General features: G+C 35.8%; 5 protein-coding genes and 2 pseudogenes across 5 annotated transcripts; all 7 read right to left on the reverse strand.

Moving 5' to 3' along the window:
* Positions 1-358: 358 nt before the first annotated feature.
* Positions 359-1,264, reverse strand: LOC111149810 (olfactory receptor 8K3-like). The gene has a single exon (XM_022507097.1). The coding sequence runs from the start codon at positions 1,262-1,264 to the stop codon at positions 359-361; it is 906 nt and encodes a 301-aa protein (XP_022362805.1).
* A 10,102-nt stretch (positions 1,265-11,366) lies between these two features.
* On the reverse strand, positions 11,367-12,308 carry LOC111149862 (olfactory receptor 8K3-like). Its single transcript, XM_022507166.1, has one exon. The coding sequence runs from the start codon at positions 12,306-12,308 to the stop codon at positions 11,367-11,369; it is 942 nt and encodes a 313-aa protein (XP_022362874.1).
* A 6,937-nt stretch (positions 12,309-19,245) lies between these two features.
* Positions 19,246-20,205, reverse strand: LOC111149865 (annotated as a pseudogene).
* Positions 20,206-28,007: 7,802 nt separating this feature from the next.
* On the reverse strand, positions 28,008-28,998 carry LOC111149834 (annotated as a pseudogene).
* An 8,547-nt stretch (positions 28,999-37,545) lies between these two features.
* On the reverse strand, positions 37,546-38,493 carry LOC111149809 (olfactory receptor 8J2-like). The gene has a single exon (XM_022507096.1). The coding sequence runs from the start codon at positions 38,491-38,493 to the stop codon at positions 37,546-37,548; it is 948 nt and encodes a 315-aa protein (XP_022362804.1).
* A 17,920-nt stretch (positions 38,494-56,413) lies between these two features.
* LOC111149977 (olfactory receptor 8K3-like) lies at positions 56,414-57,355 on the reverse strand. Its single transcript, XM_022507264.1, has one exon. It carries the CDS (start codon positions 57,353-57,355, stop codon positions 56,414-56,416), a length of 942 nt encoding a protein of 313 aa, XP_022362972.1.
* An 11,072-nt stretch (positions 57,356-68,427) lies between these two features.
* On the reverse strand, positions 68,428-69,369 carry LOC111149866 (olfactory receptor 8J2-like). The gene has a single exon (XM_022507171.1). The coding sequence runs from the start codon at positions 69,367-69,369 to the stop codon at positions 68,428-68,430; it is 942 nt and encodes a 313-aa protein (XP_022362879.1).
* Between the last annotated feature and the right edge of the window lie 2,720 nt (positions 69,370-72,089).

Below are 72,089 nucleotides of genomic sequence, written 5' to 3' on the forward strand. Positions count from 1 at the left end.
CTTCCATTCTTCCTCACCCCCCATGGCATGCCAACTCTATTACCTGCTCTTATGGTCTATGATGTCTTGACCAATTCAACTGTACTATAAATTGTACCTAATTATTATAGTTATAATTTATCTCTTCCCCTCAAGAAAAGCAAGTATTTTTCCTGTTCTGTTTTCTAATATATTTGTAGCACATAGAATTGTGACTGGCACTTAGAAGAGAACCTCTTCATGTTTGTTGAACTCATTTCTGTTTATTATTACTTATAGAGACATACAGAACAAATTTTGAACCTCATAAACTAATTTAAGGAGACTGTATCGTATATATCCTTTAAGAAGAAAGATTGCAGAGTTTTTTCCACATTGTTTATCTTGCGTATTTTACATCCTTGTTCCTCAAGCTATAGATCAAGGGATTCAGCATGGGGATAATAAGAGTGTAAAATATTGATGCCACTTTATCAGTGTCAAAGGAATGACTGGACTCGGGTTGCACATACATAAATATCAAAGTCCCATAGAACACTGTGGCCACTGTAAGGTGGGACCCACAGGTGGAAAATGCCTTGTGCCTACCCTCAGCTGAGTTCATCCTGATGATAGCTACCAGGATCAGCAGGTAAGACACAAGAACTATCAGAAGGGAGAAAATCAAATTAAAGCCTGCTAAGATCAGAATAATCAATTCAATTTCATGTGTATTTGAGCAGAGCAAAGATAACAAGGGGAGACTGTCACAGTAGAAATGACTGATGACATTGTAGCCACAGAAGAATGAACTAAAAATCTTGATGGTGACTAGAAGAGACACAAATGTGCTGTAGAGGTAGGGGACTGCCACCAGTATGTTACATACCCTTTGGGACATGATGACAGGGTAGAGCAGAGGGTTACAGATGGCCACATAGCGGTCATAGGACATTGCTGACAGAATGAACAGCTCACTAATGATGAATACAAGAAAGAAAGCTAGTTGTACAGCACAAAAACAGTTAAGAGATTGTATTTTGATCCACAACAAATTTACTAACATTTTGGGACCCACAGCTGTTGAATAACCAAGATCAGTAAAAGCCAGGTGTTTGAGGAAGAAGTACATGGGTGTTTGGAGCCTGGAGTCCACCTTGGTGAGGATGATCATGCCCAGGTTGCCCACCACTGAGATCAAATAGATGATGAGAAACAGCCCAAATAATGGAAACTGCAGGTCACGGCGGTGTGTAATTCCCATGAGGATAAATTCATTCAGCATTGTCCAATTTTGTTTTTCCATCCAGGTTTATTGAAACATCTATTCTGGATAAAGAAATTATCATAGTCAATAGATTCCATGCATTAACTCCTGGGGATGTTTTAGTATGGCAAAGTAGAACAAAAAATATACATCCAAATTTTCCAATTTAGGATATTGGAAAACAAACCCGTTCCCCCGCAAAGACTACTATCTTATGTGGAGAAAGAAAGAGAAATGAAAATAGATGGGCAGTTCTCAACTGGACCCATTTTACTCCATGAAGAATATTTTGCAATGTCTAGAGATGTTTTGGCTGTCACAACTGGGAGCTGGGATGCTCCTGACTTCTAATGGTTAAACACCTGTTAAGCGAGCACAGGCTGCTATATATCTTATTATATCCAATATTTAGGCTGTAACAATATCCAGCCAGGAATAACAACAGTAAGAGAGTTGAGACACTCTGATGATATAGTTAGATAATTGATAGAGAGATGATACATGATAGTTAAATAGCTGATAGATTGATCAATATGGATATTAAAACAAAAACAATAAAGTAAAAACTTTAGGGATTAGAAACATCGGTGATCATTTTTCTATTCTTTAAATATTCTATCATTTATATGGCACAACCGCAAAATAGCATTTATAAAATACATCATTCATATGATCTTATACATATGTCAATTATGTAATAAAAATGTAAAGCCACAAACTACCCAGATGCATAAAACTCACTTCTCAAAACGTAGTCTTAGGAAAGATATGCCAACAGGTGAAACTGGCTAGAAAGTTGGCATACTTGACAGGTATTTGACAGGTGTATGAATAAGAAAAGCATAACAGACCACAGTGGGAATTATTTTTATGGTGAAGCATACCAGGATATACAGTTTCTGCTGTATTTAATTTATAATATATACAAAGGGTTAACTTGAGCAAAACGTGTAAGTTATGTGAAACTCTTTATTCTCATATATAAAACTGACATTTCCTTCAAGAGTTTTTGGGTAGGATAAACGAAGTTTTAATAATTCAATGTATCGATGTTACCTGGAAATAGTTCTCAAAAATCAAGTACCTTGTGGACTTTTGTTTGTTTGTTTGCTTGCTTGCTTGTTTTTTAATCGTGACAGTAACTTACTAGAAATGCTTCTGCTCTCTTTACTTACATACCTGTACTTCCTCTGGACTGTGACTTAAGTTCTTTGTCAGGGCTCTAGTGTGAGTAAGTGAGGAACTGTTTAAGCAGGATGTAACATAAACAGCTCGTCCCTACCTCACTCCATATCACATGACTAAATTTGAACAATCATGTTGTTATTCTTTGGAGTACTTATCGTCCACATTTCTTATCTATTTTAATAATGTTTTAATGTAAGTTATTTTGATATAAATTTGCTTAAAATATTATTCTTGCTCTTGTGTTATTTTCATTAAAATAGAGATATACTCACTTGTACATAACAGTTCAGATGCACGTTATTGAGCAAGAAACTAAGGGAACATGGTGGTATTGGGAGGGAAAAAAAGGCTACTGGCAGAGGTTTCACATAATGAAGGTTCATCAAAATTCCCTTTGAATTAAAAGATATCATACTTTAAAGAAAGAAAAAGTTGAAAGTCACTGTGATACACAGTATGATAGGAACAAAATAAAATACACTGAAGATGAGGTATGTGTGGACCCCTGGATGTGATTGAAATCCTTCTGTACATTAAGTCTGCAGGAACCCCTTCAAGCTATGAAATAGCACATAATGGAGATAAACAAGCATATAATCATATTGAATGTATCTAAATATACTAAAAACCCACAGTTAAGAAATTATGCCAGAGTGAGAGATGGATGGCATGTTAAGTTAAGAGAATTACTTTTGGTTTGAAAAATTGTGAGGGTGGGGTCACCTGGTTGGCTTAGTCAGTTAAGCATCTGTTTTTGGCTCAGGTCATGATCTCAGGGTCCTGGGATGGAGCTCCACATCGTGCTCCCTGCTCAGCAGGGAGTCTGCTTCTCCTTCTCCCTCTTCCTCCGCCTCTCCCATGGCTTGTGCTCTCTCTCTCTTGCTCACTCTCTTTCTCAAATAAATAAATAAAATCTTTAAAGAAAGAATATCTCAGAGATATTTAAAAAATAAAAAAATTGTGGGAATCTATTTGTTTAACAAAAAAGGAAATGGTACTGCCTGCAATTAAATTCCAATCAGAAGTCTCTGAGTGAGCTATATATAAGCAGACAGAAGCATACAATTCCACAACATTAAATGTGAAGCTAAGTACATGTAATTTCCACTTAAACTCAGTTGTAAACTTGCTTATAAGTTTGTGACCCCTTGATATTCTATACTGCTCTGATGCACACACCCTTCTTACATTAGAATATGATAATGTGTTCCAGTACATAATAATGTTGGAGAAATATTTAGTAAATACAATCAAAAAGCAATATAAATCTTGGGTTTTGCTTGTTTCTTTCTGCTTTATTTTGTTTTCCTTTGCAATCATGGAAGACCAAAAAAATAAGTTTTAAAATAAGGATTATTAGTAATCCTTTTATTTTTAAAATTAAATTTTTAAATTTTTAAATGCTCCAGAGAAAGAGAGTGAGAGTCAGGGAGGGTCAGAGAGAGAGGAAGAGAGACACTTTGTAAACTGACAGTGGAGCCCTATGTGGGGCTTGATCCCACTACCCTGAAATAATGACCTGAGCTAAAATCAGAGTCAGAATCTTAGACTGAGCCACCCTGTGCCACTAAATAGCATTTTAAGTACCAATTTTTCTATGAGGCGAAGATAAAAGCATTTCCTCTCACCAGCTTTGGAACACTATGAAAAGAATCACATTGCTTTTCTGTAGTTTACTATCTCTGTTGAATATTTGATATTTATTTTTCTAAGGATATATTCTCTGAGATAATTATGCCTGCTTCCTCTTAGATCCCACTGGAAAATAAGGAAAATTGTGAATATTGTTCCATTACCACAGAACTTGATACTTAAGTGCCTTCTAATATTCAAATAATGCTTGCAAACCTCAGCGTGAGGCAGAAACCCCTTTTGTCCTTATCAAGATATCAGATGATAGTTATATTTATACATTTATTTAAATAGTCATCAAATATGAAATTCTTTTGAGAGAATCATAAAAAGTGTCTGGAGACAGTAAATAAGTATTTGGAATGACATAAAAATGAGAGAAAATACCTGTCATTTTTTAATTTTATCAATTAAAAAAATTTCACTTTCTTCAGCTGTGCAAACTTTGCTCTCAGTTTTGGCTTCCATTTGAGATAAAACTATTCATATTTAACATAAGTATTTTATAACAGTATGAAAATGGAGTTTCATTTAGCCGTTCATCCCATGTGAAAACATTCAAAAAATTAAATGAGGGAAAAAGGAAGTAAGTTCGATACCCTCTCAGGCACTATGGCTACTGGAAAGGTAAGCAAACTAAATCAGAAATGGTCACATTTTGCTAGGGCTTTGCCATGGAGTTCAAGTGGAACTTTATCAGCATCACTGAAACATTGTGGTACTTGATAACATCAGGTACCACTCAAATAGTCTGTCATTTTTACCTGTAATGAAGCCGCTGTCCTGACTCCCATATGTGTTTCTTAACATGGCATATAGAGATCAATTTATGGATTTTCTTCACCTTTTGAGACTCTCCCTCAGGAGATGAGAGCAATTTGTTTATTATTGTTAAAGCATATGAGAGCATTAAAAAAATTGCCTGGAGGTTGTCCATTCATAAGCAGGGACAATTTGTACTCACCAGTGAATAAATTATCTATCAATCTACTTACCTGTCATCTATCACCTATTTATCTATCCATCTATCAACGATTTAAGTATTTATTTATTATTTATTTCTCTCCTATTTTTCACTCTAACTTAACTTTTCCTTTGCACCTCACAGGACTCTGGATTCAAACGTCCTATATTTAGACCAGGCCAATCGAGAGTCCCCATTTCCACACTGGTCTCCTCAAATGGGTGACACAGTGAAGAAACGATAAATTCTGTTCCATAACATTATTTTAAAATTGTAAATGGAACAAAAATTATACATCATGCAAATGTGATGGTCTGTTTCCTCGATTTTCATTTTTGTTTGCAGTGTTCTTCCCCCTCGCCAAACGGAAATTAGCTAGGCATCCTTCTCATTGCAGAGCGAGTTGTCATCACTGACTCGTTACTACTGCTGCTTTGATTTTACCTTTTCTCCTTAATTTCACATTGCAGCAATTTATTTATTTCCTTCTGTCCAACCCCACTCCAGGTTTTCTTTTCCGTCATGAAACATGCTCTGTGGTACTTGGTATATGCCTAGATTATCAATTTGTCCGTCCAAAAAGTACAATATGTTCCCTATATGTGTAACTATGTGCATGTGTTATTTTTCTATAAATTTCATTGCTGCATTTAAGTCACTTTTACTACTTGCTGTGTATAGATGAGAAGATACATTTTGCTTCTTTATGTATTAAAATCCATGATATGTATCTAACGAATTTCACTTAACTTTTTATCCATAGTTTGTCTCCAAATCTCACCTATCACCAGCTTTAAAGTGTGGTGCCTCAATGAACACCCTTGAGTTTGTTCCCTTAAAATTTTTATGTAAAAATAAATAAATAAATAAAAATTGTATATATGCATTCTTAATAAGAGAGAGGAAGATATATTCATAGTTTTCCAAAATATTTCAGATGTATTATCCCAATTCCATCTTGTATTAATAAGTTCAAGAGGCGTGTCTGGGTAGTTTAGTCAGTTAAGCGTCCAAATTTGGATCTCAGCTCAGGTCTTGATCTCAGGGTCGTGAATTCAAGCCCTGTGTTGGGCTTCACGCTGGGCATGGAGTTAAATAAACAAACAAACAAACAAATAAATAAACAAAAACAAGACTTATCCTGAATCTTCCCCCTCAAGTCAGGTGCATAAATTACACCTTCTTGTTAACTGTGCATGTATAATATTATAAGTATCTTTCATACAATTTATTATACTGCTTCCCTTTTCTTTCCAAGTTACCTAACAGACATCTCATTTAAGTCTTACTGGTCTGTTTTTACTGTCACTTTTCCTTTGTTTTTGGATATTGAGATATATATATATGGCACAAAAAGGAGATTTTTAAAAATTTTTTAAGATTTTTTTTTAAAGATTTATTTTTATTTATTTGACAGAAATCACAAGTAGGCAGAGGCAGGCAGAGAGAGAGGGGGGAAGTAGGCTCCCCGCTGAGCAGAGCCTGATGTGGGGCTCGATCTCAGGACCCTGAGATCATGACCTGAGCTGAAGGCAGAGGCATTAACCCACTGAGCCACCCAGGTGCCCCAAAGATTTTTATTTATTTATTTGACAGATAGATCACAAGTAGGCAGAGAGGTAGGCAGAGAGAGGGGGTAACAGGGAAGCAGGCTCCCTGCTGAGCAGAGAGCCCGATATGGGGCTTGATCCCAGGACCCTGCAATCATGACCTGAGCCAAAGGCAGAGGTTTAACCTACTGAGCCACCCAGGTGCCCCAGATGTGATGTCTTGACATATGTGTATACCTATGCAACTTTAAAAGCTGTCAAGATAACAAACATATCCATCACTCCAAAAGTTTCTTAGTGTTCATATATGTTAACTCCATTCTACCTTTCCTGCCTCTTACCTGACTGAGACAACTTGAATCCGTCATTTCCAAAATATTTTTATATTCAAATAATTATAAAGTAATAGACTCAATAAAAACAATATAAAGTAATCTTACCCAATAATAACATCTTGCACCACTTGGAGTATGAGTATGAGTATGAGTGTGAGTATGAGTGTGAGTATGAGTGCACAACCAGGAAACTGACAATGCTATCACACACATACTTTGTTCAGATTTCACCAGTTTGGGGTTATTCTTTCACGTATTCGTGTACATTCACTGCTTTGCACTTTATCAGAGGTTTACATTGTAACAACCACTGTAGTCAAATTGCAGAGCTATTCCATCTCCACGAAGGTCCCTTTTGTTACCCTGTTAAAGCCACACCATCTCCCCACCTCTTGGGCAACTGTTCCTAACCATTGGCAGCTGCTAAAATTTTGTCACTTGAGCAATGTTTTATGACTAATACACAAGTTATAATCCTTTGGGATAGTCTTTTTTTACTTAACTTCATTCTTTTGAGTTCCATCCCTGCTTTTTGTGTGTATATACCATTTGTTCTTTAAGGTTGCTGAAAAGTATTCAATGGTATTGACGGTACTATATGTTAAACCATTTAGTCATTGAAAGACATTTGGGTTCCTTCCAGTTTTCAACTATTATGAAAAAGGATTTTATAAACATACTCTTAAGATGATTGTGTGAACATGCATTTTGATTCCTTCAGAATCATTTCCAAGAATGGTTGTTTTAATTTTGATGAAGTGTAATTTATCATATGTAGTTGTGTACACTGTGCTTTTGATGTGTTGTCTACAAACTCTTGGCCAGTCCCCAGGTCCTTTAGAGATTTATCTCTGTACTTTTGTCTAAGCATTTCATAGTTTTGCATTAAAGTTATTATCTGTTTTGGGGTATGTCTTGTATAAGATTTAGGTCAACACTATTTGCTTTTGTCTGAGGACATGCAAAGATTCCAGAATGATTTTTTAAAAAGTTACTATTTCTTCTACTTAATTACCTTTGTACCTTCATGAAAAATTAGTTGTACTTTGTGTAAAAGTCTATCTCTGGGTTCTCTATTCTGTTCCTTTGCTTTATATGTCCTTCTTTCCACCAGTGCCACACAGTTTTGATTATTACTGCTACATGGCAAGTCTTAACATGGGATAGAGCATTTCCCTCCATGATACTCTACATTTTTACACGTATTTTAGCTACGCTAAGTCCCTGGTCTTTTATAACCATTTTAGCATAAAGTCATCTGTAGCTATAAAATATCTTGCTGGGATTTTGTTTCAGTTTATATTATATATAAATCAGTTTGGGAAGAATTGGTATCTTTAGTATGTTGAGCTTCTAGTTTATGAACTCAGTATGTCCTGCAATTTATTCAGATCTTTGATTTCTTTAATCAGCATAGTTTTCAGCATACAGATCCTGCACATGTTTTCTGAGTTCTAAGTATTTCATTATACTGGGGTGATTATAAGCGGTTTTGTTAAATTTTGGTTTCTACAAAATATTTGTGCATTGCTCTTGTATCCCATCATCTTGCTGAACTCACATTTATAGGGGGATTCCTGGAGGCTCTGTATTAGCCAACATGTCATTTGCTCTAGGGACGGTCTTAATTCTTCCTTTCCAAGCTGTGTGCCTTTTAGGCCATTTCCTTGTACTCTCTGGGATTTCTCTTTTGATCAGTTCTGTATAACTACAGATGAGTTTGGATTTTAGATTTCTTTTCTGTTTTTCTTTTTGTAAATTATGTAAGATTCTTTACTCTTGTAAGTCCAGTGTCCTTTACTCTGCATAATAATTTTGAGAGTCATCCATTTTTTTGTGCATATGAATAATTTATTACTTTTTATAGCAGAGTGGTATTCATTTATTTGGATATTCCATAATGTATTTATTCAATTTCAAGTGGAGGAACATTTGAATTATTTCCAGTGTCTGACTATTATAGATAAGGCTTCTGTGGACATTCATATACACATACCTGCAATGCAATGTGCTGTCTTTTCTCTTGGGTAAATACATGACAGTGGAATGCTTAAATATTTAGATGCTTGTTTAATTTTTAAGACGGTGAACCTTAAACCAGATGGTTTTTAAATCTTTATACCATTTTAAGTTTCCACCAACAATATATGAAAGTTTTAGTTCCTCCACTTACTCACCAACTAGATATTATACTTGGTATATAGTGTTATCTCACTGACGTTTAAATTGAAATTCATTAATGATGATAATGTTGAACAACTTTTTATGTTAGTAGCAGCTCCTGATTTCAAATTATTATAGTCTATGAAAAATACAATATTTATGATGTGGACTGTGTATCTACTTAATAATGAAATAGAGACCAATTTTAACTGAATGAAATATATTATCAAAATTTATAAATCTTAATACATTTTTTTCTCTTTTTTGGCTTACATCTGAGAGCTAATCAAAGACACTTCAATATATATTTTAAGAGTGGGATATTGTGATCCTTTAATTCATGGTTTGTTTTTTCAAATTTATATATTATTAATATTTCTCTGTAACTCTGTCCAACATATATAATCTAAGCAATACATATTTCCTTATATTTATGTATGCATATCTCATACTTAGGTATAATTCTTCTTAAAAAATAAACCATAAAAACACTCTTAATATTTATCCTTACATCCATATGTCCTGTGTATATATATATATGTTCTTATGAATTATTTTTATTTGAATTTTGTTGACTTCACAGATAATTTTTTTCCATGATGATGGACTCAGAAAACAATCCAGTCTCTCCATGATGTAAATATGTCTATTGATGTTAAAAAAGTAATAACAGTAAACAAAATATATAGGGATTTGGGGAGGATTATGTATGAAGTATGTCCAAAATCTACACTAAGTATATAAATTGCTATGTGTAATATCACTTGTTCACTGTCTGAATCATGGACTCCTCTCCTCTCCTTTTTTTTTTTTTTCCCAGGCAGCAGCATCAAATCAATGTAGTCAAATGATATATCCTAATAAAAATACAGTACACACTCATTTGAACCAAATTTATAGAAAACCGAGCATTTTAAAAAGAGGCATACCCTTATGTATGATAGAGTAGACCTTTTATGTAAGCATACAAAAACAAATAGAATATGACTTTTAAAAAAAGATATTTATTATTTATTTGAGAGAGAGCATGCAGGCGGGGGAGGGGGGAGGGAGGGAGAGGGAGCAGAGTGGGAGCAGCAGATTCTCTGCTGAGCAGGGAGCCACACACAGGGCTAGATCCCAGCATGCTGGGCTCAAGATCAGGATGTGAGCCTAAGGCAGATGCTTAACCAGCTGAGCCACCCAGGCGCCCCTAGAACATGACTTTCACAGAAAAGTTATCCTTGTTTTTCAGAGAGATAAGAAAGAGTCCAAACTCCATTGGCCAAAAATAAGAATTTAAGAATCAAGATCTTGGGTTATGGACATTGGGGAAGGTATATGCTATGGTGACTGCTGTGAAGTGTGTAAATCTGGCGATTCACAGACCTGAACCCTGGGGCTAATAGTACATTATATGTTAATAAAAAATAAAAAAAAGATAAAAAAATTTAAAAAAAAGAATAGGGAAAAAAATTTCCCCAATTATGCTAAAAATATTCCTTGAAAATGTTAATAAAATAGGTATCCGGTGAGTCTGAGGAATTTGAAAAAAGAGAGAGATTCATAAAAAATAAACCATATTGGGAAGGAAAAAAAAAAAACCAAGATCAAGCTGGTAGGAAAAATAAAAAATCTTGGAGGCATGTATGGGAGACTGCATGAAACTTAATTCAATTGCTGTATCAAAATGGACAGATTTGGACAAAATTAGATGCTGTGCTGATCTTTTGAAGTGCCAGGTGTGTATAGTTGAGAGGCTCTCTAGGACTCCTGTGAGAAAATAATGGCACTCATGAGGAAAGACCAGGGCACAAAGACCCACTGTGGAATGGAGATACTTAAGCAAATTCAGATGACTGATGACTTCAAGAGAGTGTAATACACCAAACCACCTTAAAACAATAGTCAAGTGTGTTTTAGACACCCCACAGAAGTCTACATAGGCTAAACTGAAAGAATGCACTTACAGAAGAACACTACATATACATCATACATAGACATTGAAAAGTTTATTTGATAGTTGTTAACAACATGAGTCATTTTAACTTTTTTCTGTACTAGGTATCATTCTTTAGTCCCACACAGCATACCCACATTCCTTGCTTGGTATTATAGTCTATAGACTCCTTACCCATCCTACTGTACTAACACACTGGCCAATTACTATGCTTATAACTCATCTCTTTCCCTCAGAAAGGGAAAATATAGAAGCCAATCTTTAGATATATGTTGAACTCATTTATCCTTACATTTTCCTCTGAAGGAACATATAGAAATGATTAATGTGGATAGTCTACTTCATAGGAAACATATAGTGTACAATAAACTTAAGAAAAGGTATTGCATAACTTTTTCCATATTCTATGTAAAGCATATTTTACATCTTTGTTCCTCAAGCTATAGATTAAAGGATTCAGCATGGGGATAATGAGGGTATAAAATACAGACGCCACTTTAACAGTGTCAAAGGAATGACTGGACTCGGGTTGCACATACATAAATATCAAAGTCCCATAGAACACTGTGGCCACTGTCAGGTGGGATCCACAGGTGGAAAACGCCTTGTGTCTACCCTCAGCTGAGTTCATCCTGATGATGGCTACCAGGATCAGCAGGTAAGACACAAGAACTATCAGAAGGGATGAAATCAAATTAAAAACTGAGAAAATCAAAATCATCAATTCAATTTCATGTGTATTTGAGCAAAGCAAAGTTAACAAGGGGACACAGTCACTGTAGAAATGACTGATGACATTGTAACCACAGAAGGATAAACTAAAAATATTTATGGTGACTGTGAGAGAAACAAATGTGCTGTAGAGGTAGGGGACTGCCACCAGCATGTAACACACCCTTTGGGACATGATGACAGGGTAGAGCAGAGGGTTATAGATGGCCACATAGCGGTCATAGGACATTGCCGACAGAATGAACAGTTCACTAATGATGAACATAATGTAGAAAGCACCTTGTGTGGCACACAAATAATAAGAAATTGTGTTTTCTTCCACAATAAAACTTATTAACATTTTAGGTCCTACAGTTGTTGAATAACCAAGATCAGTAAAAGCCAGGTGTTTGAGGAAGAAGTACATGGGTGTTTGGAGCCTGGAGTCCACCTTGGTGAGGATGATCATGCCCAGGGTGCCCACCACTGAGATCAAATAGATGATGAGGAACAGCCCAAAAAATGGAAACTGCAGGTCAGGACGGTGTGTGATTCCCATGAAAATAAATTCATTCAGCACTGTCTGATTGTGTTTTTCCATCCAGGTTTATTGGAAAACCTATTCTGAATAGATAATCAGCATAATAAATAGCTTTCATGTTATATCATCTGGTAGTGGTTTTTTTCTTTGTTGTTTTGTTTCGTTTTGCTTTGTTTTTATCTGGTAGTGTTTTATCCTGAATACAAGTGAAATAGCAGTGTCAGAAGTCTATGAGTTAGCTGTAAGAAAGCAACAGAAAAATACAGCCTTGTGTAACATTAAATTATAAACACGTTTCTAGAAAATCCGCATTAACCTCACATAAAACATTGCTGATAAGATTGTGAGCTTCTGAGAAACTATCCTATAACCCAGTACACATGCTCTTTTGTCAGAAATCCTGAACTACTGTTAGGAAAAACTGTTTTAAATGAACAGAAAAAGAAATGATGTAAATGTTGAGATACAATGATGACAGGCGAAAGAAAAAAGTAACATTGTTGGTGAAAGAAAAAAAAAGTAACATTGTTAGTGCTGATTTTGTGTGAGATGAGGAAAGAGAAAAGGACTTTCTCTCACTAGTTTGAGACAACTAGGGAAAGCAGCAAATTGCTTTTTTGGTAGTTTATTTTCTATTTCGATGATCAGACCATCGTTTTTTTTTAAGTTACACTCTTTGAGAAAATTATCTGTGCTTTCTGTCAGATTCCACTGGAAATTGAACTCCCTGTACCTTGTACCATCACCATAAAACAAGGCACTTAAAAGTCTAATGACCTTCAAATATTGCTCTTCATATCTCAGTGTGAGGCAGAATTTCTCTTTTTTGCTTATTATGAATTATGAAGAAAATCACCTTTATAAATAAGTTGATTTTAAGAACACAATATTTTTGAGAATAAAATTTTTTGAAAATAAGAAGAATATAGTCATTAAATGACTGAGGATTTAGGCATCAAATGACCACCTGAATAGCTACAGTTTCATAATTTTGCCATAGTTTTTCTTTTTTTTTAAATTGCTAATTTTTTAGTTAGGTTTTATGTTCACTCAGTTTGACCTGTATTACTTATATGATCTAGTATTTATAGGACACATACATTTACATAAGCAATATGTCCCTGACATTTCAAAAATGGCTATTAGCACTTGTGAAAATACTTGAACAAGTGAGGTGAAGAGACAGGAATGTACTCTTGCTCTGTCAAGCAGTATCAATAGTAGGATGCAGAAGTGAATCAGAAATCCTATATTTTGACATGGATTAAAAGTGTCATGGATTAAAAGCCCACCGAAACTATTTGGATATTGGTATAACACAGCACTACCTGAAATACTCTGTTTACCTGTGATGAAACCTCTGTCTTGGCTTCCCCATGTGCTTCGTAATATGGTGATGTGAGATCAATTTATGGATTCTTTATTGCCCTCTGAGACTCTCCCTGAAGACATGCCAAGCAATTTCTTGATATCCCTAAAGCATTTGAAAGCTTAACAGCATTCAAGGAGGGTATTTGTTAATTGTCTAGAACAATTTGTATTCACCAATGAATTAGAATTTTTTGTTAGTTTGTGTACTACATTCATACACCTCATTCTTAACTCTTTCTCCCCCCACCCTGATTTGATGGACAATTTTATGTGTGCACTTGGCTAGGCTAGGGTGGCCAGTTGTTTAGCTAAAAAATTCATCCAGACGTTGTTATAAAGATATTTTTCACACATGATTAAAATTCAAATTAGACTTTGAGTATAGCCTTGTATCTTCTGAAATGTAGGTGGACCACATCCAATCAGTTGAAGGTCTTACAGAGCAAAAGTTGGGGTCCTCCAAAGACAAAGAAATTATGCTCCTGACTTTTATATAGAAAATCTACCTTAGTTTTCCCTCTTTGTACTCAAGACTGCAGTGTCAACTCTTGCAATGCTAGGCTACTCCACAGATTTTGCCTTGCCGTTCCCAACAAGCATATGTGTTAATTTCTCAAAATCTCTGCCCCCCCCAAACCTATATTACCATATTTTTATATAATTACATATCTATTAACACATTATGTAAAACATTTTACATATATAAAATATCATATATATAATATATTATATATACATATTATATATGATATATGATATGATATATGATATATACATATAATATATAATATATATTTTCTCCTCCCTTTGGTTTTATTCCTCTGAAGTATTTTTACCAAAACAAACAACAAACATATAGGGAAATGCATTAATCTGTGTTATTCATACACCACGCTTGCCAGTATTCCTTCAGTTCTACAATGGTCTCCTTAGATGGATGACATGATGGACTCCTCAGATAACACAGGGAGTCATTTTTAAACACTATCTTACCACATTATTCGAATGATTAAATGAGGGGCACCTGGGTGGTTCAGTCAGTTAAGCATACAAATCATGGTCTTGGATCAGATCATGATTTCAGCGTCTTGAGATTGAGTCCCCCATGGCCTGGTGCTCAGTGCATGTTCTGCTTGTCCCTCTCCCTCTGCTCCTCCCACCCACCACCCTCTTAAATAAATAAATAAAATCTTAAAAAAGTAAAGAATTAAGTGAACTAAAAGTAATAAGATACTGTGTATATAAGTAATAAGATATTGTGCTGTGTCTTTACTTTTGTCTTTCTTTCTTTCTCTCTCTATTTCTTTCTTTCTTTGACTAAAGAGAGTGAATTAAGTTACTCTTACTTCTCATTCTCTTTTCACATTAAATTCTCCTCATCTGTTTAGGTCTTGTCTTTCATTTTATTTTTCTATATTAGAGTTCAGTATTGTTTTTCCATCATGCCTAATACCCATTCCCAATTATTTTTGTCTCCCTTGTCACCTGCTCTACTGTACTTAACATATATCTTAAAAGATCAATATATTCTGGAAAAATATGATGTTTTATACGCATATGTTTTGCTATGTTATTTTGCTATCAATTGTGTTGTTGCATTTTAAGCCACATTACCTATTTGTGATGTTTTCATGTTGTGATTCTTTTTCCTCCTTTCTTCATTACATTGGATGATATATTACAAATTTTATGGATATACTCTTGGTATTTGCTTGTCTCCAACCTCAGTTATCAGCAATACTATTCCAACACAGAGTTCCATGAAAAACCTTGACTTGCCATGTTAATGTGTTCCAGACAAAATCATCCATTGTATACATTTCACATATCTGTCTCTGGCTGTGTGTGTATGTGTGCATGCGTGTGTTGATATTCATGTAGATCCACCTACATGTATGCATATGACTGCACATAAACACCCACAACACAGGAAGATCGCTAAGGAAGAGAAAACAATTCATTTAATTTTGTTAACTATTCCAGATTTGTTGTACCGGTACTGATATCCTCTTGCACCAGCATATAGATGAGGTTCTTGGGTCGTCACATCTATGACAGGTGCCTGAATTATGTTCTCTCTTGTTAACTGGACAATATTTTATTAAAAAGATTTAATCAATTAATTAATTAATTTAGGGGGAATGAGGGAACAAGGAAAGGGGCAAAGGAGAGGAAGAGAGAATCTCAATCAGATGCCATGCTTAGTGTAGAACCTGAATCAGGGATTGATCCCATGGCCCTGAGATCATGATCTCAGCCAAAATCAAGAGCTGGTCACTTAACCAAGAGCCACCCCAGCACCCTCTTAATTGTATAATAGTTAAAATATATTTATGTTACTGACTTTTCCCTTGGTTTTTGTTTGATCTCTTGGCATGGTTAGAAATGAAGTAAAACAACTTACATAGGTATCATTGAAAATAGGAAACTGCACATATATGAAGTATAAAATTTGATAAGTTTTGACATATGTATGTATATATGTATCTCTCTATGTAATATTTCCATTCCATCTCATCTACCCTGTAATGTCTCAGACAGGCTTGGGTTTAATTTAGCTTTCTACTATTTTGAAATAGTTATAGAATTTTAAGAAGATGGAGCAAAGGAGCCCAGAGTTCCTGCATCTCACTTAGTTTCTACTAGGAGTAACAACTTGCATCAGTATTGTACAATACAGATTCTACCACGGAAATTATGAAATTAATATTGGCACAATACTCTGCCTATTTGGGTCACCATCTCATTTTTGTGTTTGCAAAGAATTATATATACATATATATGCATATATGCAATTTTAATCAGATGTAGAGGGGTATAATCAGCATAACCATCAACATACAGGCTTATTCCATCACTATATGGGTCACCTATGATTCCTTCATACCTAATTGCTCTTCCCTTCCCTCATTCCCTTGTCCTTAACCCCTGTCAACCACTAATCCAGTTTTCATCACTATACGTTTCATCACTATACATCACTATACATCACTATACTATTCTGCAAAATTCTCAGCTGACAATCATTTGTTTCAATATTTTAATTATGTTGCTCCACTGTCTTCTCACCTGCAGTGCTTCTGACGATAAATCTGTTATTCTTTGTTCCTCTTTCTATAAAGTGTCTAGTGTCTTTGCTTTTTGATGGCTTAATATTTTATTTATCGTTGGCTTTGAGATATTTAATGATGAGTTGCCTTCAGGTTTGTATGTTCCTTTTATCTGGGGTTTGTTAATATTCTTGAATCTGAGGTCTTTTAACTTTCATCATGTTTGATTACTTTTCACCTGTATTTTCTTCAAATAATTCTAATGACATTCTTCTTTGGGAAACCTTTTGTATGCATACTTGGTTAGTTGAAACTGTCTCACAAATTATTATTATTCTTTTTATGTTTTTGGTTCTTTTTGCTCCCTTTGTCTCACTTTGATATTTTATTGCTATATCTATAGACTGACTAATCTTTACTTCTGTAATGTCCAATCTACTGTACCTACAATCCCTTTTATCTTTTACCTTGAACATGGTATTTTTTTCTCTCTAATATTTGAAATCCTTTTTTTAAATACCTTCCATGTCTTTAGTTATCTTTTTGAAAATATGATATACAATTATAATAACCATTTTTGTCCTTGTTTGATATTTCAAACATGTGCAAATTCTTGAACAGTTTCCATTGATTGGTTATTCTATTCATTATAGATCATGTCTTCCTGCTTCCTTGTATGCCTGATAATTATAAAATGTATTTCACACACTGTGAATTTTTCTTGATGGATACTGGATACATTTGTATTTTAGCAATAATCCCTCAGTTTTGTTCTAGGATATAGTTATTTTGAAATAGTTTAATCCTTTTGGATATAGCTTTTATAATTTCTTAGGTGGGACCAGAGCAGTGTGGAAGTGTAGGGCTAATTATTCCTCTTACTGAAGGAAGACCTTCTCGAGTACTTTACCTAAAGCCCCACAAACTATGAGGTTTTCTACTCCTTGTACAATACATTCTCACAATTTCTACCTCTGTTTGAGTTTCAGATACTGTTGCCTTTCATCATCTTAGATGATTATTTCTTTCACCTGGATGGTTTCCTCTTGCATGTGCTGATCACTAATCTGGCCAATAATCCAGGAGGATTCTCTGCAGAGATCCAGTGTTTTTTCTTTGCACAGCTTTACTAGTGCTGGCACTCTATCTTACAAAATTCAACTACCATAGACTTCCTGGACTCTCAACTTTGTTTCTTCAGCACATCAGGAAGGTGGTGCAATCATGGGATTCATCTCATTTGTTCCTTATCTGTCAGGGAAACTGGCATTTTTTGCTTGATGTCAATGTTGTGACCACTTGTTTCATATCTCTTGTCTCTGTTTTTGTTTGGTTTGGTGCTTTTTTTTTTTTTCTTATCTTAATGGGAAGTTAAGGCCATCTTAACTGAAAGCAGAAAACAGTATTCAGCATATCTTAAGATGAGTCTTGGAACTAGTCTTTCCATTCTTTTCAAATCATTAATTTCTCTTTTTATGCTTCTTATACCCCACATAAATGTGAAGAAATATTGAGATTTCCTTAAAAATGTGTTAAGAATATAATCACTTCTATCCTCCGACTCTACTTGTCCTGGATTAAACCTCTATTCTCTCTCAGATGTAACATGATCAATCCCCTCAGTGTCTTCAATTTCCCATCTCAGAGTTTTCCATCCATTATTTGCACAGCAGTGATAGCTGTCCCCTTATCAAACATAGACCAAACCACTCCTTAGCTTAAAATCCTCCAAAGCTTTTTTATCATTTGGAATAAAAGGCAAGTTTTACAATGGCCTATATAAGTCCTACAAGATCACATTCTATAAGTTCATCATATCTCTTTTATTTCTTAGTCACATTTATGTTCCCACCACCTTTGATTCTGGTGTTCCTCAGCACATTAGTCATTGGAACTGCTGCAATGTTTGGTCCCCATGGAACAAGCTTCCGATAGGTAGTCAGAGTCTACCCACTTAGCTCCTCAAGTGTTTGTTTTAATGCTATCTTTGCAGAATGCTCCCTGATAACCTTAATTAAAGGGTGACCCCCATCCTGGCTACTGGCTCTATCCCATTTTCATATAGCTCAATCCAATCCATCCCACTGTACAGACCACTTCTCATGCTGTCTATTTTCTGTAAGCCCCATAAAGAGAGGGATTTTTGTTATTAAACTTCACAGTATATGTTTATTTCCTTGATTAATTAATTTACATAGTATCTATCAGGTATCTTCTTTGTGTGTGACTTTTACTATGCTAGACTGTTATAGATAAGGTTGTAAAAAGAATATATGGAGTCTCTGGTTTTATAAAAATAAGTGTTTAGTGGAAGAGACAGACAAATAGGGTAGTGCCAGAACGCGTAGGAATAGTACTTGACCTGGAACTGAAACTAAATTAGGTTAGTATCTGAAGGATGAGAAAGAAGACGCAATCTGTTGGTGACTATCCTCATTTGAATTTTGAAAATAATGTATATTTTTCTTTATTTCTATGCTTATCACACATTGATTCTTGCTCACCCCCCGGAAATAACAGAGTAAGACTACAGCAAGGTTAACTACACTATACATTGACTAATACATAATTTAGTGTTAGTGTGCCCTACAGTGAATTTTAAGTAGAACATTTGCAAACATTCTGCAGGTCCTATATAGGGCATTTTTCACCTCTTTGTTCCTCGAGCTGTAGATCATGGGATTCAGCATGGGTATAACCAAAGTATAAAACAAAGAGGCTATTTTATCAGTATCAAATGAATGACTGGATTTGGGCTGCACATACATAAAAAACAGAGTATCATAAAATATGACTATCACTGTCAGATGGGATCCACAGGTGGAGAAAGCCTTGTGCCTGCCCTCTGCAGAGCACGGCAACAAGGATCAGCATGTAGGACACAAGGACTATCAGAAGAGATGACACCAAATTAAAAGCCGAAAAGATCAAAATTATCAGTCTAATTTCATGTGTGTCTGAGCAGAGCAAATCAATCAATGGTAGACTATCACAGTAGAAATGCCTGATGACATTATAGCCACCAAATGATGAAAGGAAAATTTTTATAATGGTCAGCAAAGACAGAAGGATGCTGTATAGATAGGGGATTGCCACCAGCAACTGACATAATCTATGTGACATGATGACTGTGTAGAGCAGAGGGTTACAGAAGGCCACATAACGGTCATAGGCTATTGCTGACAAAATGAAAATTTCACTAGTAATAAATATACTAAAGAAGGTGAGTTGGTAGCACACCAGGTATAAGAGATGGTAGGCTGATCTACAGCAAAGTTTGCTGGCAGTTTGGGTCCCACAGCTGTTGAATAACCCAGATCAGTGAGAGCCAGGTGTCAGAGGAAGAAGTACACGGGTGTTTGTAACCCGGAGGCTATCTTGGTGAGTATGATCAAGCTCAGGTTACCCACCATGGAGACGAGGTAAAATGTGAGGGAGAGTCCAAGCAGTGGAGCCTGCAGCTCAGGGGGTCCTGTGATTCCCATTAGAACGAATTCTTTCCATACTGTTAGATTGTGCTTCTCTGTACAGGCCATTTGGGAAACCTGTACTGGGAAGAAATATACAAATAATCACTAACTTTCAGGACATATGATTGAGATGACCATTGTAGTAAGTGATTAAAGGCTGAAATCTTGCAATTATGGCCTGTTGCTTTATATTGGCTGTCTAACACCCGGCAGCTCAGGTCTCTCTCTACCAGCTCAGCTAAGCTCTTTACAGCTTTCTTAGACCCCAAAAGCACAAACAACAAAAGCAAAAATAGATAAATGGACATAATCAAAATTTTAAGAAAACAAACTTTTGTGCATCAGAGAACACTATCAAAGGATGAAAAGATGACCCACACAGTGGAGGAGGTTGCCGATCATTTATCCAGTAGAGCTCTGTTATATAGAATATATAAAGATTCTCCAATTCAACAGAAAAAACAAACAAACAAACAGTGCAAATTAGAGAACAGGCTAAAGACTTGAACAGACATTTCTCACAGAAGATAAACAAATGGTCAATAAACTCATGAAGAAAGATTTAACACCCTTAGTCATTAGAAAAATGTAATTCAAAACCACAATGATGAGATACCACCATACACCCCATAGGATTTTTTTTAAAGGATTTTATTTATTTATTTGAGTGAGAGAATGAGCAAGAGAGAGAGAACACTACCCCACGGGGAAAGCCAGAGGGAGAAGCAGACTCCTCGCTGAGCAGAAAGCCTGATGCTGGACTCCACCCCAGGACCCTAGTATCATGACCTGAGCTGAAGGCAGATGCTTACCCAACTGGGCCACCAGGCACCCCTAGGATGGATATTAAAAAAAAAAAAAAAAAAAAAAAAGGAAAAGAAAGAAAGAAAAAAAAGGAAAATTATAAATGCTGACAAGGTGTGGAGAGACTAGAACCTCTATGCATCTTGTTGGCAACATGAAATGGTACAACCACTATGAAAATGATTTCATGGTGACTCTAAGTTAACCATAGAATTGCCATTATAACCTGGAAAATCCACTTTTAGATCTAAAGAGTACAAACTTGCTGCCTCACAGTAAATGTCTAGGTTTCACCAAAAATTATAATAAAGATGTTTACAATCTTGTATTCACCCAGAAACTTCAGTTACCAGAGCAGATTATCAAAGAGATTGCTAAAACACTGAGGGTGTATTAGACATTAAAGAGGTACTGGAGTCACTGGTCTGAGTTAGTTACAGAGACAAGTGCATTCCACTCACCTCTGAGGAGGAATCTCTTTGTTTTCCCATGTATTCCTAACACAACCCCGGGAGAAGGATTTATGTGTATCTTTCCTCCTTTGAGGCTCTCCCTGAGGAGAAAGAATACGAGTTAATTAAGCCTGGAGGTTAATGAAACTGTGATATATCTGCTAATTATACAGGACATCTTTATATTTCCCTACAAATAAAGTTCTCTTAGATACCTTTCCACATGGTGTCTCCTGGTTAAGTCTTTCTACTCTAATGGAGAGATCTGGAATCCAAACATTGTATCTATAGGAAAGATATTTTCATTTTTCTCCCAACCCGTAATTGTCTCTTGTTAATACAATGGCTTTTTAGGATTTCATGGACGAGAACATAATGGAGGAATGTTTGAATCATGCTTATTGCATCCTTTTAAAAATTCACAAAGTAAAATAATATATGTATGTGTAGCCATTTTCCCCTTATTTGTGGTGTTTTAAATTTATTATTGAGTATATTTGCATATTGACAAATGTATTTATCATAAATAAATTTTACAAAGGCAATGTAAGGACCTATTTAGAAACTGTCCCTGCTCCCCTTACCCCAGGGGATTTACTTGGAGACAAGTCCTGGAAACCAGCTTCAGGTAACAAAGCCCAGATACAAAGGTGGGTCAGACCAGGTGGAGACATCCGATCAGTGGGCAAATGCATACTGTCTCCCTGGTTACCAAGGAGTATGGGCCCCGCCCTTTGGGAGCCTTTTGGGCTCCAATCCCAATCAAGGTGTAATAGGCTGGGTCAAATGTCTACTAGGGTAAATTATAACTCAATTGGTCACCTAGCATCACTGTGGAGTTTCCTGTGTGTGTTACAATCTCATTGGCCACCTGTGCGTGGCCAGGCCCGACCGCATGGCCTTTGCCCTTAAAAGCTAGTCTGTGAAACAGAGAAGGATCGCCCTCTCTTGTAAGAGGTGCGGCCCCGAACGTTAGGTTAGATTCTTGATGCTTGGCGTGAAATAAAGCTTTGCTTGACCTTCGCTTTGTATCAGTCTCTCTCCTTTAATCACGGACCCATTAATGGGTAACACTTTGTGTAGTTAGAATCTAGATTATACAGTAATGACAATAACAAAAATGGAATAAAACATTATCAGGACCCCAGAAGACCTTTCATTCTCCTTTCTACAATCAACTGTCCCCCTTATACACACACACACACACACACACACACACACACACACACACACGGATAACCATTATTCTGTTTTTTAACAATATAAATTATTTTCACTTATTTTTGTTACTTCATATAAAAGAAATCTTACACTTACTATTTTGTTGTGACTGGTTTTTTTCAATTAATATGCTATTATGGTCATTGCAGAATGCTCATTTTCATGTGTGTATACAACTCTTTTTTATGAATATATCACAAATTAGTTGTCCATTATCTTATTATTCAATATTAGAACTGGTTTCAACTTTTAGGCTTTACAACTAATGATATTATAAACATTCTACTTTACCTGATGTTTTGATGAACATAAAGCTTTCTTTTTTCACATCTTGGATCCTTATGAAATAATATAAAATGGATTTTATCATGTATTTAGAGAATGATTAGAGAATAATTTATAGATTATAAAAAATATCCCAATAAACATACAAGTTTCCTAACAATGGTAATTAAAAATGGCTACTCCCACACCCTTTGTGTCTACACAATGATTGACTTTGTGTACTTTGTCTATGCAAGATTGACTTAATCTTGAATATAATTCTATTTCTGTGTATCTCTTACCCTGAAAACCTGAGCCATAGGCTATGATGAGGGAGCAGGAGGCTGGCTGAAGACAAAGCAAAAGCTGGCACCTTGCACCCCCTCTCCACCCGCTCCCCATGGTAATGTGTGTGGCATTGCTCAGGCACCCCTGACTGCCATAAACGAGAAACAAATAGTTAACTTGCAGAGATCACAATCCTGCAAGACAGGAGTCTCCCTTGGTTTACAAATGTCCTAGAGATCTACAAAGAAGTTGCCTTATCAATAGCACAATTTCCAGAGGCAAATAACTCAGTTCCTCAAGCCCTAAATAAAGTTAAATTTCTTCTAAACCCAAATCTCACTAACAAAGACACTTGATAGCAGAAGTGTGAATGGCTTGCCAAAAGACAACATTGATCAAGCCTGAAGGCCTCCGGCCTCTGGTAGCTTGGCACCTTTTAGGCCCTCTTTAGCATATGAAAGTTCCATTGAAACCTTCCTTTCCCTCCCCTTCCCCCAACCGCAAGGTACATAACTTGTCATCCCCCACAACCCGGGGCAGCAGCTCTTCCTGCCCACGGGTCCTGTCCCCATGCTTTAATAAACCACCATTTTGCACCGAAAAGGTCTCAAGAATTCTTTCTTGGTCATTGGCTCTGGACCTCAGCCCACCGAACCTCACCTAGGTTCTAGAACTTCCATCAGGCTATGCATTTTTGACATTAGTAAGTACTACCAAATGAGTTTCCAGAGTGGTTATAACAGTATGCATTCTTAGTAGCTGTGCAAATTATTATAATTGTTCAATATTCTTATTAAGATTTGTTATGTTCCATCATTTTCTTTCTAGCCTTATAGATGATGTGTATGGGTAACTATGTGGTTTAATTTGCATTATCCTTGTACTGAATGAAATAAAAAAACCTTTCATTTGTTTCAGAAGTATTTATATATTTACTTTGAAAAGTATTTGTTCATGTCTTTTGTCATCATTGTACTGTATATCATGTCAACTATTCATTGATTTGTAAGTTATTTTTCAATAAGTGCTATTAGGTAATTTTTTTTAAAAGATTTTATTTGTTTATTTGACAGACAGAGATCACAAGTAGGCAGAGAGGCAGGCAGAGAGAGAGAGAGGAGAAAGCACGCTCCCTGCTGAGCAGAGAGCCCGATGTGGGGCTCGATCCCAGGACCCTGGGATCATGACCTGAGCCGAAGGCAGAGGCTTTAACCCACTGAGCCACCCAGGCACCCCGCTATTAGGTAATTTGTATATTTTTTGAGAAAAAGTGAATCTGGACACCTACCAGACCTTATCAGAATCATTTCTATTTGATTTAAAGTCCTAGAGATCTACAAACAAAGAAGTTACCTTATCAATAGCACAATTTCCAGAGGCAAATAACTCAGTTGCTCAAGCCCCAATGTCACCCTCCCCTCCATAAACAAAACTGAAAGAGGCTGTGGTAGAAGGAAATATAAAGTAAGTTAAATCTCTTCTGAACCTAAATCTCATTATTGTGACATCCCACCAGGAATCTCCCAACTATCTTGATGTTAATGGCTTGCCAAAAGACAACATTGATCAAGCCACAAGACCTCCGGTATCCCTGTACCTTGTAGGCCCTCTTTAGCATATGAAAACTCCGTGGAAACCCCCCTTTTCCCTCACCTTCCCCCAACCGCAGGTTACATAACCTGCCATCCCTCACAACCCTAGGCAGCTCTTCCTGCCCACGGGTCCTGTCCCCATGCTTTAATAAACCACCATTTTGCACCAAAAAAAAAAAAAAAGATCTAAATGTGAAATGCAAATTAACAGTTTAGGCGAAAACATAATGGGACATCTTTGTGGTAGTAGAATATGTATACATTTTTAACAAAACACATAAAACAATAATTGTATAACATTAAAATGATTCAATGAACTATTTTAAGAATTCTGTTCATCAAAATTAATAATATGAAAGGGAAACTTTCATAGTAGGAGAGAATACTTTATCAGTCCTATATAATCAGATATGCATAAATGAAAAAGAACTCAAGAAAAATATAAAAATAACTCTTCCTCCGGAGCAGGAGGGGGGTGGCAAAGAAGATGAATGAATATAATATTCAGTGAAAGACACCATAGTCTCCAAAAATTACACCAGCCCATACAAATAACAATGAAACTAAGCTGAGTTATTATGGGCACTTTACATAAGTTACACATTTTGTTTCAGAACGTATAATACCATTAAGGTGTCCTGCTTATAAGCAAGAATGCAGGGCTGATTTCACAATTGAAAACCTATAACATAAATGGGGAGACTGGGTCTCCTAGTCTCGGGGACAATTTCAGAGGTAAAATTTCAAATATTTCAGTATACATTAAAAGTTTTATGTAGATTTTTAAGTGTAGTAATATGTGTCCATTATTATAATATCATACGGAATATTGTCACTGCCCTAAAAACTTTTGTCCTCAACTTGTCCTTTCCCTGCGCTGGTATACAGGATTTTTATAGATATCATTTATATTACTGTTTTCTTTTATTCTGGTCACTGAGGTAGTTTATTGGAAATAGGTGTTGAATTTTATCATAAATGTATTTTATGTTTTTTTTTTTTAACTAGTAATGATATTAATTTATGTTAGAGGTTTTCATTTTTTCTGTTGGCATTTGTATGTCTCCTCTTCTGGTCCTCCTCCTCTTCTTTCTAGCTCTTCTTCTTGCTCTGCTGTGCAGAATATACTTTTTGAAGATGTCATCACGTATTCACCCATTCCACCCTTGATAAGCACTTAACACATATGATGACTACATCTGCCACAAACATTCTATTACTTATTCTCCAGTGGATGTAATTACACAGGAAGGGAATTGCTGCATCATAGAGCATACACACACCAAACTTCAGTAATTATTCCCTTATTTTTCTAAAGTATTTATAGTAATGTACTCTCCCTGAAACAAGTACAAGAATTATAGTTTTCCACACTCTTATCAACACTTTGTATTATTATCCAAATTTTGAATTTTAGCTACCCTGCTGAATGTGTAATGATATCACAGTATATACATTTACTTCACTTACATTTAGTGAATAATTTTTTTGAACACATTTATACATTTTTGGCAGATTTGAGACCCTCTTTTGTGAAGTGTTCCTTCAGGTGTCCTGCCCCTCCCCCCAACTTATTCATTCCCTTCCGATAGATTGACTGTGTTGATCATCTTCATTCTAGAAGTCAGACAATTTGTTGTTTTATTTTGTTTTGTTTTGTTTTACAGATTACTTTGGAAGAGTGTGTGTACTTCACATGTGGTCCCTCTGGATTTTTTCACTTTCTTACAATATTTTTTTATTAATACAAATTTTCATTGTAGAGGGTAATATTTCTTTGTTAGTATTATTATTTCTTGTACCCTAAGGAATCTCTGTTGATCCCAAGTCATGAAAATGTTATTTTACTTTGCTTTACCAAAATTTTGTTTTCAGCTTTCACATTTCCATTCATAGCACATCTCAATTATGGTTTGCATGTAGTGGATAAAAGACCAAGATTCATGTTCTACATAGGAACCTAATTGAATGCAGTCAATTTATTGAGAAGCCTGATTTTCCCCACTACATTGTAGTAGGGTTTTTATTTTAAAACAAGTGGAATTACACACGTGAGTCTATTTTGGACTTTATTATTATATTCTTGATCTCTCGGTAAATATGTGTACCGATGGCATATTTTTAAAAATAATCTCACTTCATTAAAGGAATTGTTATCTGTTATTGGAAGTCGTCTAAAATCTTTCTTCTTCTGAGATATTACCCTGGATATTCTAGATTCTTTGCATTTCCACATAACTTTTGATATCAGCTTAACACTGAAAAATACTATTGGAATTTTGATTATTACTGCATTAAATCTACAGGAAAATTTATGGAGAACTGGCCTCATCACAACATTTATATCTTCTAACCAATGACATGGTATATATATAAACATTTATCTCTCCTTCAGTAACTCAGTAATGTTTGTTACAGTGTCTAGCAATGAAATCATGCAAGTTGTTCATTAGATTGTTCCCTAAGTATTCTATAGATTTTATCTAGCATAATTGATAGTTTAAAATTTCAACTTTACCTATTTTTGCTGGTGGATAGCAAAATAATTCATCTTTAATATGTTGATATTATATCCACTAATCTTGCAAAATCCACTTATTATTTCTAATGTTTCAGTGAGAAGTCGTTTGAACTCTTAATGTACATATTTATGACACATGAAAATAATCAAACTTTATTCTGCTTTCCCATGCTTACACATGTTCACATATCATAATGTAACAAATCTAAAATGCCACCCATCAAAGTAGATACAGTTAAAGTGTCAACAGGGATACAGCTAAGAACAGACAGTGTTGACTACACATTGATGTATATATGCCCAGCACACACACACAGGAAAAAAAAACAATAAATGCCATCTTATGTCAGTATGCCAGTGTGGTGGGCACTGGTCCTAAAGTGGTGTTTAGTCCACAAAATATATTTTAAAAAGACACCAGAAAGGCTTAAAAAATTATTTAATGGCAGATGTGTTAAAAGAGACTTCCCTTAAACCCTTAAATTGTAACATAAGTATTGGCAATTTGAGAATAGAAGTCTGGACTCCAGTTGCTCATGGTAATACTTAAGGACAAATAAAAATTGATACCCGAAGGATGAACACTACTGGAATAACTGTAAGTTGAAAAATGAAAAACATTCTAGTTTCCATTATTTTTATACATTACACTTCTTAAAGGCCTATGTCATATAATAAACAGCAGTCTGTAACATGATTTATTGTATACAGAGTCTATATTGAGTCCTACATAGGCAGTCTGTGCAGACTTTTCCATATTCTATGCAGGGCACCTTTCACCTCTTTGTTCCTCAGGCTGTAGATCATGGGATTCAGCATAGGTATAATCAAAGTGTAGAATGCAGAAACAATTTTATCAGTATCGAAGGAATGACTGGATTTGGGCTGCACGTACATGAAGAAGAGTGTCGCATATAATACAACGACCACTGTCAGGTGGGATCCACAGGTGGAGAAGGCCTTGTGCCTGCCCTCTGCAGAGTTCATCCTGAGGATGGCCATTAGGATCAGGATGTAGGACACAAGCACTATCACAAGGGAGGAAACCAAATTGAACGCTGAAAAGATCAGTATTATCAACTCAATATCACGTGAGCTTGAGCACAACAAAGTTAACAAGGGAAGACTATCGCAGTAAAAATGTCTAATGACATTATGGCCACAGAAGGAAGACATAAATATCTTTATGGTGGTTGTCAGAGAGAGAAAAGCACTGTAGAGATAGGGGATGGCTACCAGCACCCAGCACACCCTTTGTGACATAACAACTGTGTAGAGCAGAGGGTTACAGATGGCCACATAGCGGTCATAGGCCATTGCGGACAGAATGAAAAGCTCACTGATGATGAACAAGATGAAGAAAGACAGCTGTGTAGCACACCAATTGTAGGGGATTGTATTTTGGTTAGTTACAAAATTTATCAGCATTTTGGGTCCCACAGCTGTTGAATAACCAAGATCAATGAAAGCCAGGTGTCTGAGGAAGAAGTACATGGGTGTTTGGAGCCTGGAATCCACGTTGGTGAGGATGATCATGCCCAGGTTGCCCACCACTGAGACTGTGTAGATGATGAGGAAGAGCCCAAAGAAGGGAGCCTGCAGCTCTGGACGGTCTGTGATTCCCATTAGGATGAATTCTGTTAGCACTGTTCGATTTTGTTTGTTCATCCAGGCTGTTAAGGAAAATTGCTGTGGGAACAACCATCACACGAGTCATTGGGTTTCAGGAGACAACATCTATTGATATTTTAGGAGGCAAAGCCATTGTGGGTAAGAAAAATCCAATTTTTTAGATGGGTTAATTTAAAATAAGACTCACCTCCATCATTGAACCTGCAACCAAATTTAAAAAGTGTTACAACCTAAGATATAGGGCAATCTTGTTTTTTGTTTTTTGTTTTTCTTTGGTGCCACATGTTAGCTGGGATTCTTGATTTAAAAAAAAATGTTTTGCATTTAAAATACCTGTAATTGGCTAAATATACAATACTTTAGAAGGAATTATAATAAAAGTAACACCACTCTGCCTCTTGCCCTTGCAAACTTTAGTTCCAACCTCCATGTAAACCATGATTAAGCCATTTAATAGACTTTGATTTGCATTTCTCATTAGAACTCTGCATATGTAATGGTATTCCCATTCCATTACCCATTTGATTTATTAAATTGTGTTCTCATTTCACTATTCTTTTATGAGTTTTAAATATAGTTTAATGATATTTTATGATGATAGATAATAATTAAGCGACTTTGCAGATGTCCCCAACAAGCACACTCTAATGCACATAACTACATTTTATTTTCTCTAGAATAATGTATCTGAATATTTAGCACTTGCATGTAGATTTTTCAAGTTTCTGATCTGTGATATGTTGCACACCAAGTAAAGCATCTACAAGTTATTCAATATAAAAAGGAAGAATTAGGTACATTCTCACATTTCTTTGACCTTAGAACTGATTCTCTGAAATGATGTGTTTAATGGTATAGTTGTACTTTCTACCACATTTAAAGACAAATAATAGTTAGACTGTATTTTTTAATGTATTACTTAAAATCATCCAATATACTGCTATAAGTGCAACAGACAGAAATATCACTCTAAAGTAGGAGATACTATCTCAAATATCTTAGAGGTTGGCAAATAATATTGCACGAGGTACATGAATGAAAGATTAATTTGAATACTGTTCTTACACCTTTATTTCATCTTTCATCATGTGTACATAAAATGTTTCCTGCTAACACATTTTCTTTAAAGATTGCACTTTATCAGGGTGCCTGGGTGGCTCAGTCGTTAGGTGTCTGCCTTCCGCTCAGGTCATGACCTGAGGGTCCTAGGACTGAGCCTGCATCTGGCTCTTTGCTCAGTGAGAAGCCTGCTTCTCCCTCTCCTACTCCCCCTGCCTGTGGTCCCTATCTCCCTCTCTCTGTCAAGTAAAAAATTAAATAAAATAAAAAAGATTGCCCTTTATCGACCTTTACTTTTCCAACTCCTTTCTCCTTCAGATTGTTTTTAAAGACAGGTGTCCCAAAATTTCATGGAAAAAGAGATCATCCATATTTTTTACTAACTATTCCAGAGTGAAAAAGTGAGAACTCCACAATAATTCATTCTGGGAGACAAAATCATGATTTAAAAAAGAAAGATATGATAATAAAAGAAACCTACAATATATTCAGTATATATGCATCCCACAAACCCACATATATTCATGTTTTTTATATATATATACACATAAGTAAATACATCTTCTCTAAACAATATTAACATGTCACTTATATCAGTTTTTAAAAATGTGTAACAATTATAGGACATCCAAGCTGCATTGATTCCATCTTTGCCTGGATGATTGAATTTTGGAAATTCTATAATTAGAATTCATCACATTATCCAACTGAATTAGAAAGAAAATGGAGCATTTTAACAGATTAAGAAGTAATTCCATTTAGAATGGATCAAAGCTATAAAAATTAAGAATAAAAGAGAAATACCATAATGATAGAATATCTAATATAAACTGCCATGTACCTACTCTTAAAAGGTGGAAAGTTAAGACATTTTTGGGAAAAAAGTACAGAAACCTAAACAAATTAGTAAAATATGTTCCTGGATTATGTAAATTAGTGTTATAAAAGTTTCAGTTGTGCTCAACTAGAACCTCTGGATGCCCTTAAATAAACAGAAATTTCCAAAAGAATAGAATAAAAATTCAATATTAATTTGACCAATAAATTACTTCATAAAATTTTCTCTATCTAAAAATATATTCAAAATATTTATGGCAAAGCAATAACGAACATTCATTAGCAACAATCCAACAAGTGACAAAGCCTAATGTCTTAAGCTGTAAATATACCTAAAGAAAGGACTATCCCACAGCAGTTTTCACAGTTTGGCAAACCTCTTCATCTCAACATTCATTTTATTGTGATATTACAAAACTCTGTGGAGTTCTTCTAAAACTCAATTGAGTGAATATTTGTGTGGCCTCCTCCCACCAGTTCTACCCAAGCACTGCTTGGAAAGAAACAAGGAAAGTGAGCATCAAATCTGACTCTTAGCAGGTTTGGAAGCAGAAACTCCAGAGCCGTGCCAGGACCTGGGAGATGGGCGTGGAGTCCAAGGATGTCCTCTTATGCAAATGAGAACACTAAACCTCAACTCAATTTTCTGTAACATTTTGTAAATAACCTCAACTGAGATAAACGGGTTGGTCATACTGAGAACACGGCACACTTGCTAAAAGTTGGGAGGGAAAGAGGAGAGAAGAGGATTGTAAGTAGAGCTTACAAAAATACTAACTCCCCCTTCACAATTTTTTATTGTCTGCAATCTCAATATAAATGTAGAAATAATAACAAATAGAAATGAGGTCCCTTACCACCTTCAAAGAACACACTCATAGTGGTAAACATATATCATTACTCCAGAAAACCTAGTTATGAAGAAAGATGATTTACATGCATGATGTAATGCACTGTGACTGGCTTTGGTGACTATATGCGTATCGGTCATTTAAATGGAAGACAGGGATCCAAAATCATCACTGCAGCTAATCTAGTAATCAATATAATCAATGCCATCTATTCACCTTAAGTGAAGACTGTCTTCTTGTTCCTTTGTGTGATTACTAGACCTGAATGCTGTCAGAAGAATTTATGAACATCTTCTCCCTTTGAGACACTCCCCTGAGAGCGTGAATGCAATTCTTGGTTATTCCCAAAGCATCTGAGAGCAAGAAATGATGCTACTGGTCTTTGCTAATTATTCAGAGTAACTTTGATTTCCCTATCGAGGAGTTTTTAAAAAATACTTTATTTATTTGAGAGAGACAAAGAGAGAGAAGAAGTAGGGGTAGGGGCAGAGGAAGAGGGAGAAGCAGACTTCCCACTGATAAGGGAGTCCCATGCAGGTTCCATCTCAGGACCCTGAGATTATGACCTATGAACTGAAGGCAGACACTTAGCCAACTGGGCCCCCAAGCACCCTGTTTTTATATATACAATTCACTTCTTTCCTTAGGTATTATTTTTATTGTATTCACTTAAATGTCTGGATGTAAGTAGAGTATTTCTCAGATACATGCTTTCATCATCTATCAATTACATAAACTTCTAGCATTTTCCACAATGGATTCTTCCATGTTTTATATCTGAGGAAGACAAACTATTTACACATGACCTATAGTGTGTTAAAAGCTCAGAAGGAATAAAAAATTAAGAATATGTATGTAAAGTAATTTATAGGGCACCTGGGTGGCTCAGTGGGTAAAGCCTCTGCCTTTGGCTCAGGTCATGATCTCAGGGTCCTGGGAACGAGCCCCCCCATGGGGCTCTCTGCTCAGTGGGGGACCTACTTCTCTCTCTCTGCCTGCCTCTCTGCCTACTTGTGATCTCTGTCTGTCAAATAAATAAGTAAAATCTTAAAAAGGTGGGGGAGGGGCACCTGGGTGGCTCAGTTGGTTAAGCCTCTGCCATGATCTCAGGGTCCTGGGATGGAGCCCCGCATTGGGCTCTCTGCCTGGCGGGGGACCTGCTTCCCCTTCTCTCTCTGCCTGCCTTTCTGCCTACTTGTGATTGATTTCTCTCTCTCTCTGTCAAATAAATAAATAAATAATCTTTTTAAAAAATAAAATAATTTATATTTAGTTTTTTAACCTAAGGGATTGAGTTAATGATACATAATTCCACAACCTGTGTTCATCCTCATCCTAATTCCCACTCCCACATCAGTTTCCTTTCCCTACACAAGTATCTCCTCCACAAAAGTTGATATATGTTCTTAATAAGAAATTTAGCTTTATGGGGTGCCTGTGTAGCTCAGTCAGTTAAGTGTCTAACTCTTAGTTTCAGTTCAGGTCATGATCACAGGGTGGAGAGGTTGAGCCCTGCATTGGGCTCCACACTCAGTGGGGAGTCTGCTTGAGATTTTCTCCCTCTCCTTTTGCCCCTCCCCCCACTCATACTCTCCCTCTTAAACTCTAAATTAAATAAATAAATATTTTTTAAAAAAGAAACACAGCTTTATAAAGTGAATATAATTTATGTTTTGAAGTGTGCACATAGGTTGTTACATGACTTATTTCGATTCCTCAAGGTTCTCAATCAACTATATGGTTTTAAATTTTATTCATTTTCTGTATACACAATATTTTGCTTGCTTCTGTTTAATAAAATTGCTATAATCTGTCTCTACCCCCATTTACTATAGATTTGCTGCCATAGTAAGAAGCAATTAGCTAGTTCCCAACTTGTGACTCTACATGCATCACCACAATTAACTTTGTGTGTGTGGTCCCCACTGACCCATGAATGAACATGTCTGTGATGTATCTCCTGAGGCCCTGTTTTTGGATAAATAGAACACATTTCATTTATTTACATAAGGATGGATCTATTCCAAGATTTCTTTGAACTGCATACATCCCACCATCAGTACACATCTTTTCATATTGTGAATGTCCAACTCATGAATATGTACTGCTTGAACAAATGGTAAAGACTGCAGCAAATAATTAAATCAGATAAACTTTATAGAGCTAATATAGTTTTCCTTGATTTAATACTTTATTTTTTAAAAGAATCCAAATACTTGTCAAGATTTGAAAAAAAAAAAAAGTGTACTATGATCCATGTAAACAAAGAAGTTCAGACATTATAACGAAGACTGATGCACATTAATTTGGAAAGCAGAGGTGATGAGACCCATGGCATGTAGACATCTGGTGAAGACTTATGGACTTGCAAGGAGATGGCATTAGCAGCTCAATCTAAACTTACCTAGACCTTAAGGGATAAGAAAATCTGCATTAGAACACTTACATTTACTCAGTTTAACTTTTTTAAAGAACTTATTTATTTATTTATCTGGGAGAAAGAGACTTCATGGGTGAACGAGGGGAGGGACAGAAGGAGAGGGAGAGAATCTCAGGCAGACTCTGTGCTAGGTGCTGCTTCTGATGCACGCTTGAACACATTACCCTGAGATCATGATCTGAGCTGAAATCAAGATTCTGATGCATAACCCACTGATTAACCAAGATGGTCTCTTAATTTAACTTTTTTTTTTTTTTTTTTTTTTTTTTTTTTTACAGAGATCACAGGTAGGCAGAGAGGCAAGGCAGAGAGATGAAGGGAAGCAGGCTCCCTGCCGAGCAGAGAGCCCGATGCGGGGCTCAATCCCAGGACCCTGGGATCATGACCTGAGCTGAAGGCAGAGGCTTTAACCCACTGAGCCACCCAGGCGCCCCTTAATTTAACTTTTAATTAAATTCATGCAATGGCATTTACTATGCTGAATTTGGGGAAGTTTGGTGGTTTTTCTTATTTTCATGGTCTTGAAAGAATTCAGTGTCTGTCACACAAGATTTATGCACTTTTAATGCTTTCTGCCTAGAGCATCCCTATATATGGAATCAGGTCAAAGCTACTGCTTCTGTGGCAGCTGAAGAAGGAGGGGTCCTGTGGCTGTTTGAAGTGTGTCCTAGCATTCAGGTGTTGTCAGACTTTGCTTTATGGCTGTGTCTTGCATCTTCTCTTGCCCCTCACCACTAGAGGGAATTTGTTGTCACTGGACACAAATGTCATGGAACCTTAGTAGCAGTTAGGGATAAGCTGGAAGTACAGGTGACTTAGCATCTCATAGGGCATGAGCTTTGATCAGTTGGAGATTAAAGCTGTCATATAAATTATTTTCCATACCTTACCTCATGGGAAACTGGTACTGGGCTGATACACTTTCCCGACTGGTTGATTGTTTTTTTGATTGTTTTTTTGATAAATGTGTGCAAGTGATATGTGAGTGCATATGTATGTGTGCATATACTTAGGAAACTTTGAACTAAATACTTTCTGCTTATCCTTCATTAGAAGAGGGCTTTGTTTATAGTTTACTTAGGACAAACTTTGTAGCTAAGTAATTTAGGAAGGGCAATTAGTGGAAGGTTTATGAGACCATCCCATTGAGTACTAGTGAATGAGACATGCAAGATTTTAGATTGCCTGGTTTCACAAAGCACACCATATATATAGATAATTGAGGCAGAAATCTGTCTCCCACCCTGTCAAAGATGCCCAGAACTGTGGACGTGGTGCCTTCCATACAAAGAGATTTGCTGATTAAGTTAAGGACCTCCAGATGGGAAGGCTGTTCTGAACTCTCTGGGTGGGACCAACGTAATCCCAAGAAGGAGAGGGAGGCAAGAGAGTCTCAGTCAGAAGGAGATGTGGCAGTGCAAGTAGAGGTTAGACTTACAGGATCACTGTTTGGAAGGGTGTGCCAAGCAAGGGATGAAGGTTGTCTCTAGAAGCTGGAAGAGGAAAAGAAACAGATTCTTCCGTGGCCATCCAGGAAGGAACAAAATCTGCTGACATCTTGGTTGTAGCCCAGTGAGACTCATTTTGAAATTTTGACCTTCAGAACTGTGGGATAATAAGTTTCTGTTGTTTCAAGCCACTGAATCAGTGGTGATTTGTTGTAGTATCAGTAGGAAACTAATACAAGTGACAACATAATTATGTTTAGAAAACATATATGTAACAAAGTTAAAAAGTAGACAAAGTTAAACAAAGTTTACAGTAAACAAAGTTAAAAAGTAGAAAGCACTACAGTTTTCATTCTTGACTTTAATTCATTGAATAAAATACGTAGGATTAGTAGACATGCAAGGGTGAGTTTAGACATGTTGCTCCAATTCCATTCACAACTAGACTCAAAGACAATGGTTTTGTGCTGAGGAATATACTTCCCCAGTTGTACGGATGTAGCCTGGTACAGCCAAATACAGCAATAGGTAAACCAGACAAACAGAAAATAAATTATCTATACTATAAACTTTTATATATTTATAAAAAAGAAAACTTAAAAATTTTTAAGGGTAATGCTATCAAGTTATTGCCACTTCTGCCTGTGGTGAAGAGTAATGTCCGTGACACAGTGTGACTTTTCTGTTTTCAGCTAGCTATTTTGCTTATTTAAAACTAAAGTTAAGAGTTAGCTTATGAAACTAACTGTCACATTTCTTCCGTTTGGCTTGTTTCTGACTTCCTGAGAATGTCATAATCTACTTTATTTCCAGGTATTGCCTTACCTCTCATGCCATGCCCTGTCTCCCTCATTACATTGTATGTTAGTAGCATTTTACATGCCAGATAGAAACAGGGCATAGAATAAAAATGAATATTTATTTATTTATTTATTTATTGGAAGTGGTGCCCTTGAGAATTGCTGTCACCTTAATGGCAATGACTTTTTTTTTCCTTTTGGTCTACTAACATTTGACTGCAAAACACTAAACAAAAATGCTAAAAGAAGTAGCATTTGCTTTATATTTTTATACCACAGATGATTAGCTCTACACAATGTTAGGGAGAAAAAGAGGATTGGAGAAAACTAATTTTATATCATGTCAGGATAAATATCAACATTTTGTTTTATGTACATGTACCACACAAGAGGAATGAAAAAGTGGAATCTCCCTTCATGAATTTTCTTCTGTTTTGCTACATGGCCTATTCCCGTATATCTAAGCATTTTTTTGTTCAGTTTTTATTTTATCCTAAAGGTTTCTTTTTCTGTGATATAAATTTATGTGAAGTACAAGATAAAAGTAGATTTTAAAAGGTAAACAAATTGAAGGGCGCCTGGGTGGCTCAGTGGGTTGAGCCACTACCTTCGGCTCAGGTCATAATCTCAGGGTCCTGGGATCGAGTCCCGCATCAGGCTCTCTGCTCGGCAGGGAGCCTGCTTTCCTCTCTCTCTCTCTCTTCCTACTTGTGATCTCTCTCTGTCAAATAAATGAATAAAATCTTTACCAAAAAAAAAGGTAAACAAATTGAAAGATAAAATAAACAAAAAGTAAAATAAAACCTTTTGTAGTTGAACAAAACTGATCTGTGGCAAGAAAGATGACCTGATGCTTGACCAACATCCAAGGACTGGTTTTCACATAATTTCCCCAATTTCAGACTTCCTGTTCCTTGATTAGAAATTATAAAAGCCCAGTAGCAAGTTGTGTTTCATTGTAAAATGTGCTTATTCTGAAATTATTGTTTACTACTTATATAAGTATACTTTCTTTGGTCAGCTAACACATCTTTGTATTAGCAAAAGTTGGGTATTTGAGGTTGGAAAATAAAGGGTTAAGATTTTCCCATTGAAATCCACAGAATTTTGAACTATTTATTACCTCTGCATTTAACAGAGATTAGCTTTATAGGAGCAAATGAAAACACTTTTATGAAGACAATTGAAGCTTTAAATTTACATTAATCTGAAAGACTGACAAGGGTTATTTAGGAATCGCTTGAATGCATCCTTCACATCTTTGTTCCTTAGGCTGTATATAAGGGGATTCAGCATTGGTATCACCAGGGTGTAGAAGACAGAGGCCATTTTATCAGTATCTAATGAGTGGTTGGTCCTTGGTTGCAAATACATGAAAAGAATTGTCCCATAGAACACAGTGACAGCCATCATGTGAGAGGCACAGGTGGAAAAGGCTTTTCGCCGGCCCTCTGAAGAACGGATCCTCAAAATGGCAAGGACAATGTTGAAGTACGATGTTAGAACAATAATCATAGAGAATATCAAATTGGTCCCTGCAGAGATAAATATTGCTGTTTCTGGAAGGTAGGTATCAGAACAGGACAACACCAACAAAGGAACAGTATCACAGTAAAAATGGTTGATTACATTGGAAGAGCAGTATGACACAGAGAACACACAGGAGGAGACAGTCAGTGCTGTGGTCAGACTGTAGAGGTAAGTGAGGGACACCAGCAATATACAGATCTGTGGGGAGACCACCACCATGTAGAGCAGGGGGTTGCAAATAGCCACGTAGCGATCATATGCCATTGCAGCCAGCATGAAAATCTCCCCGACAATGAAAACCAGGAACCCACCCAACTGGGCTGCACATCCATAGTAGGATATGGTTTTCTTTGTAACCAAGAAGTTTACCAGCATTTTGGGGGCAATGACAGTAGAATCGCCAAGATTGATGATAGCCAAGTGCCTGAGGAAGAAGTACATGGGCGTTTGGAGCTGAGAGTCAACACTGGTGAGGGTGATGATGCTCAGGTTCCCTGCCATGGTCAGCCCATAGATCAGCAGGAAAACAAAGAAGAGTGGAATCTGGAGGTCTGGGCGATCTGAGACTCCCATGAGAATGAACTCAGTCACCAAGGTGAGATTTTCTAAGGCCATTTATTTTGTTGTTCTCATCTTTTAATGGGGAAGATGGAAGGAGATTAATAGATGGTCAAATTGATTTCTCTGGTAGATGCTAGGTTGTAGACTGTCTCATATAAATTGGATAATTTCTGGTCACGGGTAAAAGTGTCATATTTTAATTATATTTCTCATAATCTTAAAAAATTCAGAAATACACACTTTCTCGAGACAAATTTCATGTTAAAAGTGTTGTACAAAGCTGTTTTCAATTGTGTTAGATATAATTTATATTAGTTGAGTATACAAAATCTATTATATGTATTGATATATATTTGTGTATTTTAATATACTATTGTATGAATATGTATTTACATATACACATGTATCTGTGTCTGCTTCCAGTGATAAAAGATAGCTCTGTATAAGAAGTTGATGAGCCAGAGTGACCTCCAGTGACTTTCAGTTATTTTCTCCTTAGCTGTCACTGGCTTTCTCTTTAGTCCATACCTTGTCATCATCCTTGGGAATTCTATATTCCTGTCAAAAATGCTTTGACTCTGCTGTTTTTTTTTTTTTTCCTTATCAGTTTCTACCATACCACGCTGATTCAGCTGTTCACTGACAGACTGTACCTCAGTAGTCTTCCTTCTTAGTGTTATTCAGAAGCTGATTTTTTAAAGTAATCACATTTCTTTGGCCAAATAAACTAGTCTTTTCTATCGCTCTGATCTTTACCTGTTCAGAAACATCTCTGTTATTATGTTCTGGCAGCCATTTCTTTTTTTCCATCAAATGCTTCTTTCCTTTAATTGTTTAATGCCTGTTTGGATGTTAAAAAGAAATATTACTTGTAGTTTTGATTTGCTCAAATTTGATTACTTTGTTTTTCTTTTATAGAGAAATGATTGGAGAGAAGTGCTAATTTATTCATTGTTTACTATACTCTAAACCCAGAACAATGTTAGCCATTTGAAAATAATGATCTCATTATTCTGCAGGAATGTCCAAGAACACATGTAATTATTTCTATGTCTGATAAGACACTTGTGGCTCAATGAGATTGTCATGCAAAGAGTCTGTAGAATATTGATTGTTGCTGTAGTTTTATGGTTTTGCTTTATGTGTTTTGTTTACTTGTTTCTTTGGTCACTTGGTTGGCTGGAAGTTAGGCCACCAGTTACTAGCTGTGGGATTTTTATCAAGTATTTATATTCTTGTGTGAATATAATGAGATACTACACAAACATGGGTTAGTAAAGAACCTGATAACAGTAAGATATTTGGTGCCAGCAGTTCTTGTTATTAGCATGTTTTGAACAATTTTCTAATGTGGTTTCCTATTTGTATCCCACTAACTCATTCTACCTCACTGAAGAGTTTCATAGTTAAAATGGCAATAACAGGTGAACTAAAATTTTGCATATCCAAGCAACTGGGACATATGATATCTAGGTATATATTTAACAAAAGAATCAGGCTGGGGGCTTTCTTAAATCTGTGGTGTTTGTTGAATCAATGATACTTTATTCCATACATCAAATATATGTCTGATGAGGTTATATGACTGTGTGGCACTAGATATTTCATATCTCTTTTCTCCTGCCACCATATCTATAAGAAATACACAGATGAGTTTAAGGTGGAAAATACAGAGGTGACACTCACTTTAAATAAAACATTTTCTGTTTGTTTGCTTCTAAAAGAGTTCAGTACATGGTTCACCCTGAGATATAATTCACTCAATAATTGTATCTTTAATTTATCAAAGCAAAAAAAAAAACACCAAAAAACAAAAATGTCATTGTTGATTGTGTACTATGAATTTCTGCAATTAGCTTTTAGAAAGAAATATTTGCATAAATCATCACCACTTATTAATTCCTTTTTTTAAAGAAAATATTATGAATGACAAAGTTAGGATTGTGTTTTATTTTGGTAAGCATATATCACTGAAACGAAGTATTTTTCTCCTATTTCTTCAGAAAGGATTCTGATTTAATTATTTTCGATAAAGCTATGTTAGTTTTTGACACAACTTATTTTAAGTTTGTTGCTAAAAATAAATATTTTATAAGTCTGCCAAAATACTAGCATGTCAGGAAAAGAACTTTAAAAATGTACCTAATGTTCATCATTTATATTACATTTAGGTGGAGAAATCATACTGCAATTTTTTAAAATAGCTACTGAAATGATTTCAAGAAATCTTCTATTGGTCTCTAACTGTACGATTTGTCTTAAACTTATTTAAACCTGAGTTGTTTTGAGGACAAATGACACATTGACAGGAGCTGTCAGTGTCCACCAGCATCTGAAAGCCTACCAGCTGACATCAGGGAACCTTTCTTTCCATCATAGGGTTTGTCACTCTGGGCAATGTGAACATCCAGAAGGGGAGAAACTTATTTTTCTTGATGTTTAACAATTTAGTAGGTCCATCTTGGAGAAGAAATCAGATATTTCAAATTACTTAAGAAGCTTCCTGTCTGGTATAGAGGGCCTTCTAAAACATCAGTCTGCCAGCTCTAAGGCAGAAAAATTCCTCTTTATTCTAAGGTGAGACAGAATCCTCATAAGGACTCTTCACTTCTCTGTAGAAATGCTCACACTGTCTAATTTACCAGCAGGGGTAAATGCTTTGAGTCATTTCTCTGTCCCTGCCACTTAGCCTTCAGAGAACAGGGAGTTAAGTCCCCAGTCAGTCCTGAGTCTGATTTGAATCCATAAAGTTCCCAAGACACATGGTCTTCACATCCAGGATGAGTACTAAGTATATGGTTGGGGTGAACCTACCTGTCCAGAGATCTGCTGAGACCTACTGTGAAGGTTCTGCAGGAGGCATGCTGAAGAAATTTACCTGTGTCTGATATCCCTGAAGACCTGCACACTGGAATAACCTTGTTTATGGATCCAGGCCCCATGCATGAAGACAGGAATTCCCAGATAAACTTCTGGTTCCTCAGGGAAAGAAAGACCAATTATGCAAGTCTCCACACAAGAATTGCACCCAGAGAGTGAAAATGTGGGGCCAGCCTAGGGATTTGCTTAGATGATCCTATTAAGGAACAATCTCATGCAATGAGTCCACCCTTTGGGTGTTTGTTTCTTTTGAATTATTCCCTGTGGTGGTTGAGAAGTGTGGCTGCTGGCCCTGGGGTGGAGAAAATCCAAAAATTAGAAGCCCAGGATTCTTGCTCCAGTGTTCCATTTTACTGTGAATGTTGGGAATAGAACTGAAGGCAAAGTCTCCATTCTAGTCAAGAACAAGCCCTGGTGTTTCTGTCATGATATTCAGATGACATAGAGCATAAATTCAAAATGTGCATGGTTGCAAGAAGACTAAACGTCAGTTATGTTAGAGGCTTTCAGAAGGCACCCATCATATGCCTGATCTTATTGCTGTTTTTTTAATTAAAATTATTTAATGGAGAATACATTCTTCATATAATCTTGCAATCTTTCCTCAAGCATGTATAAATATAATGATTTAATATTCACAATATTTTTATATTACTCTTGTGCGAGATTTTCTAGTCTGTAAGCTTTATAAGTAAAAAGGGCATGTCTAAATAGTTCATATTAATGCCGTCTAAAATAATACCCAGGAAATAGTAGGTGTTCAAAAGATATTTGCTGATTTACTGACTGATGCAATGAATGACGAATAAGTGAATGAGTGAATATAATATCTATCTTAAAATTCTGAGATAAAGTATGAGGTTTTATTTTCAGCTCTGCCATCTATCATTAATGTGATTTTAACTTTGATACAGAAACAATGACAGAGGCGCCTGAGTGGTTCAGTGGGTTAAAGCCTCTGCGTTTGGCTCAGGTCATGATCCCAGGGTCCTGGAATCGAGCCCCGAATCGGGCTCTCTGCTCAGCAGGGAGCCTGCTTCCCCCTCTCTATCTGCTTGCCTCTCTGCCTACTTGTGATCTGTCTGTCAAATAAAGAAATAATCTTAAAAACAAACAAACAAACAAACAAACAAACAAAAAAAACCCTGACAACTTGCATATCATTCTAGAATATTCACTGCTTTAGGGCAGGACACACTGTTCCTTCTTCATCTTGGTGATCCTAATATCTAACATAGGTGTAGCACATTCTAGGCTCTACCATTTTTGAAGTAACAGTCAAATTGTGGACCATAAAGAGGAAATAACAAAGATATTGACACATCTTAAGTTACTCATGAGAATGAATTGAAATCCTTGAGGTCCTTTCCAAAGTCCAAGTATCCACAGGAAGGTTGTGTTGTTGCCTCCTCTGAAAGGTCATTTGTAGGTTGTCTGTCATGTTACTGAAGTTAGTCTGTACCCTGGTCAGTCAAAAGGAGTTCAACCCCTCATCAGCTCTTCTAACTTCTCTATTTAGCATTCCCACAATGTCATATAAATTTTTTAAAAAAATATTACCTTTACACTTTCCATCATTATTGATGATTTATATTATAATTTGGTCTCTCATTTGAAACTTATTTATTGTACAAGATATATTTTTCCTTCCTAAGTTCTGAGTATGCTATATAATAAACTTACTCTGGTTAAGCAGATAAATTTGAAGAAAAGATATGACCATCCTACATCAAAAATATCATCTTTCAAAGCATTTGTAAGAAACACATACATGTCTACATACATATATATACACACACGTATAAATGTGTAGAAAGTGATATTACAGGCACCATATTTCCATCCCCACCTTAAGAATAGTTTTGTCACATAACATTCATTATTTTAAGGTAATATATTTATTACATATAAATTGAATATGCACTAATTCTTTTTCCCCATTTCCATTCCCTCCACCCTGTCTAGAGGCATTAACTACAAATTATATACAAACTTTTTCCGGTTTTCTGTATCTTTTCATTTATTTTTTATTTTGTAAAGAAAAAAAATGTGATCTACACTTTGAACAATATTTGACCAATATTAAGGCATAAAATACAGTAATAGTGATTATAAGCACAATGTTTTATAAAAAATCTCTACAACTCAATCATCTTGCATAACTAAAACTTTATATCTATTGCTTATCAACTATTTCCCTTTTCCCCCAGCCTCTGACAACCACCATTCTACTCTTGGATTTCTATGTGTTTATTTTTTATATCTCATACAGACAGCATTATGCTGTATTTGTCCCTCTGTGACTAGCTTATTTCATTTAGTATAATGTCAAGTTCATCCATACTGTCTTCTTTTTTTTTTAACCTAAGATTTTGTTTATCTATTTGACAGAGAGAGAGAGAGCATGAGCAGGAGGGATGAGCAGAGGGAGAAGCAGGCTTCCAGCTGAACAAGGAGCCTGAAGTGGGGCTTAATCCCAGGACCCTGGAATCATGACCTGAGCCAAAGGCAGATGCTTAACCAACTGAGCCATCCAGGCATCCCTATATTGTCTTCTTTAAAAAATTAAATGCATTTACTGTTATATTTTGGATATATAAATTATACATATTGTTATGAGTTATGTGGATTTAAAATTTATATGAGGATTCATGTTATCTTATTTTGTAATTATAAATAAAAATTTGTAAATATATGTATAATTTGATTTATATGTATTCATGATTATAAATTTTGTCTACTATATGTAATAATTGCCTTTTAATTTTGCTTTGACATCATTTATTTTATAATGTTTTATATTTGGTGTACTCACATTAGTTTGTATTTGCAAACAACTGAACTTTAAAAAAAATTAATCAATGATGAGAATTCTTCTCATTTTAAATGTTCTGAAAATATTAATGATGTAACTATGTGTTTTCCTAAGTTAAAACATATTTGTTTTTCATAATAAATATTACATAGGAATATAATTGACTTTACATAGTCACATTAGCCAGGTTTTGATTTGTTTTCACCATAAAAATGCTTTTATTTTTTAATAAAGTTGAACCTCTTTTTACACCCTTTCATCTTTCTATTAATCCTGGCCCTGATCCTAACTCCTAGAGATAGATGAGTGTTTCAGTGGTATTCAACTGGGGAAGTTCTGTTTTCCAAAGAACATTTGGCACTGTTTTAGGTATTTTGATTGTTATAACTTGAGGAAGTGTGCTACTGGCATATCATGGTTAGAGTCCAGTGATCCTACTAATTATCCTAATGCTTTAGGTCTGCTCCCCACCCAACAAAGAATTGTCTACCCCAAAATATTAATAGGGTCAAAGCTGGAAAACTAGATAGGTGATAGATAGATGATAGATAAGGAGATACCTGAGCTAGTAGATAGATACATAGTTATGTGGATACATAAAGAAGCAAAAATTTTAAAAAATGGTAAAAACTTTAGATGGAAAGGTAATTAAAATTTTTTTGTTTGTTGTTATATACTGACAATTACATAATTATATTTACCAAATTTAAATCACATAATATAATATGTGTTAATTATGTCCAAAAAATTTAAAAACTGGAATGCCAATAATCAATGGAAATATCTATTTATTTATTTATTTATATTTATTCCTTTACTTATTTAAGAGTTTGTTTATTTATTTATCAGAGAGTGAGAGAGAGAGGGCACAAATGGGCAGAACAGGAGGCAGAGGGAGAGGGAGAAGCAGGCTTTCCCCTGAGCAGGGAGCCCAATGTGGGACTGGATCCCGGGATCCTAGGATCATGACCAGAGCTGAAGGCAGATGCTTAACAGACTGAGCCACCCAGGCGTCCCTATGGAAACGCTGAAAACAACTATGGTAAATCATGGTCCTGCGAGACCCCTTATGCCCTTATGTGGTAGGATGAAACAGTTAACACACTTGACTGATACACAATAGAGGCATGTAAGTAGGAAACTTTAACAGACTATAGTAGAGATTGTCTTTATATAGAGAACTATCCCAGGAAATATACACAGGTAGATAGAGCCACTGCTATGCCGACAATGGTGGTATATGCAAAGGAATACTTTGAGCAATTGATGTAAATTATCTTATTCTCTTTTCCCATAGGAGCAAAATCAAGTTGTTGTTGTTGTTTTTTTTTTTTTCCCCCAGCATTGCTGGGAAATATAAATGAGAATTGTGTTTCAGTGTGTTTATGATACCTGGACATAGCTCTCAAATATAATGCATAACAGTGTTTTCTTGTGGGTATTTGTTTTTGTTTTTTTAAGTGGTGAAAGTATGTTGTCTGAAACAAATTATCTTTACACATGTACACATGTAGATTCTTTTTGTTCAATTTAACTTCTTTTCAGGGTTCTGATGATAAAAATAGATCAAGTAGTGTGTTACCCAGGTAATTGTCCCCAATCCCTTCACCCCGCCATGTTCCAACTCCATGACTAAAATTGGGCCATCAATGTGTTGTTCTTTTGGAGAACTTACTTCTACCTTCCTTAAAATATTTAATAAAAATTTACCTAAAACCAAATTATTTCTTCCTCCCCAGGTGCATTTTCCTTAGAACTGACATACACCAAGTTGCTTGTAACACATCAGGTATATATTGTATGACTGGAATCTAGGATAATACAAGGAAATTGAGGAAATTGGAAGAATCTGAGGTCATTGGAATTGGTTTTATGACAAAACTTCATAAAAATTCCCTTTGGATAAAGAGATCCTCTACTTTTTAGAAAAATAATGTGTTTTAAAGTTGCTATATTATGTAACAGATTACTGGCAAAGTGAAATACACAGACAATTTTAAGAGAGATAGATATATAGATACAGGTTTATAGATCCTGGGGTGTTATAACTCCTTCTGCACACTATGGCCACAAGGATCTCCTATATACTACGAGAATAACCTATAACATGCACAAACATGAATATAGTGAAATAAAAAATATATATAAATATCCCTAATAAACTACCACTTAAAAATATCAGAATAGAATGAGGATGACAGGCTAAAGTAAAAGAATTAATGGATCAAAAAAGTTTATTAGTGCTTCTCTAGAAGGAGAAGGAAGGTAGGAAAGAAACAGGAAGGGAAGGAGAGAGGGAGAAAAATATTATGTTGGGATTATATTGAAACTACAGATCAATCTAAAGGTATTTGACATTGTCACAATTTCTATTCCATGGACATATTTGGTTTCAATTTTCATTGATTTGTTTCTTTGAAATGCCTTTTTAAATTATATATATCTTAACTGAAGACTTAGATATTTTTATTAGATTTATTCATAAAATAGGGTTTTTTATTGGTTTTATAGATGTTACCCTCCTTCAATTTTATTTTTTAATTGTTGTGTGTGTGATGTGGGAATAAGGTTGATTTTTCTAAATTCATTTTGTATCCAGCAAATTTTCTAAATTAGCTTATTATTTTTAATAAATTATTAGTAGATGTTTCCTATGTAGTTAATCATAAAATTTACTTAAAAGTTTTTTTTAATGGCAGTATGTGGTTTCTTATTTTTATACTTTTTATTCTTATTTTTATTTATACTTTTTATTCTTATTTTTATACTTCTTATTCTCCATCACGTCAAACCAGCTACAATGTCTAATACACACTGAATATAACTGGTGAGACTGGGTCTCCTAGTCCCAGGGCTAATTTCAGAAGGAAAGTGTTCAGTGTTTTATTTTACATCACACGTTATCTATAGGCTCTTAAATGTGATAATATGTATTCCTTATTATAAAATCATAGAAATATTTTCACTGCCTTAAATATCTCTGTATCCATTTTTTTTTTATTGTCCCTCTCTGAAGAATTTTTATAGATATTGTTTACAAACCCTAGTTTCTTCTGTTCTGCTCAGCTGGGCAGTTTATTACAAATAGGTGTTGAATTTTATCATAAATGTATTTGCTTTCTTTTTTTTTTCATATTTGCTTTCTTTTAAACTATAAGGATGTCACTTTCTGTGATTTATGTAATGGGTTTTCAAATGAGAACTCAGCCTTGCATTCTTGCCTTTGAACAGTTCTCCTCTACTGTATCACAAATTCTAAACAAAATGGGTAACTTACATGAAGTACCGAATGAGCACAGCTCAATCTCATATACTGGTGTTGATGAAGTTCTAGACTATAAGTGAGGTTCAGCTGGGTGAGGTCCAGAGCCAATGACCAAAAAAGGATTCTTGAGACATCTTTGATGCAAAATGGTGGTTAATTAAGGCACTGGGGACAGGACACGTGGGCAGGAAGAGCGCTGCTCTGGGGTTACAAGGGGTTATGTAGGATAGGGCTGGGGGAAGTAAGGAAAAGGGAGGTTTCAATAGACTTTCATTTGCTAAAGGGGACCTACAAGATACCGGATACCAGAGGCCTTGCCATTGCCAAAGTCGTTTTGCCCTCTAGCAAGGTATTAACATTTAAGATGGGTGGGAGATTCCTAAAGAATGTCATATGTCCCACACAGGAGTGGGGTGGGGAAGGTTGGAGGGTGTCACCTTTTGCTTTGTCTTCAGCCAGCCTTCTGTTCCCTCATCAGTGTGATGTCAGGAAAGCCTGGGCCCTTTCCCTTAAGAGATGCATTCATTCCCCACTTCCTTGGGCTTCTTTGCTTATTCCAAGTCCTGGATGTATTTTACTTTTCTTCAAGAAATGTTGTGGTTTTTAGCTCACATTTATATTCACAATACATCTCAATTAATGTTTGCATATGATGCAAACAAGGTTTATGTTTTACAGGGGAACTTAATTGAACAAGGTCAGTTTGCTGAGAAGCTCTCCTTTCCCCATGACACTACAGCAGGACTTTTGTTTTAAGTCAGCTTGATGGGGTTTTGGGATATAGGTGAGGTTTGGTGGGGTGAGGTCCAGCGCTGAGGACCAAGAAGTAATTCTGGAGGCACCTTTGGTCCAAAATGATGGTTTATTAAAGCACAGGGACAGAACTGTTGGGCAGAAGGAGCTGCTGCCTGGAGTTGTGAGGAGTGGCCAATTGTGGCCAATTACGTACTACCAGGTTGGGGGAGGTATGGAAAAAGGGAGGTCTCGAAAGAACTTTCATGTTAAAGAAGAGAGTCCTTGCCATTGTCAAGTTAAGCAGGGTTGTTTATCCTTCTAGTAAGATATTAACATTAAGGTAGTTGGGAACTTCTTGGAGGAAAATGACACTCTGCCCCTTCAAGTATCTGTCAATGGGCTGCAGGTTATAAGAGCATTTAGTTGTATCCCTTTCCTTTTGGAAGCTTGTTTATTGATAAAAATGCTTTGTTCTTGTAGATTGCTAAAATATTTATAAACTGAGGGAGACTCAGGTCTTGCAGAATTGTAATATCTAGGTTAACGATTTGTTTTTCCTTTAGGGCAGCCAGGAGTGGTTGAGGAATGTCACATGTATTCTATGGGAAAGGGGTTGTGGGGTGTCAGCTTCACCTTCTCCTCAGTTCAGTTTCCCTTGTGTTCCCTCACCAAAGTGAAATTACACATGTGAGTCTATTCGGGGACTTTATTTTTATATGCCTTATTGGCATCTCTATCCATATGTGCATGATTGCTATGTTTAAAAAGAAAACCTAGCTTTATGAAAGGAATTTATGCCCATTATTAAATTCTTATAGGATATTGCCCTGGCTATTTTAGATCTTTTGCATTTCCATATAAATTCAAATATCAACTTAAATATTTAAAAATACTATTGGGATTGACTGTTACTGTGTTCAATCTATAGGATAATTTAGAGAGAACTGACCTCATCACAACATTTATTTCTTCCAGCCAATGGACGTGATATAATACTATATCTATGTTTTCTTTAATAACTCAGTAATATCTTTGTGGTTTCTAGCAATAAATTCATGTAAATTATTTGTTAAATTTTCCCTAAATTTCCTCCCAGCTATAATATGGATTTTTTCTGGTGTTATTCATGTTTAAAATTTTATTTTTACCCATGTTTTGCTAGTATCTGGCAAAGTAATTGATCTTTTATATGGAAACCCTATTTGTACTAACCTTAGAAACTTCATTATTATTAATACTTCAGCCTTAAGATTCTTTTGAATTTTTAAGGTACCCAATTATGCCATTTAAAATTATAATACTTTTATTTATGCTTTCCTAAGCATGTACATATTCACATATGATAATTTCACAGAATACTGCCCATCCCATGCAAGCAACAGTACAAGGCTAAAACAGTGTTAGTATGCTTTGCATAATACATAATTTATTGAATTTTATTTATTTTTTTAAAGTTTTTTATTTATTCATTTGAGAGAGAGCAAAAGAGAGCAAGGGCAAGTGAGAGCAGGAGGGAGGGTCACAGGAAGAAGAAGTGGACTCCCCGCTGAGCAGGGTGCTGGGGGCATGGGGCTCCATCCCAGGACTCCAGGCTAGATCCCAGGACCTGGGGATCATGACAGAGCCAAAGGCAAATACTTAAGCAACTGAGCCACCCAGGTGCCCCTGTATTTGTAAACATTCTCCACTACCTATGAATGGTGTTTCTCACCTCTTTGTTCCTCAAGCTATAGATAAAGAGATTCATCATGGGTATGACTAAAATGCAAAATAAGGAGACTATTTTACCAGCATCAAAGGAATCACTAGATTTGGGCTGCACATGCATAAAGAATAGAGTGCCTTAGAATATGGCTATCACTGTCCGTTGACATTGACAGGTGGAGAAAGGCTTGTGTCTGACCTCTGCAGAGTTCATCATGAGGAAGGCAACGGGGATCTGCATGTAAGACACAAGGACTATCAGAAGAAATGACACCAAGTTTAAAGCTAAAAAGATCAGAATTGTCAATTTAATTTCATGTGTGTTTAGTAGAGCAAAATGATCAATGGTAGACCATCACAGCTGAAAACGCCCTAATGATATTTTGGCTCCCAAATAATGAAAGTAAATTTTTATGATGGACAGCAGAGCTCTGCCTCCCTCCTGCTACCTGATGCAGCTTTCTACACTGAATTAAATGACAATGAGTATATTCTGCAATGAAAAATCAATAAAATACACATTTAAATACATGTACTTAAATATCCATGTAATTTTCAAGGAGGAATAAAGAGAGTTTCAGAAAAAGCTGTTAAAGAAGTGGAAAAGACGCCTTTATTTTAGGCAAAATATGTGTTACTGCTTTATAATTTTGCAAGAATTCTTCTTTGACTAAGTTTGTATTTGTAGATCTTTTAAGCTTAGTTCCAATCTCCATTAGATGTGCATTTAGTCATTCAAGGGAAAAATCTGATGGCATTCCAGAAACTTCCAAGGCTTGTAGGTAAGGAAGCAGGGCAGTCCTCTTATTAATCAGGCTTTAGGGTGTGGTGGAGACATTAGGTAGTGATACCAATGTTGTAATCATTTGTTTCCACATCACCTCCAATTAAAGTGGTGATTTGCAAAGGACATTGATGCATTTGGGAAACACAAGGCACATTTGAAACAGAGAAATTGTGTTGTACCTGAGTTTTCGTGTCCGAGAGATCACCAAGGAGCCAACACCCATGCAATCACACAAGGGTTCATTTAACAAGCTTAAGCTTGGGCCCAAGTATACCCAACACAGTGGAGTAGGGACTTGGACCCTGAACCAGATTACAGTCAGAGTTTTTAAAGGCAGAGTAGGGGTGGACTCGGAGGTAAGTGAGGACAAAGGGGATTAGGGATGATGTAAATCTCTAAGGAATTTTGGAAGCAAGGTCTCCAGGACCTTGAGGGGCTAGCTATTGTTGGGAGAAAGGTTATTTATTACCAGTAATAAAAATCTTCTCGTGAGACCCTTTAGATGTTTATCAGTGGGTCATATGCTTGGGAATGATTGCTGACACTATCTTGGAGGTTTAGAGATAAAGTTTCCTAAAGGAATTATTAAAGTAGACTTATAGAATCCCGTTTGGACCTGTTGGAGTAGGGGGTTGGTCAGGCTACGATTGTCCTTAGCAAAACCTCAAGGTGAGGGCAGTTGAGTCCCCAGGGGAGATCCACTCTGTCTATTTCAAGGGCTTGTCAGTAGGTGAATAATTTTAATGATTTTCTTCTGCATCTGTTTCCCACATCATTCCCCCTGAACAATTTTGACCCTTAAATCTTTAAGGTTGTTGAAGGTGGAAGGTCTCATCTTCTGTAGTTTCTTCGTACTGAATAGGGGCGTAGAGTTGTCCCTACCCACTCAGGTCAACACTGGTCAGTTGGGTAATGTGTAGGGGAGTTACGAAAGACAGAGGCAGCTGAGTCCAGGGGACACTGCTCAGGTGATCTTCTCAAGTGGAAAGGATCATCTGTGGAAATTATGACAGCGAAGGAGTTGAAGTCAGGTGAGGAGACATGGGAGAAAATAGCAAAACATGATTAGTGTTACAAAAAGAAAATGAAGCTCAAATAAGTTTTTTTGCTATTTCACAAAAAACTCTTTTCCAGTCCAGGGGTTTAAATCAATCATTAAAGGAGAGAGGGACTGTTTAAAGTGCTAACCTGAGTAGGTCAGAACCCGAGAAATAGTTTGTGATAATCTGGAACATCAAGATGGCTGCACTTATGTCAGGGCTAGACTTGAGGTGGGTACAGCCTTGTTTTTCTTGGTCTCCACATTATAAACATACTGAGATGATCCTTTTACTTGAGAAATAGTTGGAAAACATTATGGAAATCTGTTATTCTTGAGGTTAAAAATTCTGAAAAACATCCAATTAAATATATATATAACAATATCATATTTGACATTCTGTAAGGTCCAAATGAAAGAAAATAATCAGAAACACTTAACGTTTTGGGTGAGAATTTTCTTAATAAAACCCCTTTTCAGGGATTGCCTTATTATTATTATTATTATTATTATTATTATTCAGAGTATAAGCTTGCTGCATCATAGTAAATAAATTTTAATAAAGATCTTAAAACTTATATTCACCCAGAAACTTCAGTTATCAAAACAGATAATTAAATAGATGGCTAAATCATCACGGGGTGATGCTATCTCTGGAGAGTCGGTAGTCTGAGTGAGTCACAGAGACAGGTGCAGTCCACTCCCTGCTGAGGGGGTATCTCTCAGTGCTCCCATGTGTTCCTGACACAAACCAGTGAAAAGGATTTACTGGCATCTTTCTTCCTTTGAGGTTTTCTCTGAGAAAAAAGAATACAAGTTAATTAAGCCTAAAGTTTTCAAGCGATGCTGTGGTATATCTGGTAATTATACAGGATATCGTTATATTCCCCTAAAAATAAAGTTCTGTTAGATACCTTTCCACACAGTGTCTCCTGCTCAAGTCTTTCTACTCTAACACAGAGATCTGGAATAAAAAACAGTGTAACTGTAGGAAAGGTATTTTCATTATTCTCATAATGCTTGACTATCTCCTTTTATTACAGTGGCTTTTTAGGACTTTATGTCTGGGGACATAATGGTGTTTAAACGATGCATCATTGAAAATTTACAACTAATAATAAAATATATGTGGAGCTGTTTCTCCCCTTTTGTGGTGTTTTAAACTTATTATTGAAGCATAATACACATATTAAAAATGCATACATCATACATTTTTACAACTCGAACACAACTATGAAATTAGAATACAGATTAAACAGCTATAACAATAACAAAAATAAAACATTATCAGGACACCAGAAGAATGCTTCATGCTCCTATCACACACACACACACACGCACACACACAAATACAAACACACACACAGATATGCACATACATGGATAACTCCTACTCTGCTTTCTAACAGCATAAATTGTTTTCACCTATTTTTGTTACTTCATATAAAGAAATACGGTACACATTATTTTTTGTCTGGCTTCTTTCAGTTATTATGTTGTTATAGGTAGCTCTATGAGAAATCTAGAGATCTAGATCTAGATTTCTCATTCTTATGTCTATGTACAATGTCATTTTGTGAATATACCACAAATTAGTTATTCATTGTGAAATTAGTTATTCATCATCAAATGTTAGAATTGGTTTGAATTTGTAGATTTTGTGACTGGTGGTATTATAAACATTTGGATGTTTGGATGAACATATAACTTTTACACTTCTGGGTTTTTAAAAAATAATAAAACTTGGATTTTTGTCATGTATTTATGAAAGAGAATCATTTATAATTTATTTAAAAATGTCCTAATATATAGAAACATTTCCTGAAAATGGTAATTAAAGACAGCTCATTCCATATCCTTCACAACCACAGGAATATTTAATCTAGATTGGCTTAATCTTGAATGTATTTCTGTTTGGTATATTCATTGTTGAATGAAATTGAGAACATATTTGTGTGTTTAATGGCCATTTAGGTATTTTTTTGAAACATGATTATTAGCATCTTTTGTCATCTTTGCATTGTATTTCATGTCAACTATTAATAGATTTTTAAGAGTTACCTTTATATTTTGCACATGAATCCCTTTCAGCTCTCTGTCTGATTCTGTAGGTCTGATAAAGGTATCCTCTCCCAATATGAGAGTTTCCTTTTCACATTATTAATTTTGATAAGCAGAATTTCCATATAAAACTCAATTAATCATTTTAAATCTTAGACAGCTATTGTTTTGTGTGTTCTGTTTAAAATGTTGTACTATATCACATGTTCTATATCACATGTTCTATATCACAAAGTTGTCCCACTATGATCTCCTTTCAAATGGTTGTTTTTCATGTATAGATTGTTAATCTAAGTAGAATTGGTTCTGTATAGGTCCTGGGTATGTGTCCAGATTCTTCTTTCTTTTCCCTCAAAATAGTATATTAATTACCTAATAGCATTTATTGAAAAGATCATTCTTTCTTTTTTCAGGAAATATTGATGACAATATATATGTGGATCTCTTTCTGAAGTCACCATTCTATTCCATTGATCAATTAGTCTGATTTCTGGAAAATGGTTTCCTTCTTTTTTTTTTTTATTGAAGTGCAGTTGACACACAATGTTACATTAGTTTCAGATGCACAACATAGTGAATCAACATATTTATAGTTTATGTTATGCTCAGTGCAAGTGTAGCTGCCACCTGTCACCATACAATGCTATTAAAATACAATCAGCTATATTTCCTATGCTGTGGCTTTTGTTCCTATAATTACTCATTCCAAAACTGGAAATCTGTATCTTCCACTCCTCCTCACCCATTATTTCTCATCCCTGTACTACCCTCCCCTCTGGCAACCATTAGTTTGTTCTCAGTATTCATGGATTTGTTTCTGCTTTTTGTTTAATTGTTTCATTTTCTATATTCCATACATGTGAATTCATACAGTATTTGTATTTCTCTGTCTGATTTGTTTCACTTTCCATAATACGATCTATGTCATACATGTTGTCACAAATGGCAAGAACTCATTCTTTTATATAGTCGAATAATACTCCACACACACACACACACACACACACACACACACACACACACACACACATATATATGTACATATATATAGTCTACATTTTAAAAAAGATTTTTATTTATTTATTTGACAGAGAGAGAGAGAGACCACAAGTAGGCAGAAAGGCAGACAGAGACAGTAAGAAGAAGGCTCCCTGCTGAGCAGGGAGCCTGATGTGGGGTTTGATCCCAGGACCTTGAGATCATGACCTGAGCCAAAGGCAGAGGCTTAACCCACAGAATCACCCAGACACCCCTATATTCCACATTTTTATCCATTCTTCTATCAGTGGCTACTTAGGCTGCTTCTCTATCTTGGCTACTGTAAATAATCTTTCAAGAAACATAAAGGTGCATATATCTTTTTGAATTCATATTTTCATGTTCTGTGGGAAAATACCCAGTAGTGAAATTACTGGATCACATGGTATTTCTATCTTTAATTTTTAAAGGAAACTCCATACTGGTTCAACAGTGATTATGCCACTTGCGGCCATGTTTTCTTAAGCACTATAGCTTTGTAATAGGTCATGAAATCTGGTGGTGTAACTTTTGCAACTTTATACTCTTTCTCCAAGACTGTCTTTAACTTTCTGGCATTTTGCCTTTCCTACTAGATTTTACAATCAACTTCCATCATCCTGAAATATAGAAAAACAAAGAAGGAATGAAGAAAGAAAGAATTATTTACAAAAAATTAAGACAATTTTAAAAATAATTTTAAAAACAATCTAGCTTTATTAAAGGACTGGTATCTGTTTTAGAATATGTCTGTGTTCTTTCTTCTAAGATATTCTGGATCCTTTTGTATGGTATATGCCACAGTATGTCTTCCTTTATATCAGCAATGTTTTGATAGTTTCTAAGAAGAAAATCATGCAAATCCTTCATAACAATTTTCCCTAAGTATTATACAGTTTTTATTTCCAGTATAATAGATAGCTTAGTATTAAATTTTTTCCTGGCTTTTGCTAGCATATAGGAAAAACAAAAAACAAACAAACAAACAAACAAACCCTGATCTTTCATATGCTGAATTTACCTACACCAATCTTACAAAACCACTTACTCTTTCTAATGTTTCAGCATGAAGAGTTGTTTTGAATTTTTAATGTACACAATTAGGCCTTCTGAAAATCACCACACTTCTATTTCTGCCTTCCCAAGTATATACAGGTATACAAATTTTCCCTTAGAAGAATCTGAGCTGCCAAACCACAAGGGGATAAAATTAAAGTATTATTAAGGCAGATATTCTTGATTATTCATTGATGGGTATATTCCCTCCATAAAAAAACAGTAAGTGCCATCTTCCCTATGCCATATGCCAGTGGGATGGGCATATTTATTTAATATTAAATACAAAATGCCTTTAAAAAAAGATTATCTAAGCAGAGATGTACTTTAAACAAAATAAAACTTGTCTTTGATTGTCACCCAAGTACTTGGCAATGTGAGAATTAGTCTCTTACTGAAACATTTACTCTTACTCTTTACTCTTACTCTTTATCTCTTACTGAAACCAAAGTTGATAGCAGAAGGATGATCACTATCAAAACACCTATAAGCTGAAAACAGGAAAAAATATTTCTAGTTTTCTATGACTCTTACACATTACTGCTTCCTAAGCCCTGTGACATATAGACAGTAGTCTATAACTTAATTTATTGTATACATAGTCTATAGTGAATTCTATATAAGTAGTTTGTGCCACTTTTTCCATATCCTATGCAGGGCACATTTTACCTCTTTGTTCCTCAAGCTGTAGATCATGGGATTCAGCATAGATATAATCAAAGTGTAAAATACAGAGGCAAATTTATCTGTATCAAAGGAATGATTGGTTTGAGGCTGCAAATACATGAAGAATAGAGTGGTGTATAATACAAGGACCACTGTCAGGTGAGATCCACAGGTGGAGAAGGTCTTGTGCCTGCCCTCTACAGAGTTCATCCTAAGAATGGCCATTAGGATCAGGATGTAGGACACAAGCACTATCAGAAGAGATGAAGCCAAATTAAATGCTGAAAAGATCAGTATTATCAACTCAATATCATGTGAACTTGAGCAAAGCAAAGTTAACAAGGAAAGACTATCACAGTAAAAATGTCTAATGACATTATGGCCACAGAAGGATGATGTGAAAATCTTTTCGGTGACTATCACAGAAAGAAAAGCACTGTAGACATAAGGGATGATTACCAGCACCCAGCACACCCTTTGTGACATAGCAATTGTGTAGAGCAGAGGGTTACAGATGGCCACATAGCGGTCATAGGCCATTGTGGACAGAATGAAAAGCTCACTGATGATGAACAAGATGAAGACAGACAGCTGTCTAGCACACCAATTGTAGGGGATTGTATTTTGGTTAGTTACAAAATTTACCAGCATTTTGGGTCCCACAGCTGTTGAATAACCAAGATCAATGAAAGCCAGGTGTCTGAGGAAGAAGTACATGGGTGTTTGGAGCCTGGAATGAATGTTGGTGAGGATGATCACACCCAGGTTGCCCACCACTGAGACTGTGTAGATGATGAGGAAGAGCCCAAAGAAGGGAGCCTGCAGCTCCAGACGGTCCGTGATTCCCATTAGGATGAATTCTGTTAGCGCTGTTAGATTTTGTTTGTTCATCCAAGCTGTTAAGGAAAATTGCTGTGGGAACAACCATCACAAGAGTCATAGAGTTTCAAGAGACAACGTCTGTTGACATTTTAGGAGGCAAAGCCATTGTGGGTAAGAAAAATTCAATTTTTTAGATGGGTTAATTTAAAATAAGACTCACCTCCATCACTGAACCTGGAACTAATAGTATTCCCATTCCACTACCCGTTTTTAATGCATTCTTGTTCCACTATGCTTTTATGAGTTTAAATATTATTTAATGATTTTTTATGATGATACATAATTTAGCTACTATGCAGACATTTCCAACATGCCCACTCTAATGTACATAAATAAATGTTATTTTTTCTATGATAATGTATCTGAGTATTTAGCACTTTGTTGTGGAATTTTTCAGTTTTTGATCTGTGATATGTTGTACACCAATAAGGCCTGCATCTATAAGTTATTCAATATGGAAAAGAAGAATTATCTAATATTCCTACCTTTGCTTTGACCTTAGTACTAATATCTCTGAAATGAAAGGTTTAATTGTGTGGTTGTATTTTCTAGCACATCTTAAGACAAGTAAACATTATTAGAATGTATTTGCTAATATACCACCTAAAATCATCCAGTAAACTCTATAAATATACTTACTTAAGCAAGAAAGAGAACTCTCACTCTAAATTAGGGGATCCTATTTCAAATGTTTTAGATGCTGGCAAATAACACTGCATGAAGTACATGAATGAAAGAGTAACAGGGAGTAAAGAGAAGGAGATATGGCATGATTCATTGTAAGTACTTACATTTTATTCATTTAAATGACATGGAGCAAGGCAAATGATTATTTGATCTGAATAAAGCCAACTGGATATAGCACGGAGACAAATGGAGTACATTTATTATATTTTACTTTGATTATTATTCTTAACACTTTGTATCATCTTCAACCAAGTCTACATAAATGTTCTGTGTCAGTACATTTTATTTAAGGTTTGCACCTTATTGATCTCTACTTTTCTAACTCCTTTCTTCTTCAGATTGTTTTTAAAGACAGGTGCTTCCAAACTTTCATAGAAAATAAAAATCAGGGATGCCTGTGTGGCTCAGTTGGTTAAACAGCTGCTTTCACTCAGGTCATGATCCTAGGGTCCTAGGATCAAGTCCCACATCAGGCTCCTTGCTCAACAGGGAAGCTTGCTTCTCCCTCTGCCTGCTGCTTCCCCTGATTGTGCTCTCTCTCTGTCTGACAAATAAATAAATAAAATCTTAAAAAAAGCACCCATATTATTTTACTAACTACTCCAGATTGAAAAAATGTGAACCCCACTGCAACTCATCCTTAGAAGATAAAATCATGATTTAAAAAAGAAAGATACAATAATAAAAGAGACACAGAACATATTCAGGCTTATAAGTTCATTTTATATATATATATACACACACAATATTAATATGTCATTGATATCAAATTTAAAAGAGTATAAGAACTACAGGACAGTTGTTTAAGCTGTGTTGATCACATATTTGTCTGGATGGTTTAATTTTGGCAAATTATAATTAGAATTCATATTATCACAATGAGTTAGAAAAAAATTGAGCATTTGAATAGATGAAGAATTAATACCAATTAGAATGGACAAAAGCAATTGAGGAAATATATATATATATATATATTCAACTGTTTTCTTTAGTTATTTTCATTGTATTCACTCAAATATCTGGATCTAAGTAGATCATTTCTCTGATACATAGTATAATCATCTATGAATTACATAAAATTTCAGTGTTTTCCACAATGATCTCTTCCATATTTTAAATCTGAGGATAAAGACAAAAAAAACCTATTACACATGACCTATAGTGTGTTAAAAATTCAGGAATATTTTCACTAACTGTCATAAAATATCCTCAAGAAAACCAGTTATTTTCAAATAAATATTTTCATTAACTGCAAAAAAAAGTTAAGAAGGAATAAAAATTATGACTATGTGTATAATGTTAGTTTCCTTTTTTTTTTTTTTTTACTTAAGGGAGTAAACTGAGTAAATGAACCCTAACACAACATCACATGTGCCTGCTCATCATAATTCCACACATGTAGCTCCTCCACAAAAGTTGATAAAGGTTCTTAAAAAGAATTACAACTTGGTGATCACGGCTTTGTAGTAAAGCTTGAAATCAGGTAACGTGATGCCCCCAGTTTTATTTTTGTTTTTCAGCATTTCCTTAGCGATTCATCGTCTCTTCTGATTCCATACAAATTTTAGGATTATTTGCTCCAGCTCTTTAAAAAATACCGGTGGAATTTTGATTGGAATGGCATTAAAAGTATAGATTGCTCTAGGCAGTATAGACATTTTTAACAATGTTTATTCTTCTGATCCAAGAGCATGGAATAGTCTTCCATCTTTTTGTGTCTTCTTCAATTTCTTTCATGAGTGTTCTGTAGTTCCTCGAGTACAGTTCCTTTACCTCTTTGGTTAGGTTTATTCCCAGGTATCTTATGGTTCTTGGTGCTATAGTAAATGGAATCGATTCTCTAATTTCCCTTTCTGTATTTTCATTGTTAGTGTATAAGAAAGCCACTGATTTCTGTATGTTGATTTTGTATCCTGCCACTTTACTGAATTGCTGTATGAGTTCTAGTAGTTTGGGGGTGGAGTCTTTTGGGTTTTCCATATAAAGAATCATGCATGGTACTGGCATGAAAACAGACACATAGGGGCGCCTGGGTGGCTCAGTGGGTTAAAGCCTCTGCCTTTGGCTCGGGTCATGGTCTCAGGGTCCTGGGATCGAGCCCCGCATCGGGCTCTCTGCTCAGTGGGAGCCTACATCCTCCTCTCTCTCTCTGCCTGCCTCTCTGCCTACTTGTGATCTCTGTCAAATAAATAAATAAAATCTTAAAAAAAAAAAAAACAGACACATAGACCAGTGGAACAGAGTAGAGAGCCCAGATATAGACTCTCAACTCTATGGTCAATTAATCTTAGACAAAACAGGAAAAAATATACAGTGGAAAACAGACAGTCTCTTCAATAAATGGTGCTGGGAAAACTGGACAGCTATATGCAGAAGAGTGAAACTCTACCATTCTCTTATACCATACACAAAGATAAACTCAAAATGGATAAAAGATCTCAACGTGAGACAGGAATCCATCAGAATCCTAGAGGAGAACATAGGCAGTAACCTCTTCGATATCAGCTACAGCAACTTCTTTCAAGATATGTGTCCAAAGGCAAAGGAAACAAAAGCGAAGATGAACTTTTGGGACTTCATCAAGATCAAAAGCTTCTGCACAGCAAAGGAAACAGTCAAAAAAACAAAGAGGCAACCCACAGAATGCGAGAAGATATTTGCAAATGACAGTACAGACAAAAGGTTGATATCCAGGATCTATAAAGAACTCCTGAAACTCAACACACACAAAACAGACAATCATATAAAAAAATGGGCAGAAGATGTGAACAGACACTTCTCCAATGAGGACATACAAATGGCTATCAGACACATGAAAAAATGTTCATCATCACTAGCCATCAGGGAGATTCAAATTAAACCCACATTGAGATACCACCTTACACCAGTTAGAATGGCCAAAATTAGCAAGACAAGAAACAACATGTGTTGGAGAGGATGTGGAGAAAGGGGAACCCTCTTACACTGTTGGTGGGAATGCAAGTTGGTGCAGCCACTTTGGAGAACAGTGTGGAGATTCCTCAAGAAATTAAAAATAGAGCTTCCCTATGACCCTGCCATTGCACTACTGGGTATTTACCCCAAAGATACAGATGTAGTGAAAAGAAGGGCCATCTGTACTCCAATGTTTATAGCAGCAATGGCCACGGTCGCCAAACTGTGGAAAGAACCAAGATGCCCTTCAACGGACGAATGGATAAGGAAGATGTGGTCCATATACACTATGGAGTATTATGCCTCCATCAGAAAGGATGAATACCCAACTTTTGTAGCAACATGGACGGGACTGGAAGAGATTATGCTGAGTGAAATAAGTCAAGCAGAGAGAGTCAATTATCATATGGTTTCACTTATTTGTGGAGCATAACAAATAGCACGGAGGACAAGGGGAAATGGAGAGGAGAAGGGAGTCGAGGGAAATTGGAAGAGGAGGTGAACCATGAGAGACTATGGACTCTGAAAAACAATCTGAGGGTTTTGAAGGGGCAGGGGGTGGGAGGTTGGGGGATCCAGGTGGTGGGTATTGGAGAGGGCACGGATTGCATGGAGCATTGGGTGTGGTGCAAAAATAATGAATACTGTTACACTGAAAAAATAAAAAAATTAATTAAAAAAAAGAATTACAGCTTTATAAAGTGAATATAATGTATGCTTTGAAGTGCACACACAGGGTGTTATATAACTAATTTTACTTCAAGATTCTCCCTCAACTACATGTTTTTGAATTTTATTTTTTACTTATATGTCAATGTTTTGCTGGTCTCTGTTTATTAAAATTGCCATAATCTGTCTCTGACCCCATTTACTATAGGTTTGCTGCCATAGTAACAGTCATTTAATTAGTTCCTAACTTGTGACTTCTACATTCATCACTACAGTTAACAACTTGTTTGTGCGGTCCCCACTGACCCATGTATGAATATGTCATAATAGCTACTGGGGCCCTGCTTTGGGATAAAATGAGCACATTCCTTTATTTACACAAGGATGGATCTATTCCAAGATCTCTTTTATCCACATACATTCCACCATCAGTACATACCACTTCATACTGTGGACATCCAACTTATGAATATATATTGCTTGAAGGAATGGTAAAATCTGCAGCAAATAATTAGATATACTTTATAGAGCTAATATTGTTTTCTTTGATTTAATACACTATTTTTTATTTTTATTTTTTTATTTTTTTTTAAAGATTTTATTTATTTATTTGACAGAGAGAGATCACAAGTAGACACAGAGGCAGGCAGAGAGAGAGAGGGAAGCAGGCTCCCTACTGAGCAGAGAGCCTGATGCGGGACTGGATCCCAGGACCCTGAGATCATGACCTGAGTCGAAGGCAGCGGCTTAACCAACTGAGCCACCCAGGAGCCCTAATACACTATTTTTTAAAGGAACCCAAATATTCATCTCAATTTGAAATGGAAAAATACACTAAGTATAACCCAGGTCAACAAAGAAGTTCAGAAATAATAATAGAGATAGATACACATTAATTTTTTTAAAGATTTTATTTATTTATTTGACAGACAGAGATCACAGAGAAGCAGGCAGAGAGAGGAGAGGAAGCAGGCTCCCTGATGATCATATCCAATGTGGGGCTTGATCCCAGGACCCCAGAATCATGACCTGAGCCGAAGGCAGAGGCTTTAACCCACTGAGCCACCCAGGCACCCCAGATACACATTAATTTTAACATAACATTACTATTTGAATGCCTATGGCGGTGATAATGTAAATGAAGTAGTTGTTGAAGTGACCAAACATTGACACACACCTGGACATATACCTTATAGCAGAGTGGGTGGGAGGAGACTTCCAGATTCTGTTTTCCTCCTGGGCATGTGCTTAGCTAATTTCTCATCCTCCTGGTGGATGTGGAGAAGTTGCTGAGCTGTAGCCTCCTGCAGGGACAGCCCCTCCTTGTGGGCAGCCAATCTCCAGCCCTGCTGTGTGCTAGTCCTGAGTGTCTCCCACAGTGCCTTTCTCTTTCAAAGTTTGTAATTCCCTATGGTTTGAGCATGAAATGCAGATAAAATTCTGAAAAATTGTGAGAGATGAAGCAAACAAAAAGAAAAGCGATTACAATATAAAGGAAGATGTCACAGGTATTAAGGGAATGTTAGCTTGCACCCTATTGACTATCCATTGGTGTCAAGGCAATATTTTGAGCAAACATACCTTAATATGGAAATTTTTTACTTAAGTATTTAATAAGGGTTTTAAATTGATATATAATCTGAGTACATGTCTTAGATTAATTACTTTGTGATTGGGTAAACATTAATTTTTATCATTCAGTAATCTATTAAAATATGAATTTTAGTGTTTTTTTAAAATCATTACCTTTTCTGACACCTATAGCTCAAATTATGTTTGTGACTTTGCATTAAGAAGTAGATATTTTGGGGGCGCCTGGGTGGCTCAGTGGGTTAGAGCCTCTGCCTTCGGCTCAGGTCGTGGTCCCAGGGTCCTGGGATCGAGCCCCGTGTGGGCTTTCTGCTCGGTGGGGAGCCTGCTTCCTCCTCTCTCTCTCTCTGCCTGCCTCTCTGCCTACTTGTGATCTCTGTCTGTCGGATGGATAGATAAAATCTTTAAAAAAAAAAAAAAGAAGTAGATATTTTGATATTTACATTTTAGTTAACCCAAGTCATGTACATTTTGTGAGGTGAGGTAAGAGTTTGTATCAAAGATTGATGACAAATTTTTGGTAACAAAATTTCTCCAACCTAGTTGATGGTTGTTGTTTGTACAAGTACTTTTATGTATTGAAAGAGTCAAAACCAATTCTGGACAGGTGTGTAGAAAAGGGAGTGACAACTGGTGGCATTATTTATTGCATGGTCTTAGGCTTTATAAGTAATAGTTCTGTTTAATAAAAGGAAAAAAATTCTGTAGCTTTTAACTGAGACAGAAAAGTAAGGAGGGACAGAGAGAATGAGTAAGAGAAATGCACCAGTATTAGGTTAAGATCCAATATATATGAGGGATAAAAGAAGTACAGTGGAGAATTATTTTGTGGTAGAGTAGTTAAGTTTCTCTAAGCAGAAGGAGACCTGACCTAGCATAGAAACCTCTATTTTGTCTCCTGCCACCCGTACCTGCAGTGATTTCTACTTCTTTTTTGAATGGTTTCTTTGAAAGAATTTTTTTCCTTTCCATGGAGGTAGCTTGTAGAAATAGCCATTTGGAAAGCAGAGATGATAGATGTGCCATATGGCATGTAGACATCTGATGAAATCTTACGGACTTGCAGGAAGATGGCATTTGCCACTGAAACCAAACTTATGTAGACTTTAAGGTGCGGAGCATGGCCAGCAATCCCTACACCAATGGATGAAAGATTACTCCAGACTTTGCTGTGAAAGTGAAGAAAAAACAAGGGGCTTAACGTTCAGAGATGAAGACCCTTTGCTCTTCTTTGCTGTCACCTTTATTTGTGCTTCAGGATAATTGGAAATTTTTATTACTCTCTTGAGCAAAGTGATGTGTGACACGAAGTGTTACAGAAAATAGAAGAGTTTGATTACTGGAAAGTTACAATGTGCTGATCAGCGTGTTCTGGGACTTCTGCTAAACATAAATTTGGGGGACAATGCACACATCTCTTAGTCCACAGGACAGCTGTTTGCACTAATAAAGCTTCTGGGAAGCTTTCACCTGGCAAAGTGGTCACCCAGGCCTCAGCATTCCAAAGACCAATGCCCTTCTCTGGAACCTTCCATTTCCCCCAGTGGCCTCCATGTTACATTTTAGCAAGCCAGTTATTATGGATGATTTCATGGTCTACATTAATCCCAACATTAAGGGATAAGAAAATCTCCATTGGAAGCCTAATTGTGTATAAGTGATATGTGAGCCCATGTATACGTATGCATATCATTTGGAACCTTTAATCAAATACTTTCTACTTATCCTTCAAAAGGACTATGTGTATAGATTGTTTAGGACAAATTTTGTAGCTAATGTAGAGAGTGTAACTAGTGTAAGCTTTTGTGACACTACTCCATTGAGTACTAGTCAATGAGACATGAAGACTTTGGATTGCCCAGTTTCATAAAATATGCCAATATGGATATAGATATTTGAAGCAGAAATGGGTTCTCTGCCCTAACAAAGATTCCCAGAACTATGAACATGGTGCCTTCCATATGAAGAGATTTGCTGGTGTGATTAAGTTAAGGACCTCCAGATGGGGAGGCTATTCTGTACTCTTCTGGGTGGGACCAATGTAATCCCAAGAAGGAGAGAGAGACAAGAGAGTCCAAGTCAGAAGGACATGTGACAGTGCAAACAGAGGTCAGAGTAGCAGGGTCACTGCTTAGAAGGGGTTGCCAAGCAAAGGATGAGAGTTGCCTCTAGAAGCTGGAAGAGGAAAAGAAACAGATTCTTCCATGGCAGTCCAGAAAAGAACACAGTGGGCTGACATCTTGATTGTAGCCCAGTGAGACTCATTTTTGAACACCTCCAGAACTATGGGATAAGTTCTGCTATATCAAGCCACTGAGTCATTGGTGATTTGTTATAGTGGCCCTGGGAAACTAATACACGTGACAACGTCATTATTTTTAGAAAATGCATATATGTATTTGTGCCAATACCATGCTGTCTTGATGATCACAGTAATATAGCCTGAAGTCAGGCATTGTGATGCCCCCAGGCTTGGTTTTCTTTTTCAACATTCCCTTGGCGATTTGGGGTCTTTTCTGGATCCGTACAAATTTTAGGATTGTTTGTTCCAGCTCTGTGAACAATGTTGAAGGTGTTTTGATAAGGATTGGTTTGAAAGTGTAGCTTGCTCTGGCAGCGTTGACATTTTCACAGTATTCTAATCCATGAGCGTGGGATGTTTTTCCATCTCTTTGTGTCTTCCTCAATTTCTTTCATACGTGTTCTGTAGTTTTTAGAGTACAGATCCTTTACCTTTTTGGTTAGGTTTATTCCTAGGTATCTTATGGTTTTTGGTGCTATTGTAAATGGAACTGATTCCTTAATTTTGCTTTTTCAGTTACATTGTTAGGGCATAGAAATGCAACTGATTTCTGCCACGTTATTGAATTGCTGTAGGAGTTCTAGTGATTTTGGGGTGGAGTCTTTTGGGTTTTCCATATAAAGTATCATGTGATCTGTGAAGAGAGAGAGTTTGACTGAGTAGCATGGGTGCTTGAAAGAGCTGGGAAAACTGCACAGAGAAATCAGAGTGTGTTTTAACAATAAAACCACTAATACATGTTTTTGTTAAGATTGTACATAAAATAGATCAAAGCACATTATGTTATTTTCAGCTTTTCAGATTCATTGCATTTTTCCAAGTAGTGTTGAGTTTATTTTGAATACTTTATTTTTATGAATCTAATTGTTGTAAATTTATGTTATATAAGTGCTGATGATAGACTTATTGATATTTGTCTATGCTTATTTTTTGCTTATCATTTTAAAAAATTAAGCTTTTGTGCTTAAAACAAATAAAAGTTTCACAGGGGTTTATTTTATGGTATGAGTTCTTTTATTTATTTATTTATTTAAATTTCTTTTCAGTGTAACAGAATTCATTGTTTTTGCACCACACCCAGTGCTCCATGCAATACGTGCTCTCCTTAATAACCATCACCTATGAGTTCTTTTAAATAAAATCCTAGGATGTGAAATAAAAAGAAAATACTTCTATGTAAATCAAGTTAAAAGGTAGAAAACACTAAGGTTTTCATTCTTGACTTTAATTCATTGAATAAAATACATAAGATTGGTAGACATGCAAGTGTGACTTTAGCTCTGTTTCTCCAATTCTGTTTGTGGAACTGGACTCAAAGACAATGCCTATCTGCTGAGGAATATACTTCCCCAGTTGTATGTATGTAGGCTGGTACTGCCAAATACAGCCACAGTTAGGTAAACCAAACAAACAGAAAATAAATTATCTATACTATATACTTTTATATATTTATAAAATAATAAAATTTAAAAATCCTAAAGGCTAATGCTATTAAGTTATTGCCAATTTTGTCTGTGGAGACCAGGAATATCCACCATAGAGTGTGACTCTTCTATTTTTGGCTAGCTATTCTGCTCATTAAAACTAAAGTTAAGAATTAGCTCATGAAACTGAGTGTCACAATTTCTGGGTTTGATTTATTTTTGAGTTCCCTGAAAATGTCATAAATCTGCATTATTTCCAGGCATTGCTTAACCTATCATGGCATTCCCCATCTCTCTCATGACATTGTAGTTCACAGCATTTTGCATATACAGACAGAAATAAGGCACAGAATGACAAGTAACATTTATGTATATATCATATTTATTTATTTATTGGCTATACTGCCTTTGAGATTTGGTGTCACTTTGAGGGCAATAAATTTTTTTCTTTCATTTTCTAATATTTTCCTCCAAAACACTACACAAAAATTCTAAAAGAAGTGTTATTTGCTGTTATGTTTTTATACCACAGATGATTACCTCCACACAATGTTAAGGAGGAGAAGAGGATTGGAGAAAATTAATTTTATATCATATTGAGATAAATATCAACATTTTGCTTTGTGCACATGCACATGTGAGCAGAATCAACAGTGGAGTCCCCTTTCATACATTTTATTCTGTTTTGTCACATGGCCTATTTCCATGTAAATCTAAGCATTTTTTGTTTAGTCTTCATTTTCTCCTGAACAGAAATGATATAAATATGATAAAAATGATATAAATATGTGTTATGTACAAGATAAAAATGGATTCTAAAAGGTTAAGAAATTGAAAGATAAAATAAATGAAAGTAAAATAAAACTTCTATCAGTTGAACAAAACAGATTTGTGGCAAGTAAGATGACCTGACTCAACCACATTCTAAGAAATGTTTCTCTCATACCTTCATCAGCTCTCAGACTTCCTCTTTCATGGCTAGAAATTATAAAAACCCAGTAGTGAGTTGTGTTGCACCTTAAAATGTATTTATTTTGGAATTATTGCTTACTACTTAAATAAATGTACTTTCTTTGGTCAACTAATACATCTTTGTATTAGCAAAAATTAAGTATTTGAGGTTGCAATAGAAAGGATTAAGATTTTCTTATTGAAATCCATGGAATTTTTGGCTATTTATTACCTCTGTATTTAATAGAGATTAGCTTTTCAGGAGTAAATACAAACCCTTAAATAAAGACTCTTGGGCGCCTGGGTGGCTCAGTGGGTTAAGCCGCTGCCTTCGGCTCAGGTCATGATCTCAGGGTCCTGGGATCGAGTCCCGCATCGGGCTCTCTGCTCAGCAGGGAGCCTGCTTCCCTCTCTCTCTCTCTCTCTCTGCCTGCCTCTCTGTCTACTTGTAATCTCTCTCTGTCAAATAAATAAATAAAATCTTTAAAAAAAAAAAAAAAGACTCTTGTAGTTTTAAATTTACATCAATTTGGAAGCTGCCATGGGTTATTTAGGAATCTCTTGAATGCATCCTTTACATCTTTATTCCTTAAGCTGTATATGAGGGGATTCAGCATTGGTATCACCAGGGTGTAGAAGACAGAGGTCATTTTATCAGTACGTAAGGAGTGGTTGGACCTCGGTTGCAAATACATGGAGAGAAGTGTCCCATAGAACACAGTGACAGCCATCATGTGAGGGGCACAGGTGGAAAAGGCTTTTCGTCGACCCTCTGAGGAACGGATCCTCAAAATGGCAAGGACAATGTTGAAGTAGGATGTTAGAACAATACTCATAGAGAAAAACAAGTTGGTCCCTGCAGAGGTAAACACTATTGTTTCTGGGATGTAGGTATCAGAATATGACAATGCCAACAAAGGGACAGTATCACAGTAAAAATGATCGATTACATTGGAAGAACAGTATGACATGGAGAACACACAGGAGGAGACAGTCAGTGCTGTGGTCAGACTGTAGAGGTAAGTGAGGGACACCCACAGTATGCAAATCTGTGGAGAGACCACCACCATGTAGAGCAGGGGCTTGCAAATAGCCACGTAGTGGTCATAGGCCATTGCAGCCAGCATGAAAGTCTCACCAATAATGAAAACTAAGAACCCACCCAGTTGGGCTGCACATCCATAGTAGGATATGGTTTTCTTTGTAACCAAGAAGTTTACCAGCATTTTGGGGGCAATGACAGTAGAATCGCCAAGATTGATGATAGCCAAGTGCCTGAGGAAGAAGTACATGGACGTTTGGAGCTGAGAGTCAACACTGGTGAGGGTGATGATGCCCGGGTTCCCTGCCATGGTCAGCCCATAGATCAGCAGGAAAACAAAGAAGAGTGGAATCTGGAGGTCTGGGTGATCTGAGACTCCCATGAGAATGAACTCGGTCACCTGGGTGAGATTTTCTGAGGCCATTTATTTTGTTGTTCTCATCCTCTAATGGGAAAATGAAAGGGAAGTAATAGATGGTAAGTAAATTTTTCTGGCAGATGCAAGATTGTAAACCATTTTATTTAAGTGGGATTATTTCTGTTCATAATTAAAGATATCAGTTTTATTTGTATTTCTCCCAGTCCTTTAAAAATATTCAGAAATATAAACTTTGTAGACACCAATTTCATGTTGTTAGAACTGCTGTACCAAGCTATTAATTTTTCACTTCTGTGTTAGATATAATTCATATTCATTGAATATATATTAATATACTTTAGTGTATATATTAATATTTATATGTATATTTTAAACATAGTAATTACAATATTGCATGAATATATATTTACATATATATAAACATGCTTCTGTATATGTATTCAATGATAAAAGATAGCTATGGAGAAGAAGTTGTTGAGCCAGAGTGACTTCCAGTGACTTTCAGTTATTTTTTTCCTTAGACGCCACTAGCTTTCTCTTTGGCCTATAACCGGTCATCAACCTTGGAAATTTTATATTTCTGTCCAAAATACTTTGTGTATGCTGGGTTTTCCTTCACTTTCTATCACTTTCTATCTAATGATCAATGCTGCTTCAGCTGCCCACCAACTGACTACACCTCAGTAGTCTTGTTTCTTAGTGTCAATAAGAAACTGATTTTTTTTAACCTAATCACATTTCCTTTCTTTTGATAAATGATCTCTCCTTTCTACTACTCCAACCTCTACTTGCTCAGATGCTGCTTTATCATGGTTTTCTGGCAGCTCGCTCCTTTTTTCTTTCTTTCTCTCTCTCTCTTTCTTTTTCTTTCTCCCTCCCTTCTTTTCTTTTCCTACCTTCCTTCCCTCCTTTCTTTTGTTCTTCCTCCCCCCATCCCTTCCTATCTTTCTTTTCTTTTTCTTCTTTCTCTCTCTTTTTTTCCCAGTTTGTACTTATTTCTTTTAAAATGTTTAAAGCCTATTTTCACGTTTCACAAAATATTACTTGTACATTTGATTTCCTCAAGTTTGATCACTTTGTTTTCTTTGTGCAGAGAACTCTAAGGTGAAGAGTGCTAACATTATTCAATATGTAGTGTACTCTGGGCCCAGGACTATGCTAGCCATTTCAAAATAATTATCTCATTATTCAGCAAAAGTGTCCTAGAAGGTGGATGTAGTTATCTCTATGTCTGATTGAACAGTTGAGGCTCAATGAGGCTAAGTCTTGTGAAGAATCTATATAGGATATTGGTGAATGGTATGGTTTTATGGTTTTGTTTTACTTTATGTGTTTTGTTTGCTTGTTTGTTTGGCCAGTTGGTTGGTTGGGTATTAGGCCACCAGTTACTAGCTGTGGGATTTTTATTAAGTATTTATATCCTTGTGTTGTATGAATGTATTGAGATACTAGGCAAGCAAGTATTATTAGTACAGAGTTTATTAACAATGAATGCAGAATAATTGGTACTATCAGTTCTTGTTATTAACATGTTTTAAATGATTTTTCTAATGTTTCCTCTTTGTGTCCCAGTGACTCATTCCTCATTCTACCCCATTGGGGAGTTTCATAGTTGAAATGGGAATAATAAGTGAATTATAATTTTGTGTATCTAGGCAACTGGGACATGTGATTTCTAGCTACATATGTAACAAACAAATCAGGCTGTGTTCCCCTGCAAACTAATTCTTTCTTAAATCTGTGGTGTTTGTTTAATCAAAGATATTTTAATACATACATTAGGTATGTCTTGTCAGGTTATACAACTGTGTTGCAGTAGATATCCCATATCTCTTTTCACTTACCACCACATCCGAAAAGAAATGCATAGGTAAACTTCTGGTGGAAAACACAGTGGCAACATTCACTTTAAACAAAACATTTGAAATGTTAAACAAAACATTTCCTGTTTAAACAAAACATTTTAATTTGACTGAAACTGAAACAGTGAACGTTTCAGTTCATTTCACTGAACTTTCATGTTCACTGTTTTACTCTGAGATATAATACACTCAATAACTTTATCCTTAATTTAGCAAAGTAAAAACAAAACAAGACAGAACAAAACAGCAATAGCCAAAATTTTGGATTGTGGATGTGAATTCATGCAGTTAACTTCAAAGAGATACATTTGTATATATAATTACCTGTTATTAATTGCTTCTTCTAAAGAAATAGTACTAATGGCAAAGCTAGGATTGCTTTTTTGTCTTTTGATAAGTATATATCACTGAATTAAAGTATTTTTCTCCTGTTTCTTCAGAAAGGTTTCAGATTTGTTTCTGATAAAGTTATGTCAGATTTTTACATATGTTTTTTCAAGTTTGTTTTTGAAAAGAAATATTTTATAAGTCTACCAAAATGCTAACATGTCAGGAAAAGAACTTAAAAAAAATGTACCTAATATTCATCATTTATATTACTATTTGGCCAAGAAACAACACTCAAAATGTTTTAAATAGCTACTGAAATGATTTCAAGAAATATTCTATTGGTCTCTTTCTGTACAATTTGTCTTAAACTTATTTACACCTGAGTTGTGTTCGGGACAAACTGCACCTTGACAGGAGCTGTCAGTGTCCACCAGAATTTGAAAGCCTGCCAGCTGACATCAGGGAACCTTTCCATCATAGGGTTTGTCACCCTGGACAATGTGAACATCAGGGAGGGGAGAAACTTCTTTTTCTTGATGTTAAACAATTTAGAAGGTCTGTCTTGGAGAAGAA

Source organism: Enhydra lutris, unplaced genomic scaffold (assembly GCF_002288905.1).
Source record: "Enhydra lutris kenyoni isolate GAN:26980312 unplaced genomic scaffold, ASM228890v2 scaffoldscaffold22, whole genome shotgun sequence".
Taxonomy (NCBI): domain Eukaryota; kingdom Metazoa; phylum Chordata; class Mammalia; order Carnivora; family Mustelidae; genus Enhydra; species Enhydra lutris.

Excerpts from the sequence above, each read along its gene's own strand:
- LOC111149809 (XM_022507096.1), bottom strand. The coding sequence starts at position 38,493 with ATGGCCTTAGAAAATCTCACCTTGGTGACTGAGTTCATTCTCATGGGA.
- LOC111149810 (XM_022507097.1), bottom strand. The coding sequence starts at position 1,264 with ATGGAAAAACAAAATTGGACAATGCTGAATGAATTTATCCTCATGGGA.
- LOC111149977 (XM_022507264.1), bottom strand. The coding sequence starts at position 57,355 with ATGAACAAACAAAATCTAACAGCGCTAACAGAATTCATCCTAATGGGA.
- LOC111149862 (XM_022507166.1), bottom strand. The coding sequence starts at position 12,308 with ATGGAAAAACACAATCAGACAGTGCTGAATGAATTTATTTTCATGGGA.
- LOC111149866 (XM_022507171.1), bottom strand. The coding sequence starts at position 69,369 with ATGGCCTCAGAAAATCTCACCCAGGTGACCGAGTTCATTCTCATGGGA.